Consider the following 71,215-nt stretch of genomic DNA (forward strand, 5'->3'; position numbering starts at 1 on the left):
ATATTTATTGGGAGAGTCTTCATCATCACTTTCATCAATATTATCAGTTTCAATAATTTCATTCTCTCTAGCCCTAGCAAGTTGTTCATCAAGAAATTCACCAAGTGGCACAGTAGTATCAAGCATAGAAGTAGTTTCATCATAAGTATCATGCATAGCAGAAGTGGCATCATCAATAACATGCGACATATCAGAATTAATAGCAGAAGCAGGTTTAGGTGTCACAAGCTTACTCAAAACAGAAGGTGAATCAAGTGCAGAGCTAGATGGTAGTTCCTTACCTCCCCTCGTAGTTGAGGGATAAATTTTTGTTTTCGCGTCTTTCAAGTTCTTCATAGTGACCAGCAGATATAAATCCCAAGTGACTCAAAGAATAGAGCTATGCTCCCCGGCAACGGCGCCAGAAAATAGTCTTGATAACCCACAAGTATAGGGGGATCGCAACAGTTTTCCAGGGTAGAGTATTCAACCCAAATTTATTGACTCGACACAAGGGGAGCCAAAGAATATTCTCAAGTATTAGCAACTGAGTTGTCAATTCAGTCACACCTAGATAACTTAATATCTGCAGCAAAGTGTTTAGTAGCAAAGTAGTATGATAGTAACGGTAACGGTAGCAAGGTAATATTTTTTGGGTTTTGTAGTGATCGTAATAGTAGCAACGGAAAAGTAAATAAGCGAAGAACAATATAGGAAAAGCTTGTAGGCATTAGATCGGTGATGGAGAATTATGCCGGATGCGGTTCATCATGTAACAGTCATAACATAGGGTGACACAGAACTAGCTCCAATTCATCAATGTAATGTAGGCATGTATTCCGAATATAGTCATACATGCTTATGGAAAAGAACTTGCATGACATCTTTTGTCCTACCCTCCCGTGGCAGCGGGGTCCTAATGGAAACTAAGGGATATTAAGGCCTCCTTTTAATAGAGTACCGGACCAAAGCATTAACACATAGTGAATACATGAACTCCTCAAACTACGGTCATCACCGGGAGTGGTCCCGATTATTGTTACTTCGGGGTTGCCGGATCATAACACATAGTAGGTGACTATACACTTGCAAGATAGGATCAAGAACTCACATATATTCATGAAAACATAATAGGTTCAGATCTGAAATCATGGCACTCGGGCCCTAGTGACAAGCATTAAGCATAGCAAAGTCATAGCAACATCAATCTCAGAACATAGTGGATACTAGGGATCAAACCCTAACAAAACTAACTCGATTACATGATAAATCTCATCCAACCCATCACCGTCCAGCAAGCCTATGATGGAATTACTCACGCACGGCGGTGAGCATCATGAAATTGGTGATGGAGGATGGTTGATGATGACGATGGCGACGGATTCCCCTCTCCGGAGCCCTGAACGGACTCCAGATCAGCCCTCCCGAGAGGTTTTAGGGCTTGGCGGCGGCTCTGTATCGTAAAACGTGATGAATCTTTTCTCTCTGATTTTTTTCTCCCCGAACACGAATATATGGAGTTGGAGTTGAGGTCGGTGGAGCTCCAGGGGCCCACGAGGCAGGGGGCAGGCGCGCCCCCCACCCTCGTGGCAAGGGTGTGGGCCCCCTGGCCTTAATTCTTTCGCCAGTATTTTTTATTATTTTCAAAAATAATCTCCGTGGAGTTTCAGGTCATTCCAAGAACTTTTTTTTCTGCACATAAATAACACCATGGCAATTCTGCTGAAAACAGCGTCAGTCCGGGTTAGTTCCATTCAAATTATGCAAGTTAGAGTCCAAAACAAGGGCAAAAGTGTTTGGAAAAGTAGATACGACGGAGACGTATCAGATGCTTGTCCAAGAAAGGGCAGTACCCAAGCACCTGTCCACCCACATATCAAATTATCAAAGTAACGAACGCGAATCATATGAGCATGATGAAAACTAGCTTGACGATAATTCCCATGTGTCCTCGGGAGCGTTTTCCTTTATATAAGAGTTTGTCCAGGCTTGTCCTTTGCTACAAAAAGTATTGGGCCATCTTTCTGCACTTTATTTACTCTCATTACTTGTTACTCATTACAAATTACCTTATCACAAAACTATCTGTTACCCATAATTTCAGTGCTTGCAGAGAATATCTTATCGAAAACCGCTTGTCATTTCCTTCTGCTCCTCGTTGGGTTCGACAATCGTACTTATCAAAAGGACTACGATAGATCCCCTACACTTGTGGGTCATCAAGACTCTTTTCTGGCGCCATTGCCGGGGAGTGAAGCGCCTTTGGTAGGTGGGATTTGGCAAGGAAAAATTTATATAGTGTGCTGAAATTTACTGTCACTTGTTACTATGGAACATAATCCTTTGAGGGGCTTGTTCGGGGTATCTTCACCCTGACCAGTAGAGCAAAGAGTTGCTCCTCAACCTACTGAACCTACTGAAAATGTTTACTTTTAAATTCCTTCGGGTATGATAGAGAAACTGCTAGCTAATCCTTTTATAGGAGATGGAACATTACATCCCGATTTGCACCTAATCTATGTGGATGAAGTTTGTGGATTATTTAAGCTTGCAGGTATGCCCGAGGATGTTATTAAGAAGAAGGTTTTCCCTTTATCTTTGAAGGTAAAGGCATTGACATGGTTTAGGCTATGTGATGATATGGGATCATGGAACTACAACCGATTGAAATTGGAATTTCATGAGAAGTTTTATCCTATGCATCTTGTTCGTCGTGATCGCAATTATATATATAATTTTTGGCCTTGCGAAGGAGAAAGCATCGCTCAAGCTTGGGGGAGGCTTAAGTCAATGTTATATTCATGCCCCAATCATGAGCTCTCAAGAGAAATTATTATTCAAATTTTTTATGCTCGGCTTTCTCTCAACAATCGCTCCATGCTCGATACTTCTTGTACCGGCTCTTTTATGATGAAGACTATTGAATTCAAATGGGATTTATTGGAAAGAATTAAATGCAACTCTGAAGATTGGGATCTCGACGAAGGTAAGGAGTCAGGTATAACACCTAAGTTTGATTGTGTTAAATCTTTTATGGACACCGATGTTTTCCGTGAATTTAGCACTAAGTATGGACTTGACTCTGAGATAGTAGCTTCTTTCTGTGAATCCTTTGCTAATCTTGTTGATCTCCCTAAGGAGAAGTGGTTTAAATATAATCCTCCCATTGAAGTAAAAGTAGTTGCACCTATTAAAGTTGAAGAAAAGACTATCACTTATAATGTTGATCTTATTGTTCCTACTGCTTATATTGAGAAACCACCTTTTCCTATTAGAATAAACGAACATGCTAAAGCTTCAACTATGGTTCCTAAGAGTAATACTAGAACACCTACACCCCCTGAGGAAATTAAAGTTGAACCTAGTATTGCTATGGTTAAAGATCTCTTGGCTGATAATATTGATGGGCATGTTATTTACTTCTGTGATGAAGCCGCTAGAATTGCTAGACCTGATACTAAAAATAAGCATAGACCTGTTGTAGGCATGCCCGTTATTTCTGTTAAAATAGGAGATCATTGTTATCATGGCTTATGTGATATGGGTTCTAGTGAAAGTGCAATACCTCATTCCTTATACAAAGAAATTATGCATGATATTGCACCTGCTGAGATAGAGGAAATTGATGTTATAATTAAGCTTGCCAATAGAGACACTGTTTCACCGGTTGGGATTGTTAGAGATGTTGAAGTCTTGTGTGGGAAAGTTAAATATCCTGCTGATTTTCTTGTTCTTGGTTCCCCACAAGATAACTTTTGTCCCATCATATTTGGTAGACCCTTCTTGAATACTGTTAATGCTAGGATAGATTGAAAAAGGGATGTTGTTACTATTGGTTTGGGGGATATTTCTCATGAGTTTAATTTTGCTAAATTTCGTAGACAACCCCATGATAAAGAATTGCCTAGTAAAGATGAAATTATTGGTCTTGCTTCTATTGTTGTGCCTCCTAATGATCCTTTAGAACAATATTTACTCGACCATGAAAATGATATGTTTATGAATGAAAGAAGGGAAATAGATGAAGTATTCTTTAAACAGGGGCCTATTTTGAAACACAACTTGCCTGTTGAAATCCTAGGGGATCCTCCTCCACCCAAAGGTGATCCCGTGTTTGAGCTTAAACCATTACCTGATACTCTTAAATATGCTTATCTTGATGAGAAAAAGATATATCATGTTATTATTAGTGCTAACCTTTCAGAGCATGAAGAAAATAAATTATTGAAAACTCTGAAGAAGCACCGTGCTGCTATTGGATATACTCTTGATGATCTTAAGGGCATTAGTCCCACTTTATGCCAGCACAAAATAAAATTGGAGAAAGACGCTAAACCGGTTGTTGATCACCAACGACGGTTAAATCCTAAGATGAAAGAAGTGGTAAGAAAAGAAATACTAAAGCTTCTGGAGGCAGGTATAATTTATCCCGTTGCTGATAGTCAGTGGGTAAGTCATGTCCATTGTGTCCCTAAGAAGGGAGGTATTACTGTTGTTCCTAATGATAAAGATGAATTGATCCCACAAAGAATTGTTATAGGTTATAGAATGGTAATTTATTTCCGCAAACTAAATAAAGCTACTAAAAAGATCATTACCCTTTACCTTTCATTGATCAAATGCTAGAAAGATTATCCAAACATACACATCTTTGCTTTCTAGATGGTTATTCTGGTTTCTCTCAAATACATGTGTCAAAAGAGGATCAAGAAAAGACCACTTTTACTTGCCCTTTCGGTACCTTTGCTTATAGACGTATGCCTTTTGGTTTATGTAATGCACCTGCTACCTTTCAAAGATGCATGATGGCTATATTCTCTGATTTTTGTGAAAAGATTGTTGAGGTTTTCATGGATGATTTCTCCGTATATGGAACTTCTTTTGATGATTGCTTAAGCAACCTTGATCGAGTTTTGCAGAGATGTGAAGAAACTAATCTTGTCTTGAATTGGGAGAAGTGCCACTTTATGGTCAATGAAGGTATTGTCTTGGGGCATAAAATTTCTGAAAGAGGTATTGAAGTTGATAAAGCTAAAGTTGATGCTATTGAAAAGATGTCGTGCCCTAAGGACATCACAGGTATAAGAAGTTTCCTTGGTCATGCCGGCTTTTATAGGAGGTTCATTAAGGACTTCTCAAAAATTTCTAGGCCTTTGACTAACCTCTTACAAAAAGATGTTCCTTTTGTCTTTGATGATGATTGTGTAGAAGCATTTGAAATACTTAAGAAAGCCTTGATTTTTGCACCTATTGTTCAGCCACCTGATTGGAATTTACCCTTTGAAATTATGTGTGATGCTAGTGATTATGCTGTAGGTGCTGTTCTAGGGCAAAGAGTTGATAAGAAATTAAATGTTATCCAATATGCTAGTAAAACTCTAGACAGTGCCCAGAGAAATTATGCTACTACTGAAAAAGAATTTTTAGCAGTTGTATTTGCCTGTGATAAGTTCAGACCTTATATTGTTGATTCTAAAGTAACTGTTCACACCGATCACGCTGCTATTAAATATCTTATGGAAAAGAAAGATGCTAAACCTAGACTTATTAGATGGGTTCTCTTGCTGCAAGAATTTGATTTGCATATTATTGATAGAAAGGGAGCTGAGAACCCCGTTGCAGACAACTTATCTAGGTTAGAGAATGTTCTTGATGACCCACTACCTATTGATGATAGCTTTCCTGATGAACAATTAGCTGTCATAAATGCTTCTTGTACTGCTCCATGGTATGCTAATTATGCTAATTACATTGTTGCTAAATTTATACCACCTAGTTTCGCATACCAGCAAAAGAAAAAGTTTTTCTGTGATTTAAGACATTACTTCTGGGATGACCCACACCTTTATAAAGAAGGAGTAGATGGTGTTATTAGACGTTGTGTACCTGAGCATGAACAGGAACAGATCCTACGCAAGTGTCATTTCGAGGCCTATGGAGGACACCATGCTGGAGATAGAACTGCGCATAAGGTATTGCAATCCGGTTTTTATTGGCCTACTCTCTTCAAAGATGCCCGTAAGTTTTTCTTGTCTTCTGATGAATGTCAAAGAATTGGTAATATTAGTAGATGTCAAGAAATGCCTATGAACTATTCACTTGTTATTGAACCATTTGATGTTTGGGGTTTTGATTATATGGGACCGTTTCCTTCCTCTAATGGGTATACACATATTTTAGTTGCTGTTGATTACTTTACTAAGTGGGTAGAAGCTATTCCAACTAGTAGTGTTGATCATAACACCTCTATTAAGATGCTTAAGGAAGTTATTTTTCCGAGGTTTGGAGTCCCTAGATATTTAATGACTGATGGTGGTTCACATTTTATTCATGGTGCCTTTCGTAAAATGCTTGCTAAGTATGATGTTAATCATAGAATTGCATCTCCATATCACCCGCAGTCTAGTGGTCAAGTAGAACTTAGTAATAGAGAGCTCAAATTAATTTTGCAAAAGACTGTTAATAGATCTAGAAAGAATTGGTCCAAGAAACTTGATGATGCATTATGGGCCTATAGAACTGCATATAAAAATCCTATGGGTATGTCTCCGTATAAAATGGTTTATGGGAAAGCATGTCACTTACCTCTCGAACTAGAACATAAGGCATATTGGGCCATTAAAGAGCTCAATTATGATTTCAAACTTGCCAGTGAGAAGAGGCTATTTGACATTAGCTCACTTGATGAATGGAGAACCCAGGCCGATGAGAATGCCAAACTGTTTAAAGAAAAGGTTAAAATATGGCATGACAAAAGGATACAAAAGCATGAGTTTAATGTAGGTGATTATGTGTTGCTATTCAACTCTCGTTTAAGATTTTTTGCAGGAAAACTTCTCTCTAAATGGGAAGGTCCTTACGTTATCGAGGAGGTCTATCGTTCCGGTGCCATAAAAATCAACAACTTCGAAGGCACAAATCCAAAGGTGGTGAACGGTCAAACAATCAAACATTATATCTCAGGTAATCCTATTGTTGAGTAACGTGATTGTATTAGGAAACATAGGATAAACTAGAAAGTCTTTTGGCTTGTCGTGTACTCCAAGTAGATCATTGTACTCCTATATATATGCCCACGAGGCTCAAGCAATACAACGAACAATTCCACCAATCTCTCTCTCCCTTCTAACATGGTATCAGCCTAATCACGATCCAAACCCTAGCCACCGCCGCTTCCGCACCCGCGCGCCGCCCCCGGGGCGGTCGGCCTCCATGACCACCGCCAGGGGCCGCGCCGCCCGTACCTAGGGTTCGTCCGCCCGCCGTGTTGGCCGGCTGCCCTAGAGAGTCTTTTTCCCGAGCCCTTGCTCCGAGTTTTTTTTCGCTCTCTCGCCGGTCGTTTTGATCGGCGTTTTTCTTTTTGGTTTTCCGATCTACTCTTGATCGGTTTGCGTCGCCCGCCGCCGCCGTCGACCCCCGTGCACCTCTACTCCGACCCCGGCGCGACCAGCCGGCCTCTCCTCCGATCTGGCGGCCACGCGCGCCGAGGCGGCCCCTCCAGGCCAGCCGCCGTCCGCCCGTCGCCCTGCGCCGGCCGTCACCGCCCTGCTCCGACCGGGACACCTGCATCGCCCCGACCCGGCGGCCTCGCGCCATGCGACGGCCAATCATAGCCGTCGCTCGCGCGCCGGCCCGCCCATCGATCCACGTCACCCGCCTCCGTCGTGTCTTCATGGCGGCCCGGTGATCTACCTCACCGGCCTCGTCCTCGACTGCGTCGGGCTGACTGCGTCAGACTCGTCGGCTACCTCAGCTCGGGCCTCGCTGCCCGGGTGCCGGTGCTGACAAGCTCGTCCGCACGACGTCACATGCCGTCCGTCGTCGCCGGCCTCATCCCGGACTCCGCTGCCACCACTCCTCCACCGAGTGATGTCCCCGACCTCGCGCGCGATCGGCTTGATCACCCGCTCGCCGCCGTGCGACCGACCTGGCCTGTTGGTGACGCGCGCCTCCGCAGGTCCCGTGAAGATCGTCCCGAGTACCGCGCGCCTCTTCGCCGATCGAGCATCGGGTTGCCGTTGCATCGTCCTGTCGGGCCGCATTGCCGCCACCCCGTGGTTCTCCTCGCGGCTGCATCGACTCGTGCATCGCCGCTGCGTCGCCCCTACGGGCCGTAGTGTCGCGATACGCGGTCCCAGCCGCCGCCCCGAGGCCGACCCCGCGGTTGCACCGACCCGCGCTCCGCCGCTGCACCACCCCTTCAGGCCGTAGCGTCGCAGCCCGCGGTCCCCACCGCCGCCCCGAGGTCTTCCTGCCGTCGCCCCGACCTGCCCGCTGCCGCTGCGTCGCCTCTTCGGGTCGTAGCGCCGCGGCCCGCGGTCCACTCTGCCGTCACCGCGCGTCGACTCCCGTGATATGCGTCGCCCCGTCTCCCTTGGCGCGGGAATGCCACCATCTGCGCCGGTCTTCGTCACGCTGTCAGGGTTCTTTGCCTACTTCGAGCACCGCCGCCGCACTACTAACCTAGACGCTGCCGCCGTCGTCAGGCCACCGCCGTCGCTCTTCTTTGGCCGCTGCCGCCGCTGCCGCCCGTCCACCCCCTTCGTCTTCGTCCAGCACCAGCCCGTCGCCGGTGTCGCTGTCATCTACCCCGACCGCTTCATCTACTCCGACAACCGCGGACGACATTGGCCCCGCGCCGATTGGCGCCGCAACCGTCATCGAGTCCTTCTCTGCTGGCCTCTCCGACTTCTTCGACATGGCGTACAGCTCGTGTAGGTCCCTCGTCTACGCATGCGCGGTGCTGGCAACACCGATGCATGCCTTCATCTACGACGTGTCCCCGGGCCTGGCAAGCCTGGTCGGCGCTTCGTCAACTTCATCTTTGTCCATCTACGCATGCCCGGTGCTGGCAACATCGGTGCGTGCCTTCGTCCACGATGTGTCCCCGGGCTTGGCAAACCCTCCGCGACGCGTCGTCAACAACATCTTCTTACCGGCGCACCACTACTTCGACACCACTGCGCCCATGCTAACTCGGCGCCCCCTTGCGCCCGCGGCTCCACGGCGACTCCCTCGACAACGGCTACCCTGACTCGACATCGACCACGGCATTCTTCGCACGGCTACCTCGACCACGGCTCCACCACCTACGCTCTCGTCTACCACGACAAACGGCACAAAGGGCTACCGCCTTGCTTGAGCAACCTCGTTGGTTTCCAGTCCAGCCACGACTTCGCGATGCGTCGACCGTTACGACTGTGGAGGGGTGTCCGTCGACTTGCCTTCGGATTCTTCTCCAGTCCCACCGTCTGCGTCGCTACCGTTGACTGCGGGGGGATGTTGAGTAACGTGATTGTATTAGGAAACATAGGATAAACTAGAAAGTATTCTGGCTTGTCTTGTACTCCAAGTAGATCATTGTACTCCTATATATATGCCCACGAGGCTCAAGCAATACAACAAACAATTCCACCAATCTCTCTCTCCCTTCTAACACCTACAAATGTTGAAACCAATGTTATTGAAACCGTAACCCCGGAGGAACACATAAGGGACACTTTCCAGAACGTTTCACACTCCGAAAAGGAATAGGTATGTGGTACGGTAAGTAAACCGACTCCAAAACAGTTCTAATAGCAATTTTTCTCCGTTTTGGAATATTTAAAAAATTAGGAAAATAAGAAGTAGTCTGGGAAGGACACGAGGCGTCCACGAGGGTGGAGGGCGCGCCCTACCCCCTGGGCGCGCCCCCCTGCCTCGTGGGCACCTCGTGTGCCCTCCGGACTCCGTTTTCTTGCACGATACTTCTTTTGGTCGGTAAAAATTCATTATATAATCTCCCGAAGGTTTTGATCACCGTACCACGCAAATATCCTCTATTTTTGTTTCGAGCTATTTCTGTCGTAGATTAGAGCAAGATGTCTTCTCAAGAGTCAGTCGGGGAGAGCCGGGTGTCTAATCCGACACCGGGGCCAAGAGCAAACAGTGATGCTGACCACTTTGGGCCATCAACGGAGGAAAAGATGGAGGCCGACTTGAAAAGGATAGATGCCATGGAGGAGGATCAAGAAGTTACTTCCTGTTTCCGAGCCGGATTCACGATGGGCGAACTACAGAGCTCAGCTATTCCAAACTCGGCCATCCCCTCCAATGTTAAATTTCTCTCTTATGAAAATATGAAAAAGAGTGTTACTTGTTCTCCCGAAGCTATGCAACATCCATGGGTGAAAGGAGCCTTAGCCGTCACGGGTAAGCTCCGTAAGGAAATAATGGACCTCAAGCAACAAGTCAATAAGCTCAAGGAAGAGAATCGTATCCTGAGGGGCATCATCGCCAAGAATATCACATCACCACCTCCGAAGAAAGAGATATAAACACATGGGTATGGGCACTCCCCTTGGCAACTGCCAAGCTTGGGGGAGGTGCCCTGGTATCGTATCACCATCACACTCCTATCTTTACCATTTTCTTAGTTCGATCCTTTTAGTAATATCTTGATCTAGTAGAATAAAGTTTTAGTATGATCTAGTTTTGAGTTTTCCTTTATGATCCCTCTATGTAATCGAGTCCGTGAGCTATATATAATAAAGATTAGTGTTGAGTCGAGGGCTTGATTATCTTGCTATGATCTTGAGGGAATTAAAGAAAAAGAAAGAACAAAAAGAAATAAAGAGATCATATTGATCTTATGGAGAGTGATGACTTCACATATAAAGAGTATGATGAACAAAAGTTGTTGAGAGTTGACAGACATATTTTTGGTCATCGTTGCAATTAATAGGAAGTAATAAAGAAAGAGAGGTTTTCACATATAAATATACTATCTTGGACATCTTTTATGATTGTGAGCACTCATTAAATATGACATGCTAAAGAGTTGATGTTGGACAAGGAAGACAACGTAATGGGTTATGTTTTCTTATATCTGAAATAAAGTATATTGTCATGGATCATCCAACATGTTGAGCTTGCCTTTCCCCCTCATGCTAGCCAAATTCTTTGCACCAAGTAGAGATACTACTTGTGCTTCCGAATATCCTTAAAACCAGTCTTGCCATGAGAGTCCACCATATCTACCTATGGATTGAGTAGGATCCTTCAAGTAAGTTGTCATTGTTGCATGCAATAAAAATTGCTCTCTAAATATGTATGATTTATTAGTGCGGAGAAAATAAGCTTTATACGATCTTGTGATGTGGAAGAAATAAAAGCGACGGACTGCATAATAAAGGTCCATATCACAAGTGGCAATATAAAGTGACGTTCTTTCGCATTAAGATTTCGTGCATCCAACCATAAAAGCACATGACAACCTCTGCTTCCCTCTGCGAAGGGACTATCTTTTATTCTTGTCTTATACCTTATATAAGAGTCTTGGTGATCTTCACCTTTCCTTTTTACATTTTATCCTTTGGCAAGCACATTGTGTTGGAAAGATCCTGATATATATACCCAATTGGATGTAAGTTATCATGAACTATTATTGTTGACATTACCCTTGAGGTAAAAGGTTGGGAGGCAACACTATAAGCCCCTATCTTTCTCTGTGTCCGATTAAAACTCCATACCCATAAGTATTGCGTGAGTGTTAGCAATTGTGAAAGACTAAATGATAGTTGAGTATGTGGACTTGCTGAAAAGATCTTATATTGACTCTTTCCGATGTTATGATAAATTGCAATTGCTTCAATGACCGAGATCATAGTTTGTTAGCTTTCAATGAAGTTTCTGATTCATACTTGACATTGTGAATTGATTGCTACTTTAGCATAAGAAATCATATGACAATATATATATATATATATATATATATATATATATATATATATATCGTTGTTATAAGAATGATCATGATGCCCTCATGTTCGTATTTTATTTTATCGACACCTCTATCTCTAAACATGTGGACATATTTTTCATTATCGGCTTCCGCTTGAGGACAAACGAGGTCTAAGCTTGGGGGAGTTGATACGTCCATTTTGCATCATGCTTTTATATCAATATTTATTGCATTATGGGTTGTTATTATACGTTATGTCACAATACTTATGCCTATTCTGTCTTATTTTACAAGGTTTACATGAAGAGGGAGAATGCCGGCAGCTGGAATTCTGGGCTGGAAAAGGAGCAAATATTAGAGACCTATTCTGCACAACTCCAAAAGTCCTTGAACTTCACGGAGGCAGTTTCTGGAATTAATAAAAAATACTGGCGAAAGAATCAACCAGAGGGGGGCCACCCACCATCCACGAGGGTGGGGGGCGCGCCCCCCTGCCTCGTGGGCCCCCTGGCAGGCCTCCAGTGCCCATCTTCTGCTATATGAAGTCTTTTACCCTAGAAAAAATCAGAAGCAAGCTTTCGGGACGAAACACCACCGCCACGAGGCGGTACCTTGGCGGAACCAATCTAGGGCTCCGGCGGAGCTGTTCTGCCAGGGAAACATCCCTCCGGGAGGGGGAAATCATCGCCATCGTCATCACCATCGATCCTCTCAGCGGGAGGGGGTCAATCTCCATCAACATCTTCACCAGCACCATCTCCTCTAAAACCCTCTTGTATCCAATCTTTGTCCCAAAACCTAAGATTGGTACATGTGGGTTGCTAGTAGTGTTGATTACTCCTTGTAGTTGATGCTAGTTGGTTTATTTGGTGGAAGATCATATGATCAGATCCTTTATGCATATTAATATCCCTCTGATTATGAACATGAATATGATTTGTGAGTAGTTACGTTTGTTCCTGAGGACATGGGAGAAGTCTTGCTATAAGTAGTCATGTGAATTTGGTATTCGTTCGATATTTTGATGAGATGTACGTTTTCTTTCCTCTAGTGGTGTTATGTGAACGTCGACTACATGACACTTCACCATTGTTTGGGCCTAGAGGAAGACATTGGGAAGTAATAAGTAGATGATGGGTTGCTTCGTAAGGGGCTGATTTGGATCCACATGTTTCATGCTATGGTTAGGTTTACCTTAATACTTCTTTTGTAGTTGCAGATGCTTGCAATAGGGGTTAATCATAAGTGGGATGCTTGTGCAAGGAAGGGCAGTACCCAAGCACCGGTCCACCCACATATCAAATTATCAAAGTAACGAACGTGAATCATATGAGCGTGATAAAAACTAGCTTGACGATAATTCCCATGTGTCCTCGGGAGCGTTTTCCTTTATATAAGAGTTTGTCCAGGCTTGTCCTTTGCTACAAAAAGGATTGGGCCATCTTGCTGCACTTTATTTACTCCCATTACTTATTACTCATTACAAATTACCTTATCACAAAACTATCTGTTACCGATAATTTCGGTGCTTGCAGAGAATATCTTATCGAAAATCGCTTGTCATTTTCTTCTGCTCCTCGTTGGGTTCGACACTGTTACTTATCGAAAGGACTACGATAGATCCCCTACACTTGTGGGTCATCAGCCGTGCGTACGGTACTTGGATCGGTTGAATCGCGAAGACGTTCGACTACATCAACCGCGTTACTAAACGCTTCCGCTTTCGGTCTACGAGGGTACGTGGACACACTCTCCCCGCTCGTTGATATGCATCACCTAGATAGATCTTGCGTGATCGTAGGAATTTTTTTGAAATTACTGCGTTCCCTAACACTCCATATCCCACGCTGATGGACGCCCAGTGATACCGAGGGCAGGCGAGCCCGGGCACGCCAATGAGTTTTCGCCCACGCCAGTGATAAACATTTTAGATTCAAGAAAAGTGTGTGAACTGTTGCACATCGGCCCCAACGAGCCGACGCATTTCGTTCGAGCCTCCTGGCGTGACGCCACGGACAGGGATTGATGTAACCCGCGAACACTCCAATGGTAACCTATCCTGGTAACTTTGATCCAAAGAATAAAAAAAGCTGTCGAAACATACCACGGTAACTTTTACGTAAATAACACGGTAAATTATGCACCGCAATCATGATAATTTCCTTACAAACACCTTGATAATTTTTGAACTAGGGATTTTTTTTTGTTAAAAACATATCCTGGTAATTTCTTGTAAATACTCCATGAACCTGATAATTTATGTATAAACATCATGCTAACTTTGACCCAAAGGAAATTTGTTGAAAACATATCAATAACTTCTTTGTAAATAGCAGATAGCTTACACAACGCAGACCTGCTAACTTGTGTACAAACATTATGGTAACTTTTGACCAGGGAAAAATTGTTGAAAATATACCTCCAATAATTTTTTGTAAATAGCGTGATGATTTACGCAGCACATACAAGATAAATTACATATAAACGTGGTGCTAACTTAACCCGACGAAAAAGGTTGTTACAACATGCCTCCGGCAACTTCTGCATAAAAAGCGTGCTAACTTACGTATCACACGTCTGGTAACTTAGATACCCTCAGCCTAATAACTTTTAACCAAAAAAGCCATCGAAACGTACCAACATGAGATCTAGTTTCGAAGATCTCGTCGTGACGGATTTGTGGTGAAACTGGATTTTAAATCTGGCCGACGGTTTGGACTACAAAACATTTTTGAATTTTCAAAATGAGGATAATATAGGATGGCATTAGTTTTTTTTTACTCTAGACTTTGGACTGCAAAAAAAAGAATTGTCAAAAATATCAACAATGATCTAATTTCAAAGATCTCATCGTGATAGATTTAACGGTGAAAACAAACTTTTAATCGAATTTTCTGTTTGAGGCATAAAACATTTTGAGTATTGCGAACCAACATGTGATTAGATGGTTAGGGCATCTCCAAGGTGGACCCGTAAACCTCCCGCAACTGTCCGGACCGCGGAAGTCATCCAACACGGCCCTGTATCGGTCCGCGAGGCGGTCCGGATGCGATTTCTCCCGCAAAATGGAGACAAAAGTGGGGGAGGTTTGCGAGAGTCCTGACACGCGAAACATATGAATCCGACACCCCATGCCCACCCAAAACCCTTCCCGGACCCCGCGACTCCATCCTCCTCATTTTCTCTTCTTCCTTCTTTCTCTCTTGCCGTCGCCGCTGCTCCACCACTCTGGCCACCACGCCACACCCCTGCCGGAAAATATGCGTCTCCGACACCTCCGGTGATCTAGCAGGGCTCCCCGCCGCTTCTCCTCCATCTCCATTCAACCCCCTGTCCTCCGACCGCCCCTCCAGGTACCATCCTCTACCATGCCCGGCAACTGCTCGATGAATCACCAGAGCTGAAACAGTTGTCCCTTCTTGTTTGTAGCAATGGATTCTGATTTGGAGTACATATACGAGTAGTATGTTGAGTCCTCTGACGGCTCGTGGACGAGGAGTACTCCGATCAGACAGCGATGATGCAGGTAGTCCTTGAAGACGCGGAGCATGCGGAGGAGCATGTTCTCAATGTCAAGGGCTCGATCAAGGGTCATCGCGTGCTCAACCGCAACAGGGCGCGCGGGCATTTGACACTGATGGCCGACTACTTTGCCCCCGATGCACTCTTCGCTGACCATTTTCGCCGGTGTTTTCGGATGCGCAAGGGTCGTCTTCGGTCATTTGTACCATGGCGTCCGGTCCTACGATGACTACTTCATCCTGAAGAAGGACGCCGTGGGAACGATTGGCTTCTCTGGTTACCAGAAGTGCACGGCGGCACTCCGGATGCTTGCATATGGCACAGCCACTGATTCATGGGACGATTACCTACGGATGTCTGAGAGCACATGCGGAGATGCCATGGTCAGGTTTGCAACTGCCGTGGTCGAGGTGTTCGGACCTCAGTACCTGAGAGAACCAACTGTGGCAGACACCGAGAGGCTTCTGGCAACTCAAAAGCAAGAGGGTGGCCATGTTTGCTTGGATCTCTTGACTGCATGCATTGGAAATGGAAGAACTGCCCGAAGGCTTTACAAGGGCAATATCAGGGTCATCTTAAGAAGCCCATCATCATTCTTTAAGCAGTTGCATCACAGAATCTTTGGATTTGGCACGTTTTATTTGGCATGCCCAGGTCTCATAATGGTATCAATGTGCTGCAACGATCGTTGTTGTTTGTGAGGCTGACTAAAGAAAAAGCTCCTCCTTGCCACTATACTGTCAATGGACATGAGTACAACTTGGGCTACTATCTGATTGACGGTATCTATCATGCATGGGCTAGATTTGTCAGCACAATCTCAAACCCAATTGTCTAGAAAAAGACTCACTTTGCCCAAAGACAAGAAGCAGCTAGAAAGGATGTTGAGAGGGCATTTGGAGTTCTTCAGGTCCGTTTTGCAGTTGTTCGTGGACCTGCAAAACAATGGGATCCGAACCCTTGTGGGAGGTGATGACATGTTGTGTGATCATGCACAACATGATCATCGAGGATGAGGGTGACGATGTTGCCGCAGCTCTGGAATTTGAGAACATGGGTGATCCTATCCAACTTTCGGACCAGAATCCGATCACATTTGAGGAGTTTATTCAAATGCATCAACAAATTGGCATCGACCAACTCACGAGCAGCTCAAGGAGTATCTGATTGAGCATCAGTGGACGGTGAAAGGGGACAACAATGTTCAGTGTAAAATATTTGAATTTTTTAAATTTAAACTAGTGTTGAATGCGGCTATTTAAATTGATGTGCCATTTGCGTGCGGCTATTTGATCGTGCGGACTGGGGGAAAAACCGGAAGGTCGGATGTATGCGGCTAGCGTTGGATGGCTGCCTCCCGCATCCGTGTCCGCGCACTGGTCCCCCCTATCCGTGGACGGATGCAGGAGGATTTTTGCTGGTTGCTGCTGGAGATTCCCTTAGGAGGATAGTGGGACTTGACATTGGTGCTCACATTATTCCTTGATTTATTTCAGTCTTCCGGCGATGTTCATTCAGTGGGAGGAGACGTTTTTGTCGACTACGAGGCGCATGTGGTAACTCCGAAAAATCTTAAGATGCTATGCTGGCTCAGTCTCTTTGAGGTGTTCATAGGGGTTAGGTGTGCATGCGTGCGTTTATAGGGGTGAGTGTATGTGAGTGACTTCTATCGTGTTGTGTTAAAATAAAAAGATTTTGAATATTTAGACTAGAAAGAATCTTTTTGCTGACGTTGGTAATCCAGATTCAGTGTGCTCGCTCGATGGGAAGGGACGCGGGTTACATGTGTGAAAATTTAAAGTCAATCAAAAAGTAAAAAGAACAAAAATCGCTCGAACCGACTCGCCTTCTTCCTGTCTTGGCGCGAACGAAACGATCGAGGACGCGGAACCGCCATCGGCCAGGGCATCTATAAATACGGCCCGGGGCTGACGGCTCATTCGTCTTCCCCATCGCCTTTCTTCTCCCTGCTCCGTTCCGATCCGCCGTCCACTCTCGTCTCCGGGCAGACTCGAGGGATCGCCGGCAGGAGACGGTCGGGTTCGAGCTCGAGGCCGCGGCAGCTCGTTCGTGCCTACGTACGTGCCGGATGCTGTAACTGGTTTCTGTTCCGTACTACGTTACTGCTCTGTTTCTTGCTTCCTTGCATGATCGTAATGCACAGGAGCGGAATCATGGCTGGTCACCGCCGCAACTGATCGGACGGACGGAGAGAAGGACCGCCGGAGAAGAAGAAGAAGAAGAAGAAGAAGAAGAAGACTGGACCTGGGAGAAGGGATCAGGGCACGGCAGCAGATTCGCGGATTTGCAATCGGTCAAAACGAAATTCCACCGCTAATTAATAACCTAACCAAAAAAAGAATCTGTTTAACTCCCGGTGCATGAATGTATTATCCAGGGTTTGCTTTGCTCCAGGATGATTTACATCTTTCGATTAAATCAATTCCTGCTGCTAGTGCCAGATTGTGAGTTGTGGCTAGATTGTAGTCCATGCCACTGCTAACATACTGGTTCACAGCTTGGATGGAACGGGGTCATAATAATGACCAGGCTTGAAAACTTGCCTGCTTTGGTCTATGCAAATGCAGCTCCGTTTAATTACAACGCGTCTGTTTTTGCCTGCATCCATCAAAACAACAATCTTCACCAACATTCGCAGTGCACATGCAGGCCTCAACATCACACTCCCAAAATCAATCAATCAGAGTTCCATCCAATCCAACAGACTGGCAATACGATTTCAAGATGAGGAGCGGAGGCCATCTTCTTCTTCTTGCCGTGGCGTTAGTGATCCTATCGCTGTCGCTGTGCCCCGCAGCCACTGCATGGGGCATCTTCTCCTCCTCTAAACCCACCAGCCAGACCGTCGCCGCGCCGACGCTGCCAGACGACGGCGACGGCGGCGGCAGGACGGTGGCCGACTTCTCGATGGAAGGCGGCGGCGGCGGCCCGAGGGGCGTGGAGCTGCTGGATGGCGCGCGGCGCAGGATCGCCGGCCCGGCCTCCTGCTGGGGCGAGGCGTACCGCGGCCTCTTCGCCAGCTGCGCCCACATCATGTCCGACAAGGAGCGCCAGTCCAGGCTCGCGTGGCGCCTCAGCGCCTGCTACCAGCAGGACTCCGGCCGCCCGCCGCTGCCGCCCTGCGACGACCGCTCGCGCATGGTGCACTGCCGCAAGCGCCTCTCCGAGCACGAGGAGAAGGTCTTCCTCGAGTTCTTCCTCGAGACCAACACCCTCTGCCACCAGCTCCAGTACGCGATCAAACCCCATCCGCCATGATCGTCTTCGTCTTCCTCCTCCGATGAAGGATGAATTTTCTTGATTGATCTGCAGGGCGGAGGCGTTCAAGCAGAGCACGGAGCGGCTGGTGAACGACCTGACCCGGGCGGCGGCGGCGGCGAGCGAGAAGCTGACGGCGATCGAGGAGAGGTCGGACCAGATCATGCAGGAGTCGAGCAAGCTCCACGGCTCCATGTCGTCGATCGTGTCGCAGACGGAGCAACTGGCCGCCGCGTCCGACAATCTCAAATCCCGGATCGGCGACGTGCTGGCGCAGTCGGCGGCCATCGCGGAGCAGTCGAGGCAGATCGCGGCGGCGCAGGCGGGGCTGAGGGAAGGGCAGGAGGAGATGCGTGCCCGGGTCGACGCCGGCATGGCGCGGGTGGAGGAGGAGTACGCGCGGCTGGGCGAGGAGATGGCGAGGCTGAAGGAGGAGGCGGCGGGGATCGAGCGGGAGGTCAGGGCCGTGGGCGACGCCATGGCGGCGCGGATGGAGGGCCTGCAGCGCACCGCGGAGGAGATCGGGACCGCCGCCGGCAAGTCGCTCGAGAACCAGAGGGCGCTGCTGGAAGGTCAGGCGAACGCGACGCGGGCGCTCGGGGAGCTCCACGGGTTCCTGGCCCGGGCGCTCGAGGAGAGCAGGGAGGCGATGCAGAGGCTGGCGCGGTTCGGGCGGCAGCAGCAGGAGGAGCTGCTGTCCCGGCAGGAGCAGCTCCGGCGCGCCCACGACCACCTCATGCACAACTCGGAGTCGATCCTCCGGGCGCAGGAGGAGTTCAGCGCGAAGCAGGCCAGCATCTTCGCGGCGCTGGACAAGCTCTACGTGCTGCACAACGCCATCCTGGTGGAGTCCCGCTTCGTCAAGGCCTTCTTCTTCTACTGCTGCGTCGTCTTCCTCCTCTACCTCCTCACCAGCGCCAAGCAGACCTTCGCCATCAGAGGCCAGCTCTACTTCGGTAACGCATCTTCACACTCATCCGATCACCGTTTCCTTCACTCCATTGCTTTACTTGGCTTTGATCATCAAACCAGGTCTGTGCGTCACGCTCGTCGTGGAGGTCGCGCTCATCAGGCTGGGGGCCGCCGACGACGACCTCACCAAGCCGTTCTGGGTCGTGTCCAACGTGCTGCTGCTCCGGTCGGCCTTCCTCGCCGCCGCCGCCGCCCAGATCCTGCACGCCATCTTCGCCTTCAAGTACGGCATCCCGTCGAATCACGATCCTGAATCGCCAAAACGTCACAGTACGTTGGTCTCATCTGGTTTCCCATTTTTATGCTGCAGGGATTACGACGTGCTGAACCACGAGCTGCTCCAGACGCTGGTGGAGAAAGTCCGGGCAATCGAAGACAACGCCGCCGGTGAGCTTTCATCCGCCGTCCCTTGCCCGCCAACTGGTGTTTGAATTTTGAACCGTAATGCTGGTACCGAATCTGAACTACTAGTACTTATCATCCTCCTCTGGTCCAGGAGACAAGATGTGTCCATGGGGCACAGGCAGTGATGATGAAAGTAGCCTCAGCGACTACTCGTGGGTCTTCGACGAGCTGCAGGACGACGTCGACAGCGAAATCGACCCAGACTTCGTTCTCCGGGAAGATGACATCTGCAGGAAGGACCAAGGTTTCCGGGAAGAAATCGGCGAAAACTCGCTCTCGGCATCGCTCGCCATGAGGAGATACAACCTTCGGGCACGCATTATGCCACGGTGACGGGCACGGAAGTGGAACATATATATGCAGAAATATTGCCAGAAGTTGGAATTGTTTAAATGTCAGCATTTTGCTGAAGAACTGAAGGGCAATGCAACAAAAAAAATTATAAACTAATGTCCAAATTGTCTGAATCTACAATTTGTGAAGTCATAAAGGGAAAACATAAAGCTGGACCAAACATCAGATTTAAGAAACATCCAATCTAACATGAAACATAACTTAAGAAATATCCAATCTAACATGAAATATAACTGCAGTAAGAGTTAACAGTAGGTCGCAGTTGCATGCCAAGTAGACCTAAAAAGTTCCATTACTCACTCAAACGAATCTAACATGACATATAGCTGCTTATAAGAAATGAAAAAGGACAACCTAATGTACAGAATTCGACTAACTGAGCTCCCTCTCCCATCTATACACTGCGGTTTGAAAAGAATCCGTACATGGAATGAATTCATGGGTCTTGAAAAAATTCATCGCTGCTTCGTATAATCAGATCTCCCCAGCTTCCAGGAACTGTTGCCGAGTAATTTGTCCGTATTGAAGAATTTCTTATGCACCAAATATCACATAATGTATCACCGAGCACGGGCAGTTGATGGTTGTTTCGAAGAGCGTCCCGACTTGTGTTTCCGTTTCTGGTTGCCCCCAGGAGGGTCGACCAGGGGTCCAGACCACGTAGGCACGGCGGTCTTGTCGTAAGGAAATACGGTACTGAACGAAGACGGGTCGGGGGGCTCAAATGTAGGTTCCATGTGATTCGAACAACCCAACGGATAGCCGAGTGCGCCATCTTGATGTGGTGGAGGGAACTTTTCGCTCTTGCTCTTCGCATTTGCATGCGTTATTAGCCTTCTTTTCTGTAAAGGGTAAAGTTGAGTCCAGATTAGCGTTTGCAACAGCTGACATGGCAAGCGGGAAAAAAGGCTCATGCAGAAATGAGAAACTGTAACTGGTAGGGAACCAAGATAACTTGACATACGTCGATATTTGCTTGAAGTTCGGCATTTGCCTCTGGTGCTGGAACAGCCCTTGGTCGATCCCGCGTCCTTGTCTTCCTAGCTCCATCACCATTAGGTCTACTACCAGCAGCTCTTAAACTGTTTTTCATCCAATGAATAGGCCAATAAGCAATTTATACAGTGCAAAAGCTCAAGCTTATATAAACAAGGTTAAGAGGTGGAGAAATAGAAGATATTTACAAGTATTTTCGGAAAGAAGCATTAAATATACACCAGAAAGGTGAGACAAATTGTTGCATGACAGCATGACTCATGATGATGTCTAAGCAATTATTCCCAACAAGCTCCCAGGAATACAGGAATCTTGGCAGTTGGCACGATAGTCGAGACTTACTTTTTAGTACTACAAATAAGTATACGGCTAGCACCCACTGACGTTACCTTTTGAATCAAAGAAATGTTATTTTTCTTCCTTATATCCTGCTGTGCTGTACAGTGTTGTCAAGTTATGCTTTCCTGTTATCAAGTTCATCGAAGCATGCATTCTGCAGAAGTAGGCTCCTACGGCAAACTAGATTTTAGTATACTCCTGTAACTGTATTCCTAACTCTACTCTATAACTTCCAGCAATTTCTTCAGCACTTTTCTCTCTACTATCTCATATAAATTGGAGTTTCTCTACTATCTTATAATTGGAGTTGGTGGTGGTGGTGGCGACGAGTTCACCTCCCAACTCCATCCCAATCCCCCTCATCCATCCAGGGCCTACCAGATCCCTTCTGTCCAACAAGCCACCCTGTCACTCATGTTTTGCATAGTAAAGTATTTTATAAGTACATGACATTACATTATTCTTTTCCGCAGCATGAACCAGCCAGTCAATCCACCAGAGGATTTTCTCCCTGCAGCGACTCCTCCCCAATCCCCATGCTTCGACTGCTGTTCCTCCATGCCACTGCAAATCTTGTCATGGTGCTCCCATGGTCACTGTGGTTACGCAAGTGCAGTGTTGCCTGCTTGATCGAATTATTTTTTCTCCACATTGTTGCGAGTGCAATTATTTTTGTGGTTCCATAGCAACACACGGGCGTTATGCTAGTTTGTTTCAACGGCCCATCTATGCCATATGACTTTGACTGTGCATGCTTTCTAAAACCACTGCATGTTTACATTTCTAGGTTGTGAAGAGCTTAAATGACATTTTAGAGCATCCACAAAGATAAGGCAAACGCAAATGCAGAAAATCAACACAACTTTCTAAGGGAAGGAAGGAGTGTTAGGATGACAAACCGTCTAGCTTCTTCATCTCTTCGTTTTGCATCCATCTCTTTGCTTGGTGGGTATTGGGGCAGACTTGATGGATCGCAAGCAAGAGGTTCCGTTTTAAAGAACTGTGTTGGTAGTACAAAAAGGTGTCAGTTGTAAGTACGGTGCAATAACAAGGAGCAGCAATGTAGATACTTCATAAAAAAATTAATTAAATAACTAGCCCTCTACCAAAGTGTTTGCAAAAAACTGACATTATATCAAAATTAGAATTCGGGTTCAGTCTTACAAATACCATGTTAAATATCAAATCACATGATAAACTCTAGACAAATTTCGAGCATAATTTCATGGACCTATATGAACCTAAAAGTTGAAACTCTGTACAGAGGAAGAACAAGATACTGTGATCTCAATGTGATTCCAATGAATTGGATTTAACTCTAACATCAAGAGGGCATATAACTAATCAAATATCAATATTACAAGTTTAAACGAGCAAAGAAGACGCAATAATCTAATTTATTGACGTAACACATATAAGTTCCATCTATTGCATAACTAATTTATTTGTCATCCTTATGCCAATTTATCCAACGATTTGAGAATCACATTCTTGTTATCAATTTACATCAAATAGGAAAAGAATGGTAAATACTCAGAAAACTTACATCACTATTTAATGCAGCAGTAGCTGTTAAACGATCAGCAGGATCAATTGATAGGAGTGTTTCAATCAGCCGAAGTGCTGATTGCGGGAAATCTTTGAATGTCTCTGCTATTCGCCTTTTGTACGGCTGTTGGGGCTTAAATATGGTTGCATGAGGCAGCTTTGATTTTTTCCAATATTCTTCAGCAGGGGATCCGCATAGCTTAAATATTTTATGCAACTGTTCTACCTGAAAAAGAAGACATGATTAAAAAAACATTGTAAATATACAATTAAAATAATGTGAGACTAAAGTATTACTATATCACTTCAAAATGTACTCCCTCCGTCCCAAAATAAGTGTCTCAATTTTAGTACAATTTTGTACTTTAGTACTGAAGTTGAGACACTTATTTTGGGACAGAGGGAGTAACACAAATAGAATTGAAGTATTCATGACAGGTATGAACTGCAAACATGCAATAAAGTATTAGGCACTGATTCGGTTTGCTTCGGCATTTCCGTTAAACTTTCTGAGACAAATTCACATGTATGATTTTCAAGTATCCAGTCTAAATATTCGCAAAGATACTGGTAGCCAAAATTTCGACTCCATTCTTGTCCAAAATGACAGCTTTTATAGGACCAAAGGGCATAGTATATGATATAAAAGAGTAAAGGTTATAACAAAATACTAAGAGCTAGAATGATCTTTATCATCTACTCCACTGGTTTTTATAGCAGTGATAACATAAAGATTGTCCTTCCACCATGTTTTATGTTGCCAAAATGGTACATTTCGAGGAAAACTGTTATGCCCGATGACCAATAAAGAACAGGGGCGTACCCAGGTTCAGCTACCCGGGTGCCCAGGACAACAGGTGCAAGATTGTTTTCTTGGTACTTTTTGAGTATAGTATAGTGTGTGACACCACATTTCTGGATGGGAAATATGTGTAGTTTTGCACTGAGACACCGGGTCAATTTCTCTCTGGGTCCGCCTCTGATAAAGAACAACAAAATATGTGTGGTTTTACACTGAGACACCGGGTCAATTTCTCTCTGGGTCGGCCCCTGATAAAGAACAACATTTGGAAGTAATGCTTATTCTATCTGAACATGCTCTAAATTGTATATCATTTTCATCAGCAAGGCCGTCTTGCACGAGACCTGCTTTAAAATGTTAACGTGATTTGCATGGAATGGTTCACAAGCTATGAACAGTACTTCAGCAAAATCACACTTGAACAGAATCAACTTTAGTAACATTTGCGGAAAAAGAGCAAGTGTTCCATAGCTAACCTCGGTCCGTCCCGGCATAATAGGCTTCCCAGCCAGCAACTCGGCAAGGATACATCCGGCACTCCACAAGTCGACACCTACTCCATAATCCGTAGCACCCAACAGTAACTCTGGTGGCCGGTACCAGAGTGTCACGACGCGACTGGTCATCGGTTGCTTATGGTTCGGGTCGAAGAACGACGCCAGACCGAAGTCTCCAATCTTCAGCACACCGTCGTCATCCAAGAGCAGATTCGACCCCTTGATGTCACGGTGCAGCACTCCCTGGTTGTGGCAGTGCTCCAACCCTGACAGCAGCTGATGCACATAGCACTTGACCTGCAGGGCATAAACACCTCGATCAGACTCGACCAGCTACACCACAACACACTCGAAGTAATATAATTTGTCACTATGTGGCTGTGGCAGCTAAATGGGATCTTGACCTGTGGCAGAGTGAACTTGATGTCGGGGCTGGCGGCGAGGCCGGCGAGGTCGTGGACCATGTAGTCGAAGACGAGGTAGAGGCTGCAGGACATGCGGGAGGTGACGAGGCCGTAGAGCTTCATGACGTTGGGGTGGTCGAGGCGGCGGAGGATGAGGATCTCCCGGGCCATGAACCGCACGCTCTCGGGCTCCAGGTTGTCGAAGCGCACCTTCTTGAGCGCCACGATCTTGCCGCTCAGCGAGTCCCGCGCCTTGTACACGTTGCTGTACGTGCCTTGCCCGATCTGAAACACCAAATAACTCGCTCGTCAGACCCAAAACGAAAAAAAAAACACGAAATTCCTCCGGCGGGCGCTGCTGCCGCGGCACGGATCATGGGGGAGTGGGGTGGGGACGGGAAAAGCACCTTGTCGATCTTCTCGAAGGTGTCGGCGCGGCGCGGGGTCCAGCCGTTGATGGCCTCGCCGGCGACGGCGGAGAGCCAGGCGGGCCAGCCGGCGGCGACCTGCTCCCCGCGCGCCTTGTTGGCGAAGCTGCCGCCGAGGCGCAGCTCCGGCCCGTGCCGCGACGACCGCGACCGCCGCTCCCGCTTCACCGGCGCCGCGACGGCGACGGCGGCTTTCTCGCCGGCCTGCCGCCCCTCCCCCGCCGCCTCCGCCGCAGCAGCGGCGGCATCAGGGGCGGCCCCCTCCTGCTTCGGCTGGGGGTTCCGGCGGCGGGCGGCGTCGGGGCTGGGGGTGGAGGCGGGGGAGGGGCGGCCGTGCACGCAGCCCATGGGGACGGACTGACGGACGGACGGGTCCTCACCGGCGACGGCGCATGCGGGCGGGCGGGCGGTGTCGCCGGGAGGCCGCGCGCGATCCGGGGGGAGGGGGCGCCGGGGTCGAGGGGGGTGGGGGGTGGTGGTGGGGGTGGGGAGTAGTAAAGTCGGGGGCGCCTGGCTGCCTGCGTGCCTGCGAGTGAGGGGAACGGGGACGGAACGGAACGGAGCTGGTGGCGGTGGGGATGGAGGAGTGGAACCCAACCGGCTCTGGTTTTGGTTCTGGTTTTGACTCGGACGGGTGTGCTCCTGCTCCTGCACCTGTGTCTCTCTGGATGGATGTTTCCTTGCGCCCGTGTCACGTTCCTGTCCTACAACAGAACCGCCACAGCGGAGTGGAGTATGAGGAAGAGGAAAATGCATCATGATAAAAATAAGTTGATAAACAAAATGTAGCGGTATTTGATTATTGGTTTGCGTTTTTTTCTCTCTTCTCTTCGATTTTGTTTTTTACCGCCTTGGATCCACATGGCGTTTTCGTGATGTTGACGTATCCTCCAAAAGGGTATGTCGACCCGTAATCGATGTGCGGACGGTTATATTTGTTTAAAGAGCGGGTATATGTTATGCAAGTATGCTCATGATATGTCTTGTTGTTTCTTTCGTTTATAGTTTGTTGAACTTAGAATCTTTTGCCTAATACGAATTTCAAAAGGGCTTGCGTGATGGATCGCGCGCGGTGATATTTTTAAGGCGACGGTAAAATGATATTCATAGTACGCGAGGTGTATGTACATCTGCGGTCTACTGTACGCGAGGTGTATGTACATCTGCGGTCATAGACGTCAACGTACAAGATAAATGCACACGTCCCCTTTGACTGTGAGAGGGTTCTTATCGAAAGCGATGGCAAGTGCAGACGTGGTCGTTATAGGGTTGTGTGCATGGAACCGCAATATTTTTTATGAGTAAACTGTATGACGGTGGTACGATAGAGATGATGGCACGTTGTAAATTTATGTTTTGGGAGAAGACATCTTCTCTTTGAAAGGTCAGGAATTTTTTTCTCATGTAAAATTCCCTCCAGACCCACTTAATGAAATCATAGCCATGTTAAATATATTCATGGGATGATTACTTGCTCCTTTTTTGGATTTTTGCTTCTCCTTTTAAGGTGCATGTGGCAGCACAATTAGGGCGGTATCGCCGGAACAGAGGGAGGGCGATTCCAAGGCGGCGGGGGTGAGGGGAGGGGGATGTGATAGGGGTAGATGTATGTTGTGTCTGGCAACCTACGAGTCAGGGGAAGGGGGACGGAGCAAATATGGTGGGGTGGAGGAGTGGAACCCAACTAATTTTGACTTCGACGCAACGAGTCTGCTCCTGCATCGTGGATGTTATTTGTGCACGTGTCACATTCCTGTCTTACAGAACCACCACAGCTCATGTAGGATGGTTAAGGAAGATGACAATTGTAATAAGAATGAAATTAAATATGGTAATATTGATTATTATTTTGTGTTTTCTCCTGTACAGTTATTTCATGTCGTACTACATCGGATCCAAAGTATAAGTTTTCGGTGACAATGATATACTCTTCGGAAAGGTATGTTGGCAAGTAATTCGCTGAGTAGGCGTATTGTTTCGCATGAATTTAATAGTTTGGATGCGATTAATTCGATTACGGATGGTCAAACTTGGGAACGTCTGCACAATATATAACTGCGAAGGACTTTTTTGAGTGAAAGCCGGTAAAGAAGGCTCTGACTGTGAGAAATTGCGAAGGTCTTAGTTTCCGGATCAAATGGTATATATAAGATAAAAAAACATAGAAAAAATGGTTCGATGTGTATGTGCATGCTAGGCGTCAACATACACAATAAATGCACCCGTACTCTTGACTGTGAGAGGGTTCTCATCGAAAGCGATTGCACGTTGAGACTTGGTCGTTATAGGGTTGTGTGCATGGACCAGAGATGACAGCACAAATATTTTACGGATGACTCCGTGACGGGTAGAGAGAACGACACATTTGTAAATTTATGTTTGCGGTGGAGACAATTTTCCATGGAAAGGTCAAGAAATTTTCTTGTGTAAATTTTTTCATCAAATCCGCTTAATTAAATCAGATCCCTGCGCGAATTCTTGAATGGAAACCAACCGTCCTTGTTAGACCATATACAGTTTTCTATTGTGCATTCCCCTCAAAAAAAAGTTTTCTATTGTGCATGATTGCTTGCCCCTTTTTGGATTTTTGCTTCCCCTTTTGAGGATCTTGTGAAATTCTTTTCCTCTTTTCTAGGGAGACTTGTCCAGCCAATAATAAGCCAAAGACTGAATAATAATGAAATAAAAAGAGAGAGCATAAAGGCCTATTGCTTGCAATTTATATTAGGTTGCGGAGATCCCGCTAGGGCAGGAGGCAATAAGGCATTAGGATTAGGGTGATGCATTCGGGGCTTTTAGGTGTAGCCGAAAGCCAAAAATGCTTTAAGCCTTTAACAGCCTTATACTACATAATAAACAAGTAAAAACATCCACTTCTGCTTAGCAGGAGCTTGACTGCACACGTCGTTCTCGCCCGGCATTTCATACGCTTTTCTGCACATTGTCAACATGAACAACGGGAAATGGACAAGAACCACGTATGTACTATCCTAATCCAACTTGGCACGTAACGGAGTACCATATACTGTTTTCTTTCCAATAGAAAACTGGAAAGTAGCAGTAGATGCCGAATTGACCTGACAGCAAAATCCGTGGCAGTGGCTTGGATTGTGCTTTCTCTATTCCACAATGTAGTGTAGTGCGCCCAGACTTTTCAAGATTCAACTTTAATAATAAGACTAATAATACATAAATCATTTTACTTAAATATTATACCTTTGAAAACTTCTTTTAAATATGAATTCAAAGGTATCGGCCATGCTCCCGCCGCAGTCGCCCATGATGTTTAAACTTTTGGTCAAAGTTAAATCTTGAAATGTGTGAGCGCATTACATTATCTTTTTTTTTTGAATTTTAATCGGGGGGAGTTTTCCCCACCTGAATTTATATAGATATGTGGACCCAGAGTCCAGATGATACAACATTCACAAGTACAAGTCGAGGGGGGGAGAGGGGTTGGGGGAGCGAAGCCCAGAGACAAGGGCTCGGCCGGGGCCGGCAAAGCAAGCAAGCCAAACATCCACTGCGTGCTTCACGGAGCGAGGTAGCCGCACACGCCAGAGCACCGCGTCCTCTCTGCAAAGTCTGAGGAGCCTGGGGAGCGACGAAGGCATCCCCTGGAAGACCACCGCATTGTGGTGCTTCCAGAGTTGCCAGCAGCAGAGCAACAGAAAGGTGGGCCCCGGCCCCGCGGGCACCCAGGGCGGAGGGGTGAGTAGGTGAAGCACGCGAACGGAGGTGGTCTCAAGGGAGCTCTTCCCTACCACACTCCAGAATCGGCGGGCGAACGCGCACCCGAAGATGAGATGATCGGCCGTCTCCAGGGGCGAGGAACAGAGGGGACATCCAGCGCCAGCAGTTTCGACGATGTGCTTGCGGAGGAGGACATCCCGCGTATGGACCCGAGCCTGAACCAGAAGCCAGGCGAAGAAACAGGCCCGGCTCGGGGCAAAGTTTCACCAGACAAAAGCCTCGAACGGCACTCGCAGCCCAGCAAAGTGGCGTAGCTGGTACACGCCGGTCGACGAGAGGAGCATGCTCTTCGCGCAGCCAGGACGAAGGGACCGCTCGTCGGGCGACTCCGAGAGGACCACGCCCTCAAGGATCCGAAGAAGCACGGCACGATCGCGAACCCCGGCATGGTTCAAGTGGGGGACAAGCACCTCGTCGATGCCGCGACGGAAGACCTAGGCCACAGAGGCCTCCGGCATGGTGGTGTGGGAGAAGAGCGAAGGCAGCCGCCAAACGATGGCGCCTCCTGGGAGCCAAGCGTCCAACCAAAAGGCGGTGGTGCGCCCGTCCCCCACCCGGACGGCAGAGATCGCCCTGTATACCGGCATGTGCTCAGCTAGGGAGGCCCAGTGTGGCCCAGGGAGGGTTGACGCAGCCATCGGGGTGAGGAGGGAGCGCCCGAGCTCCGACCAGACCCAAGCGGCCCAGGGGGAGTTCTGCTACGAGTGGAGGCGATGCACCAGTTTCAGCAAAAGAGAGCGGTTCTGGACCGGGGGAACTCGCACCCCAAGACCTCCCTCACATTTCGGTCGGACCACCTTTTCCCAAGCGACAAGGCACTGGGCACCCGAGGCAGTTTCCGCCGCCGCCCAAAGGAAGGAGCGTCGTAGCGCGTCCAGGGCGTGCAACACCAACAGCGGCAGCTCCATAGCCGCCATGGTGTAAGTGGGCAGCGCGTCCAAAGCGTGCGCACTACATTATGGAATGGAGAAAGTAGTACTATTAGCCATTTGTAGGACGGGCTCGGAGTGAACAACGACGGCGACACGCAACAGAATGCTCTCTCTCTCTCTCAAATTACATTACTACTACCTCCGTCCTGGCTTATTGGTTCTCTTTGTATTTTGTGAAAATTTGACCATAGATTTAACCGACAATCATGCATGTCATAAAAAATTATATCCTTGGATTTTCATTTGAACATAGTTTACAATGATATTATTTATTGTGACATGCATTGAAATTTTATTAATTAAATTCATAGTCAAAATTTGGCACAAAATACCAAGGAGACCAAGTAGTACTATTGTTCATCTCTGAAACTTTCCGTGTGTGGATCCCAAAGAAGTGAAGTCTTCCAGAAATGAAGGAAGGAAGAGTTGCCTTGGAAGGGAGGAAGATGTATGCACTGGACACCAATGGTAGTACTACTAGCTTCCTTGAGTTGAGTTGGGGCTTGGAGTTGGAGTACGGAGCCAACCCTTAGAGCATCTCCAGCAGACTCTTTAAAATCGTGAAAACCATAAAATCCCGATGATTATATGGATTTGGCCCCCTTTTTGGGCCAGAACATAGCCCGTATAGTCACCCGACTCATAAAAGATTTTACGGTAGCCCGCAAACCGCCCCCTCCCCCTCACGCGGTATATCTACGAGTTTGCAGCGACTATACGAGGCGAAACTCTATCCCCCCGCCACCTCGATTCCCTAATCCCCTCTCCCATTTCTCACCGCCGATGAGCAAAATCCGCCGCCGCTCCCCACCATGTGGCGCGGGATGTGGAGCTAGGGCCGCCGCTCCGGCGGTAGCGGTGTGTCAGAGCGAATGGCGCGAGAGAGCGAGCCACGAAGAAGTACAAGAACCTCGGCCTAGAGCCGCCGCCGTCGCTCCTCCGCCGCGAGACGAAGGAGTATGACCGCAGGCAGGTGTGTCTGTCCTCCGGCGCGGGCAGCTCCGCCGGGGGGTCGAGCTCCCGTATGCCGATGAAAAGGGAGTCAGAGGAGCTCCCGCCGCTCCGCGCGGTGAAGAGGAAGCCGAAGGAGCCGGTGCGGCCGGGCAGTGGTGTCATCGGACCGGAGGATTTCCACCCCCGGGCCGAGGCAGACATCTTCGAGCGGGCCATTGTCGCGCACAGTGCGCGGGAGGAGGAGGAGATGGAGCAGCGCCGTTGAACTGTAGGCGAGCTCGACGACGTCCTCCTCGAGCAGGGGCTCACCAAGGCACAGAACTTCGACGCCAACCTCGAGGGATGGCGCCGCAAAGCCAAGGTGGAGGACGACATCTACGTCGACCTCGTCTCCTCCGACGACGACGAATGAACTCCTCCACCGCTGCAGCGTCGCCGCCGCACCCGAATGGCTCCGGTGAGCCAAATTTTGACAGTAGGGTCTACGGTGGCAGCCGCTCCTCCGATCTACTTTGTATAAAAATGCTATGTATGATATATGTATGATGACCAAGTACTATGAACACTGGTAGTTCTACTGAAGTAGTTCGATTTCTCCCACGAAGTTCAGATTTTAAAATTTACAGGTTCATTTGACGTTTATGTTCTGCCAACTCTGTTTTCGACCCGTATCCAACGCATTCTGTGAACATGTCCGCCTTTTAAGAGATTTGTTAAAGATGCTCTTAACGACGGGGATAGCGACGCCCCTTTGGCCGGAAATCGGCTTGGATCCTCTCCTCTTCTGCTCAGCCGTGCACTGTTTGTGTTGTACTACTGCCAGCAAGAATCAGCAATGCCTGAATCCAAGGAGAGTCTTTCTATTACTAGTAGTGCTCATTTTCAGAACAAAAGGAAAAAAAATAGAAGCCTCCGTCTGAAAAGTGAAAAATACTTGCCCCTGAGCCGTGTCAAGAAAAGAAGCATGCTCCATAATCCATGGATTGCCATGCAATTTTTTTTTTAAATGGATGATGATTCAGTACTATCATGAGCCATGTTGTTTTTTCTTTTCTTTTTTGGCTGACACGTATGAATGAGTGAATGAAATGAATGATGGACCTCTCTCCCTCTCACTCTCTCGGTTTCCACGCGGGGCTAATGGAGGTGTATGAATACGGTGAGGAGGTGTGTTCAGCCGGGCATGCAGCAGACGGGGCAGTGAGAGGCCGCGTTCGCCCTGAGCCGTCTTCAATGCGGAGCGGGTGGGGTTTTTTGATGGGCCAGGGCGGTCAGAAGCGGGCTTGGGAGTGATCCGGACTTCCGCAAACCTCCTCACTTTTGTTCTGATTCACGAGAGAAATCACGTCCGCTCCATGGACTGATACATGTTGGCATTGGATGGCTTTCATGGTCCGGACACCACAGTCCAAATGGTTGTGGGAGATTTACGGTCTGCCTTAGAGATGCCCTAAAAAGTAGTAGTAGTCTCTAGTAGTACTACACTAGCAGCAGCAGATGCCGAATTGACCTGACAGCAAAATCCTTGCCGGTGGCTTGGATTGTAGCACCCGTTTCCATTTGTAGGACGGGCTCGGAGTGAACGAGACGGCGACAGGCAGCAGCATGCTCTCTCCTCTCAAAATATTGTTCATCTCTTTCTCTGAAACTATGTGTGCGTGTGGATCCCAAAGAAGCCCATCCAGAAATGAAGGAAGGAAGGAAGAGTTGCCTTGGAAGAGAGGAAGCTGTCTGCACTGCCACTGGTTGGAGTACGGAGCCACCCTTGACGACGGGGGGACAGCGACGCCCCTTCCGCCGGAAATCGGCTTGGATCCTCTTCTCTTGGCAAATTTGACAATTTTGATCTGTGGATAAAATCATTTCATAAAATAGACTGTTTATAAAAAAATTTCACTCAGTTGACATTTTTGAGTGGCGCCCGACGCGAAGGCGCCAGCGCCTGACTGACAGGCGTTGCACGCCTAGCCAGCGTCGCACCCGGATGATCTGAAAATTACTAAGTCAGTGTGCAGCGCCTGAGAGCCACACTATACAGTGTAGCGCCTAGCCTCTAGGCGTTGCACTAGTGGTTAGTGCAACGCCTAGAGGCTAGGCGCTACACTGTATAGTGTGGCGCCTAACTCTTAGGCGCTGCACATTGACTTAGTAATTTTTAGGCAGTCCGAGGTGCGATGCTGGGCAAGCGTGTAGCGTCTGTCAGTCAGATGTTGCACAGTGTAGTGTGACGCCTTCGTGTCGGGCGCCACTCAAAAAGGTCAACTGAGTGAAAAAAAATTCAGGGACACTTCATTTTATGAAATGATTTCATCCACGAGTCAAAATTATCAAATTTGCCTCTTCTCTTCTGCTCAGCCCTACAATGTTCGTTTGTACTACTAGTAATAGTAACCGGCACTGTACTACCAGCAAGAAGGAATTCCTGAATCCAAGGAGTAGGAGTACTTATTCTTCAAAAGAAAAAGGAGAAAATAGAAGGCGGAGAATACTATACTTGCCCTTCTGCCGAGTTAAGAAAAAAGTACTCTATCCGTTCCATACGATGTAGTGCTTATATATTTTTTGAGAAGTCAAATTTTATATGCTTTGACTAAGTTTATAGAGAAAACATGTACTCAGTGATCTAAAACGTCTTATATTGGTTCATAGAGAAATATCTTGTTATATACTAGTACAAAGTTGAGACACTTATGTTAAGACGGATGGAGTACTACTACATCATACAATGTGTTTTCATATTATATATAGTATTTCGTATCATATATAAATAGTTTTACCTATAAAATTAGTCAAAATTTGTGAAGTTTGACTTTACAGATAATCTACATGCACTACATCATGTAACGAAGGGGTTGTCATGCAAAAGGAAAATTAAAAAAAAAATACTGACGCGTATGAATGATGATTCAGTAGTCCTATCATGAGCCGTGCTAGTTTTTTTTTTTTTTTTGCTGACAAGTACTATGAATGAGTGAATGAATGAACATGGTCCTCTCTCCCTCTCACTCTCTCCACTGGGGTATATCCTGTGGCACCTTGAATGATGATGGCCACCTCACACTGGCAAGTGGCAAGGAGGAGGGGGATCCAAGGAGTGAGTGTGAGAGGAACCGCACAGTGACTGACGCAGTGGGCCCACACAGACTCATCGCTCCCTCTCTTTAAGTTTGATTTGATCTTCTCTGCCTATAGTTGACTGACTGACTATTCATCAGGGTCGAACAGAAAAGGATCCAGTCCCCGTCCCCAACTGCTGCAGCGCAGTGAGTGAACGATTCTCCAGGGCACTCGTTCCTCTTGGCATCTGGTGCGTCGACAGATTCAGTTTCAGTTTCAGTTACACGCTCCACTGACGCAGCAGCAGCATGTAGAACTAGGACTAGGTGCTAGCTATGGTTAGTTGTACGCTTGCATCATGGATTGGTTACTGCAGCTGGTTAGATTTGACAGGTTTGAGAGGGAGCTCAGGTAGATTATCTGCCTGAACTGAACCACGCAGTGATGCTGCTTTTGACTTTCGGGGATCGGTGCTTTTTCTTAATTATCACTGGTTTAGGTCAATCTCTGGCTGGCTGATTAGAGACGTTGATCTCATCTTAAAATATAGGGGCGGTTACAGATACATTTGACTGACTGTTAGCAAGCCCCAAAAGTGTTTTTCTCATCACCGGTTTAGGTCAATCCCTGGCTGATTGGGAGCGTTGATCTTTTAAAACATAGGGGCTGCAGGTTACTGTTACATCCGAGTGACTATTAATTAGCAAGCCCTGCAAGTATTTTAATCGCATATGGTCTGTGAACCAAATAATGCGACATTTTAGAGGTGATGCATGCATGCAACAACAAAGAATTATGCCCAGTTGAGTGTAGTTTTCATCCCTGCACAGCAAGTGCTGACTGAATCTGCTGATTGGATAATGAGTAAAAATGGCAAGGAGGAACAGATGGATATATTTAGGGCCTGTTTGGATTTATCACTGGTCTCTGGCTGATTGGAGATGTTGATCTTATCTTTAAAAATACAAGGGCAGCAGGTTACACTTACATCTGACTTGGAAGCCATGAAGTATTATATTATATAATCACCTATGGGCTGTTAACCAAAGAATGAGACATTGGACGTGATGCATGCGACACAGAAAGAGAAATGTCAAGTTGAATGAACCTGCTGATTGGATAATGGGAACGAAAATGAGAATGACGAAACAGGCGCAAGAAAACTTTCATTATTCATCTTCAATCATGCCAATACAATAAACACCAGAAATAATAGAAATTACATCCAGATCTGTATACAATCTATCAACAATTAAAAGCATTGAAGCGAGCCGAGACGCGTCGCCGTCATCGCCTCTCCCTGGCTGGAGCCGGACAAAACTTGTAGTATACAGTCGGGAAGTCGTCGCGCTAAGGCCCCCGTAGGACGAGCGCAGCAGAACAACATCAGCCACCGATGAAGAGTAGCGTAGATCGGAAGATCCAACCAGAAGACACACGAACGTAGACGAACTACGGCCACATCCAAGCAAGTCCATCAAGGACAGATCCGTCGGAGACATACCTCCACACGCCCACCGACAATGCTAGACACACCATCGGGACGGGGGCTTGGCGGGGAGAACCTTATTCCATCTTGAGGGATCCGCCACCGTCCCGTCTTACTGAGCAGAACACAAACCCTAACAAAACTCAAAGGAACGTCTAAAAATAGAGTCCTCCTGCCGGCAATGACCAAGATCCTGTGCTGCCATGGGCCTAAGGCCATCGGAGACGAGGCGGTTGCCGCAACTGGTTAGATTTGAGAGATTTGAGAGGGACCTCAGGTAGATTATCTGCCTGAACCACGCAGTGATGCTGCTTTTGACTTTCCGGGGATCCGGTGTTTTTTCTTAATTATCACTGGTCTAGGTCAATCTCTGGCTGGCTGATTTGAGACGTTGATCTTAAAATATAGGGCGGCAGGTTACAGATACATTTGACTGACTGTTAACAAGCCCCAAAAGTGTTTTTCTTATCACCGGTTTTGGTCAATCTCTCGCTGATTGGGTGTGTTGATCTTATCTTAAAATATAAAATTAGAGGTGGCGCATGCAACAAAATAGAATTGGCTGGCGGCAGCAGGTCACCGTTACATCTGACTGACTATTTCGTACTCCTTTTGTAAACCAATATAAGAACGTTTAGATCATTATTTTAATAATCTAAACGTTTTTATATTAGTTTATGGAGGAGTAGTTATCAAGCCCTGAAAGTATTTTAATCACCTATGGTTTGTGATCCAAACAATGCGACATTACGGGTGATGCATGCATGAAACAAAAAAGATTGTCCAGTTAAGTCTAGTCTCCAACCCTGCACAGCAAGTGCTGATCGAATCTGCTCTAGATAGTGGATATAATGAACAAAAATGGCAATTAACCACAGATAGATATACCAGTATTAGTTACTGTACTCGACAGAACGAACATAGCAGATTGTTATAGCAGAATGCACCGCTGGAGGCTCCTCACCGTAATTGGATTTCTTCTTCTTCTTTGACTTTCTCTTTCTCCTGCTCGCCATCCTCTTGAGCTGCCTCCTTGGTAGGTTCATCCTCTTGGTGCTTCCTCTTCTTTGAAGCCGCTTCCGACTTCTTTGGGTTTCTTCGGTGGATTGTCAAACTTGTTGAAAGCCTTCAGCTCAGCCACCAGTTATAAAATCAAGCAAGTTATGATCAATGATAAATTCTACAGGTAGCATCCTTAGTATGAACAAACGAAGAGAACCCCTACAGCCAGTGCGCAAGATCTCAGCAAACAGCGAGCCACATGCCAAATTATGGAATATAAGGACCAGCCTCTCACATTAAGCTGCCCAGTTAGTAATCACCTGATGGTGGATCCATCCAGCCAATGAAATGTAGTACTCCGTACAGTACTAAATTAAATTTGTGCAACAACCGATGTGGCAAAACGTGAACTTGCAATCTGAATTCCCTCGGTGAACTTGCACTGCTAACATTTTTTAAAGCAAAAGAAATAGCCCAGCAAGTATTTTAATCACCTATGGTTCGTGATCCAAATAATGCGACATTAGAGGTGATGGAGCATGCAACAAAAAATAATTTCCAGTTGAGTCGAGTCTCCAACAAAAAATAATGCGACACTAGAGGTGATGCACAGCAAGTGTTGATCGAATCTGCTGACTGGATAATGAACAAGAATGGCCATTAACAACAGATAGATATATTACTACTCGGGAGAATGAACATTTCAGATTGTTATAGACGAGACCAACATAAGATTCAGCGAGTGCTGAGCACTTGCAGGTTTCGAAATGCAGAGTTCGTCGATGCTAAAACTTTCAGAAGATAGCACAGCATTACACCGCCAAATTTCTGCTGTATTTCCGTGCAGCGCGCTCTTCAGCATGCTTTTTCTTCCTCTTTTCTTCTGGAGAGCGTCGGCATCAACCGCTGGAGGCTCCTCGCTATCCTTGGATTTCTTCTACTCGCCATCCTCTTCAGTTCCCTCCTTGGTAGGTTCTTCCTCTTGGTGTTTCCTCTTCTTTGAAGTCACTTCCGACATCTTTGGCGTTTCTTCGGCGGATCGTCAAACTTGTTGAAAGCCTTCAGCGCAACCACCAGTTATACAATCAAGCAAGTTCTGGATCAATGATACAGTCCACAGATAGCATCCTTAGTATGAACAAACAAAGATACAGTCCTCGCAAAAAAAAATACAGAGAACCCTACAGCCAATGCGCAACATCTCAGCAAACAGCGAGCCACATGCCAAATTATGGAATAAGGACCTACTCCCTCCGTTCGTAAATGTAAGTCTTCGTAGACAGCGGCGAAGCCAGCCTCATAAATCTGTGGGGTCATAGTTAATTTTCCGAATTTTTTCCTTCACAATGAATAGTAATTGTACAGTGTTTTTAGGCTATTTTGTTGAAAAGCTGTGGGGTCAGCCAACCCCACAGCTAAAGCCGACCCCGCAGCTAACACATAGCTCCGCCACTGTTTGTAGAGATTCCACTATAAACCACATACGGATGTATATATATGCATTTTAGAGTGTAGGTTCACTCATTTTGCTCCGTATCTAGTTAGTAATCATCCGATAGTGGATCCATCCAGCCAATCAAATTATAGTACTAAATTAAATTTGTGCAACAATCGATGTGGCAAAACGTGAACTTACACTGCTAACATTTGAAGGCAAAAGAATAGCGGTGTCCTCTGGACCAAGACACACGGTAGTAATTAACTTGGCGTATGCAGTCCCTGGTTTAATTATAGAAACCAAAACTGTACAATAACTAATGAGATCCACGAGAAAATCAAGACACAGGCTCGAATCGCTCAAAACCTTTCTGCTTTTTCTGACGAGCCAAAACCCTTCCACAAGTCGCACAAGCCAAAACCACAGGTAGATAGATAGACATATCAGAGCCACTCACCTCGACTTCGCTGATCTTCCGCTCGTCCAGCACCTTGAAGAGGACGAACCTCGCGGGTGTCCCGAACAGCACCAACATCAACCAGGCTGCCGAGACACCACGTGATGGCGATACGCGTCAGTCTCTCGATTACAAGGAGTTGAGCTCGGTGGATAAAATCAACCGTACTTGATTCAGTTTAACCAATAAACACAGGAAATATAGGACAAGGGATTATTTTCTACTTAAGACAACAATACAGAGTTCAGCTTCAGAGAATAAAACAGAGCATTCACCACTTGAGTCCTTTACTGTAACAAGTAATGCAGCCCAAGAGAGAGCCCATGTCTGACTTAGCCATCCTTACTGCTCCATTGAACCTTTTATTTTACCGCGCGGTAGATCATCAGCGCTACGTGTCATCTGCATTTTCAGTCTCATATGTCTGCAAACTAGCCACTTAATGGAGTGCATGGAACTTAACCCAGAGAAAAGACCAGATGCACGGCGTATAATTGACATGCTTGATAAAACGGAAAGTACTGACAAAATTGACACCAGTAGTTCATTAGTTGGGCTGCAGATAAGTTCATTTAGCGAACAGTCGAAACTGCAGGAGGATGTCAACGAGCACCCTGAAACTGATGATGTTGCAGAATGTCTTGGAAATGAAGGTGAAGAAAACGCAGATCATTGGTCATTGCGGGAAGAGCAAGTTGATCGCAAAGGAACAAGCATTTCCAGTTCTAACTCTAGTTTGCTGGACAAGTTGAACATTCTGAACATCTTCCGAAGTGACGCACAAAGGAATTTCGTGATAAATGGAGGCCAGATACTAAAGAATGTAACGGGCCTGAAGATTTTCACAAAGAAGGAAATAAAAAAGATCACAAGAAATTATGCAGAGTTTCTTGGTAGAGGCGGTTACTCAAGAGTCTACAGAGGAACTCTTCCTGACAATATAACAGTGGCAGTTAAGATATTGCTTATGGGTGTAGATGAAGATCAAATGGAGGAATTTGTTAAGGGAGTGGAGGTCCGGACACAATTGTTCCACAATAACATTGTGAAGCTCATCGGTTACTGCCTGGAAGCTGATGTTCCGATATCGGTTAATGAGTATGCTGCTAATGGGAGCCTCATGGGCATTCTCCATGGCAACAAAAATCGAACGCTCCCCTTAGACTTGCGTTTGGACATTGCGATTGGGTCTGCAGAAGGGTTAAGGCACATGTACTCTGTAGACATACAGCACGGTAATGTTAAACCATACAACATACTTCTCGATGAAAAGTTAACCCCAAAAGTCTCGTGCTTTCAGCTATCGCAGTCGATGAATATTCCAAAAGTGGATGAATATTCCACCAAGGATCTCATTTGACGGGTGGTTTACATAGACCCAGTGTTCATGAAAACTGGCATGTTAACGCCAAAGAGTGATGTCTACAGCTTCGGGGTGGTTCTCCTGGAACTCATTACCAGGAAGACTGCCTATAAGTGTAGCCTCATCGTTGAGTATCGCAAATGTTATGAGACAGAAAAGAGTGGGAGAGCAATGTTCGACAAGAAGATTGCAGCAGAAGAAGACATCTACATCCTTGAAGAGATAGGCAAGCTGACAATTGAGTGCCTGAATGTAGATATAGAAGAGCGACCTGATATGACTGAGGTGACGGAACGGCTTGTGATGCCTAGGAGAGATAGACGACCTGTGAAGGCACGCAAAAGCTAACCAGTCCTAGTTATTTTGTACTCCCTCCGTCCCAAAATAAGTGAGTCCTCCGTCTCAAATGATTTTGGGACGGAGGGAGTAGATATCTAAGTGATTTATATTTCTTTAATTTAGAAAGTGTGATCTACTCTTCGCATGATACTGTACATGTGAGTAAAATGGGCATGAATTACGTTTGTGTAATTTAGGAGTAGTTTTGTGAAGTTCTTATTGGTGGGATGCTTGAGTTATGATATATACTGTATATGGCATCAGTAGTACCTTGCTGTAGATAATGATTCTATGTGATCATGACATTCTGACCGTGAACCTGAAACAAAACAACAGGGCGTTGCAAAGGATGCTGAAACCTACACGATCTATACATGTACATCGGTAACATATTATGGATACATTTGTATTGAGCAACCTCGGTCGATGAAGAATGAGAGGGATGGAGTTTGTCAGCAGGGGTAATGTACCTGATAACCTGAGCCTGGGAAGAGAAGCTCTGTACACCAGGTGACAACGTTTTTGGACATCACCAGCGCGCATGGCATTTCATCGAACAGCTCAGGTGCAAAGGCCAGGACGGACGTGCACGCTGCCTTCTCGACGGCAAGGCGGAGAAGGGAAGTCATGGCCGAAGCTGTAGTAGGGTACCCGCCAGCTCGCAGGAGGTTGGTGTCCACCGTCGGCGACGGCTGCGGCGGCGCCGGTGGAGGTTGCGGGCGGCGGTGCCGACTCCGAAGTGCAAATTTGTGAAGACTAGTACTTGGCTTGGCCGGCTTGTGTGTACTGTAATCAGAAGAGCATGTGTTGTCAAAGTGCTTCATAAGCCTAGGAGAATGACAGACAAGAACGCCCAGAGCTGTCAAATTGTGCAACGTAGTGAAATGATTCGCCAGGGCGCTCGCTCTTCTTGGCTGGTGGTGCGTGGGCAGATTCAGTTTCAGTTACATGCACCCCACCGACGCAGCATTTGCTATTAGTAGCAGGTTAGTTGCATGTTTGCATCATGGATTTGAGACAGAGGGAGAGGTTACCTACCTGAAACATATACTGTTTTTTCCTTTTTAATGGTTTAGGTCAACCTCTGGCTAATTAGTAATGTTGATCTTAAAATATAGGGAAACAAAATATAGGGTCGGCAAGGCCGGTGAAACAAAGAAACAAAACTAGAGCCGCTCCTATGGTCTGAGAATCCTCACTGGCATAATTAAAGATAGAGAAATGAACAATATAAACAAATATAGAAGACATTAAGCTATTGATCATAAACCTCAGAAAGCCGCAAAAATATCGCTATATGACGGTAATTCCAACATAAAGCTAATCATCATTGGCTTCAATTGCGGTACATATACCTTTATAATGTAAATGACTACTATTTCAAAACAATCGCATTACTAAACAATGTCAGAAGAAAACAAGGCATATCATCAGAATAAAAATGCCTTCTCATCCACAGGATGTTTCAAGGTTTCATCATATGATATGTTTTCTAATGGATTCAGTTGCAAAGATGACATCATACTGACAGCTCAAGCCACCCCTCGGATCAAGTATTGGATTATGCATCAATACCCCCTCACAATCCAAACAGGTCTTCTACATTGGAAGGCAAGAAGAAGCAAACGAAGAACAGCCGAGAAAGATTTGGAGAATGTTTTAATTTGGTTCGATCCTGCCAGGAATGTCATGCATGCAACAACAAGAATCAAAGTCAAAAATGTTTCAGGGAAAGAGATCGAACACACCGATTCCATTCATCAGGGGGGTTACATATACAGGGGAGCAGCGGGCACTTGAGCCACGATGGAGATCGTGGAGTGGCCATGCTCGAGAGGTGGAGGGACGTGTGTGCGTAAGGGAAAACTGCACACACGTACGCTATACTAGCCTGAAGTAGAGACTACGTACAATACTCACACACACATATACATGTAGCTTAACACCCCCCCCCCCCCCCCCCGCAGTCGCGGCGGCGCGAGGAGCGACGCAGAGACTGGAACGGAAGTCGTGGAAGACGTCGACGGCCAATCCTTTGGTCATCACGTCGGCGAGTTGCTGCCGCTCGTGGGAATGTGAAGGACGCGAAACTCGCCCAGGGCCACGCGCTCGCGGACGAAGTGAATGTCGAGCTCGACATGCTTGGTGCGCCGGTGATGGACTGGATTGCTGGACAGGTACACCGAAGAGATGTTGTCGCAGTACACGAGTGTCGCCGTCTTGACAGAGCAGCGGAGTTCGCCCAAAAGCTGGCAGAGCCAGACGCACTCAGCCACCGCATTGGCAACACCGCGATATTCAGCTTCAGCACTCGATCTGGAGACGGTCGGCTGGCGTTTTGATGACCAGGAGACAAGAGCATCGCCAAGATAGACGCAGTACCCCGAGGTGGAGCGCCGCGTATCCGGGCAGCCAGCCCAGTCGGCGTCGGTGTAGGCGCGGAGATCAAGTGTCGAGGACGCGCACAGGTGTAACCCGAGGGAGGCAGTGCCGCGAATGTACCGGAGAGCGCGCTTGATCAGCGCACGATGGCACTCGCGCGGATCATGCATGTGCAAACATATTTGCTGGACGGCGTAGGCGAGCTCCGGGCGCGTGACGGTGAGGTACTGCAGGGCACCGGCGAGGCTGCGGTACTCAGTGGAGTCAGCCACGCGGGGGCCTGTCGCCGCGGGCAGCTTGGCCTTAGTGTCCACCGGAGTAGGCGCGGGCTTGTAGTTGTCCATGGCAGCACGCTCCAGCACGTCCTCGGCGTACTGCTCTTGCGAGAGGAAGAAGCCAGCATCGGAGCGCGTTACGCGGATGCCCAAGAAGTAGTGCAGGGCGCCGAGATCTTTCATGGCGAACTCGGTGGTGAGCGCGGCGATGATGCGACGAAGAAAGGCGTCGGAGGAGGCCGTGAGGACGATATCGTCCACGTAGAGCAGCAGGTACGCGGCGTCAGCTCCGCGCGCGAGCGTGAACAGCGAACTATCGGAGCGGGTCGCCGTGAACCCAAGGGTGGTGAGGAAGCCGGTGAAGCGGAGAAACCACGCGCGCGGCGCCTGCTTCAAGCCATACAGAGACTTGGAAAGGCGGCACACGTGGTCTGGCTTGGCGGTGTCGACGAAGCCCGCAGGTTGAAGACAGTAAACCTCTTCCTGGAGTGTGCGATGCAAGAAGGCATTCTTTACATCGAGTTGATGAACTGGCCACCGGCGCGACGCGGCGAGAGTGAGGACGGTGCGGATGGTCGCTGGTTTAACCACAGGAGAGAAGGTCTCCCCGTAGTCGACACCAGCGCGTTGGTTGAAGCCACACACAACCCACCTCGCTTTGTATCGTTCAAGAGTGCCGTCCGCGCACAGTTTGTGACGGAAAACCCATTTTCCTGTGATGATATTGGCGCGGGGAGGTTTAGGCACAAGCTCCCAGGTACGGTTGTCAGTGAGAGCGGCAAACTCCTCTCGCATGGCGGCGACCCAGTTGGGATCACGAAGAGCAACGCGCACAGAGCGCGAGAGTGGAGAGATCGTCGGTGGAGCAGCGACAGAGGCAACACAAACGTAGTCCGCGGCGTACTTCTGGTTTGGCCGGAACACGCCGGCGCGGGCACGAGTGACTACCCCTGGCGCGGGAGGAGACGGAGCAACGGGGCGGCCTGAGCCATCGGATGAAGATCCGACGGATGCATGGGAGCCGGACGTGCATGGGCTGGAGGAGGGAGTGGACGCGGCCCGAGATGCGGGGGAAGTGGGTGAGGAAGGGTTTGAAAGTGGGCCGCAGGATGGGGATCCAACGACGCTGTTCAAAGGAGGTGTGTGCGCGCGCTCGGGAGAGCGGCAAGGCATGGGCTGGCTGAGGTGCGTGGTCAGGGAAGGACGAGTGGGCACCGGCACGAGGCGTGGGTGAGAGATCGTGGGAGCGGGTGGTAGCTGCGGCGTGGCAAAGGGAAAGGTGAGTTCGTCAAAACGAACATGGCGAGAAGTGAGCACGCGACGAGTGGTTGGGTCGTAGCAGCGATAACCGCGATGATCTGGGGGATAGCCCAAGAAAACACATGCCACAGAGCGAGCATCAAGCTTATGACGCGCGGTCGAGGTGGTGTTGGGATAACATAGGCAGCCGAAAACTCGCAAAGCGGAGTAGTCGGGAGCTACGCCAAGGAGGAGTTCATGCGGGGTACACGGCGAGCTAGACGCACAGGGCTTGTAATTGTGAAGGAGCGTGGCGGTGGCTAGCGCTTCAGCCCAGAAGCGAGGCGGGAGGGAGGCGTGGAAGAGAAGCGCGCGCACGGCCTCGTTCAGAGTGCGGAGAGCATGCTCGGCAACCCCGTTTTGTTGGCTCGTGTAGGGGCATGACAGGCGAAGGACTGTGCCGTGGCGAGAGAGAAGGGAGCGAACGGCGAGGTTGTCAAACTCGCGGCCATTATCGGTTTGCAAAGCCAGGATAGGGCGCTCAAATTGAGTGTGAACATAGGCGTAGAAAGCAGTGAGCACACAAATCACATCAGACTTGTTTCGAAGAGGAAATGTCCATACATAGTGCGTACAGCTATCAATGATAACTAGGTAGTATTCGAAACCAGAAATGCTAACAACTGGAGAAGTCCAAACATCTAAGTGTAATAGCTGAAACGGGAAATAGCTAGTAGACGTGGAGACAGCGAACGGCAGGCGTGTGTTCTTGCCGAGGCGACACGCCGAGCAGGAGTGCGGAGTGGAAGGCGCGCAGGTGAACTCGAACTGGCCCAGAGCACGACGGAGCACCTCCTTGCCGGGATGCCCGAGACGGCTATGCCACAACTCAGGAGACGCGACGCCGGCGAAGTAGCTAGCGCGCGGGACGGCAGGGTTGTAGCACACCGGGTACAGGTCGCCGGTCGAGTCACACCCAAGGATCACCAGGCGGGTGCGGATATCCTTGACAGAAAAGCCAAAGGCGTCAAATTCCACGGACACAGGATTATCGCGAGTAAGACGTCGTACAGAAAGAAGATTGGTAATGATGGAGGGAGAGAGGAGCACATTGTGGAGCTCGAGAGAGGAGTTGTTAGCGATGAGCGAGCCGCGGCCAGTGTGCGTAATGGGCATGCGGCCGCCATTGCCAACGATAATATCACGAGGAGGAAAAGAAGGACGAAGGGAGTGGAGAGTACCAGGGTTGGAGGTCATGTGCGAGGAGGCGCCCGAATTCATGTACCAGTCCGAGGTGCTGGTCGGTGGCGGCGGCGAGGACGAGTGCGCGGCTTGAAGCGCAGTCTGGAGGCCACCCATGTCCCATGGCTGCTGCGGTGGTGGAGGCGCGCTGCTGGAGCTGGCCCCTGGCGACCCGTAGGTGAACCCGGGGAGGAGCGCAGGATACCCGCCGTAGCCATACGGGAGTGGCGCGGCAGGCGCACCACCGGCAAAGAGAGCCTGCTGGGTCGGGACGCCCGGGCGGGACCCGAGAACGCCGGCCCCTGGTGCACGCCAGGGCATGGGCCACGCCTGGACCATGCCTGTCCAGGAGTGGGCGCTCGGGGAGGAGCCTGGTAACGCAGCCGGGCGTGGAGTCAAGGGTGGTGGAGCCGAAGACGAGCCCCCCCCCCCCCCCCGTTGCCCCGACCGCGGCGGCGGTTGCGCCCACGCCCGCGACCAGCCCCACCGTCGGAGGGAGGCGTCGGGGGCGCTGGGCTGACCGGCGGGCGCGCCGCGACGAGAGCATGGGCGGATTGCTGACGGGCCGCCTGCTCAGCGCGATGTTCTTCGAGGAGGAGGAAGGAGCGGGCCTCAAGAAATGTGGGCAGGAGGACACGCGAGGTGAGGTGGGGGATCGCAGTGTGGTACTGGCGCCCGAGCCCGCGCAGCATGTTGAACAGCTGTTGCGGCTCGGAGACAGGCTGGCCGAAGTCGCGAAGTTGATCGGCGAAGGACTTGAGGCGAGTGCAGCACTGCATCACCGTGAGGTCGCCCTGCACCACAGCGTGGTACTCAACATCGAGATACACCGCCCGGGAGAGGTTGTTGTCGCGGAAGATGCCCTCGATCGCAGCCCAGAGCACGTCGGCAGTGTCGTCGGACTGCATCACGGCGTCGAGCAGCTCGAGAGAGACGGTGGAGTAGAGCCAATGAACGACACAGTGGTCGACCATGACCCATTCGGGATCACGACGGCGAGGGGCGGCAGGAGCGACAAGGTGGTCGCGCACGCCGAACATGCCGACAATGGTGAGGAAGAAGCGGCGCCATTGGGCGTAGTTGCCGGCATGAAGGTCGAGGGTGACCGGAACGTGGTGCCGGATGTCGATGGTCTGCAGGACCGTGGACGGAAAAGCGCCAGGCGCGAGCAGCAGCGCCGGGGGCGCGGTGGACAGAGGCGCGCTCGCGGGCGGGGCGTGCGCTAGAGCAGAGGGCGGAGGCCGGAGGAGAGGACAGATCGGGCGCAAATGGGTTGGTTGCGGCAGCGTCTGATACCGAGATCGAACACACCTATTCCATTCATCAGGGGGTTACATATACAGGGAAGCAGCGGGCACTTGAGCCACGATGAAGATCGTGGAGTGGCCATGCTCGAGAGGTGGAGGGACGTGTGTGCGTAAGGGAAAACTGCACACACGTACGCTATACTAGCCTGAAGTAGAGACTACGTACAATACTCACACACACACATATACATGTAGCTTAACAAAAAATCTAGTTGAGTGTTGTTCCCATCCCTGCGCAGTAAGTGTAATCTGCTGACTAGATAAGGGATAAAATTGGCAATTAACAACAGATAAATATATTACTACTCGACAGAATGAACATACTAGCAGATGTTATAGATGAGAGCACAGCATTGGGCCTCTTAAAGTGACTGCTCACCACTTGCAAGTTTCGAATTGTAGGGTTCGTCGCTGCTAATCCTAATATGGCATTCCATTCTACATGAACGGCAAGTCCCAAAACTTTCAGACAACGATGATAGTACAGCATTACACCACAAATTTCCGGCGTATCTCCGTGCCGCTCACTCGTCAGCGTGCTTCTTCTTTTTCTTCTTCTCCTTCTTGGCAGACACGTCGACCTCCATGGGGGCGTCCTCGGCGTCTGATTTCTTCTTCTTTTTCTTCTTCTCGCCGTCGGTGTTGGCTGCAGGGGTGTCCTCGGCCTCCTTGCTCTTCTTTTTCTTCTTCTCGCTAGCGTCGGTGACGGCTGCTGGAGTCTCCTCGATGTCCTTGGATTTCTTCTTCTTCTTCTTGGACTTCTCTTTCTCCTGCTCGCCGTCCTCTTCAGCTGCCTCCGCAGTAGGTTCTTCCTCTTGGTGCTTCCTCTTCTTTGAAGCAACTTCTGACTTCTTTGGCGTTTCTTCAGTGGTTTGTCCAAGCACTAGATCTGCTGCTGAGTTGTAAGTCTGACAATGACAAACAAAATAAGGTCAGGCAAATTTCAAACTCTATTTGTTCAACAACAGTATGTATAGATGATAATTACTGGGAAATCCAAAAGCTGTTGGGTAAACACATGCTCTGTGACAGAATATGCAGCGTGCTCACTTGGACACTCTTAATTAACAGCAAGTTTGGTTTTTGCAATTGTTAGATCTGCCCAGATCTTGACCAATAAGAACAAAGTCATAACATCCTGATAATTATCTTTCAATTAAAAATCATCCTCCAGTTAAATGAGAATTCTACTGTTTTTGACAAATGACAAGGTTTAACAACTGGCCTACACTTTGAAAATCATCCTCCAGTTAAATGAGAATTCTCCTGTTTTTGACAAATGACAAGGTTTAACAACTGGCCTACACTTTGAAACATAGAGCAAGCGAAAAACAACTTACTTTAGCGGGAGTGATCAGAGCACCACCACCCTTCCGGTCCTTTTCATACGCTTCTATCTTGGGCTTTCCTTTCGTGGAACCAGCAGACCTCCCAAGTTCCTTACCCTCAAGAACTCGAAGCCGTGTTTCAAGCTGTTCAAAGATTCAAATATGAGAACAATATCTTATCTATGGTGTCAAAAAATTGCCTCTACACCACGGTAACAGGTACCTTGATCCTGCTTTCAAGACCCATGGAGTTATCGTCACCGTCAGCAAGGGCATCATATCTTATGGCAAGTGCACTCTTAGCAGCAAGCGAGCGAGAGATCTTCCCCTTGTGCTTCGGAGCCGCCTGTCCAATTAATGATGCATGATAGATGAGACCATACTTTGGTGTGGCATGCTTTGTCTTCAGAGCTCTGAATAAGGCCTGCAGAAAAAATAACCAGTTTAAGTCCCTGGGGCTGGAGCTCAAATTCAGTTGCAGCAAAAGAAAGTGGTAACTTCAACCACAGAAGCATGACAGTGGTCAACTACCAGAACATCAAGTTCAACTAGTCAAAGAGAGAGGAATTTAAAAATTCACAGAAATACACTGTATGTAATTCAACAAACCTTCTCTGCCCCCAGAATCTGAATCGTGCTGCCAGGCTGCTTCGCCAGATTCATCAAACTACCACCATGGGAAATAAGGCGAGCACCAACAAGTTCACCAACAAGTGCAGTCAAGTTGGGAGCAATGGTATTCATCCTACTTTTTAGATAGTCATAGAGCTGGGCTCTGTACTCAGAAAGAGCCAGGACTTGATCACACAGTTCCCTGATGTTTGAGAGGTCAAGATCATTGACTTCTGTTCCCATGGAAATTACAGCTGCCTCCTTCAGCTCTGCTTCCACCTCTTCTGGCAGTATCTAAAAGAAGCAGAAGCAATCACTTAATGCCAGGTTTCAGGCACATGCACAACACAAGTTTGGACATGTGGACACAGTTTACCTCAGAGAAGTCAAGGTTAACTGCATTAACACGATTGCCCATCATCTTCACAGCTTTCGCGTAATGGATGTTATCTGCAACAATTTTCGTGAGCTCCGGAAAGTGCCAACCGTACCATTCACGGACCCTCATAGCGTAAGTGTTAAGCTCCTTGTCAAGATCGTCCAACAAGCCAATGGCCTGAATGATCATAGTGTCAACCTACGTAAATGGGCACAATCATGAATTAGTGTAGCTTTACTTGTGCATAGGTAAAAACTGAAGAACACACAGCCAAAAGAAGAGCATAACCAGAAGGCATGCTAGAAAATATAGAGCATAGTTTGTAACAGCGAGCACGAAGCATGAAAATAATTTCAGAGTAAACATCACAATCCTGGGTGCTTTGCAGCAGTAGAAAGCTCACCTTTTCAGGGCTGAACTTGAGTTTATACCTAGACAAGCTGTGGGACAATCCTAGGCTCATTGGACCTAGATCATGCTCAGCTAGTCCAGACATAAGTTCAGTGAGCTGGTTCCTCAGCCCTCTCATCAGTTCCATAACAGCAGAGTTGTGAAGGCAATCAATTTGCTGCAAAATCACAATATTATACAATAATACTGATCAACGCATGTGAATGGAACAGCTGAGTCTCCAAACCAACCAGCTTTTCTTTGATGGCATTCCCAAGTTTAGAATCAGCAACAGCCAATGTTTCACCATCACAGTGCTTCTGCAGGAACTTGCGCAGACCCTTGCTGGGCTTGCTATCAATTAGCAGAGTTGCGGCTGAAAGAGCATCAGAAGTGTTTTCAAACTTGTTGAAAGCCTTCAGCTCAACCACCTGATATAAAATCCATTACGGCAAGTCAGTAATACTAATCCAGGTAAGCACCCTTAACATGAACCAACAAAGAGAGCCCTATAAGACAATGCTGAAGAATCTTAACAAAACAACAAGCACCATTGATCGTTCAACAGGAAACATGCAAAAAATACATCACAAAGGTGTGACCCACAGATTAAGCCTCTCACATCAAGCCTGCACAGACTATCTAGTACAACAGCATACTAAACTAATCTTATGTAATAACTGGCTTGGAAAAACTGTAATTTTCACTGGTAACATCTGGGGACCCAGTAAAGATTGAAACTTTATCAAAGCAGCCACCACAATAATACTACATACACATGTTTCTGCATTAACAGATGCTATGCCTGATTCCAAAACAACCACAGTACAATACTCAATAACAAGGCAGTGGAACCGTGATAAGTCAGAGCAAACCACAACACCCATGAGTAGCTCAAAAGACAGAGCCATGAATCATCCCACCTTTCTTGCTTTGTCCGACGAGGCAAAGTCCTTCCACAGATCCTGCGAACCAAAAGCACGGCAAGGATGAGTCGACTAAACAAAACAAACGCCTTTGACCATACGCGCGCACGGCCGTACACGGGTAGGGAGACGGAGGGAACGGAGCCAATACCTCGACGCTGCTGAGCTTCCCCTCGTCCAGCACCTTGAAGAGGGCGAACCCCGCGGGCGTCTCGAAGAGCACCAACATCTCCTCCTCCGCACCTGCCGGCAAAACCCCCAACCATAGCACGAACGCGTCAGCACACCAACCACGCCGACGGGACACCGCGAGAGCGGGGAGAAGGGAGGCCGCGGAGCCGCCGAGGCGGCGGCGCTAGGGATTCTTGTACCTTACCTGTGTATAGGAGGACGAGCTGTGGTGGAGGAGGCGCTGGCGGCGGCGGCGAGGGGAGAGGGGAGGAGAGGAAAAGAGGCGCCGCGCGGGGTGGGGAGAAGGAGGAAGGCAGCCAGGGTTTTAGGGCTCGGCTTATATCGGCGGAGCGGCGTGGAGAGGTTTAGCAGGGCCCACCTCGCGCGTTCCGTGGGCCGTAGCGGGCTGCTCTGCTGTGGGCCGTCCTTGCTGGGCCTGGAATAAGAGTCTCACAATGACGTGGCCCATCACCTCGAGACCTGGAATTGGTCAACCCTAAAAAAACGTACAGCGTCGAGCACGTGAACGGGCATAGTTTTTTTTTCGAGTGAATGAACGGGCATAGGTAAGGATCTTAGACCAATCAGCCTTTTTTTAGGGCGAATCAGTCTTTGTAATGTACTCCGTAGTGTGCAAGTTGGTTTCAAAGATACTTGCAATTCGCTTAAAACAAATTCTTCATAAATTATGCACATGATCAAAGTGCCTTTGTATCGGACCAGTAGATTACGGAATTTTTTAGAACCATGCAGGAGAGCCGCATGTGTTTCATTTGATAGAAAGAAGAGTGCAACGTCAAAAAGACACCGTACAACGTCAAAGATGACACGACCCAAACAACAAAAACCACAACCTAGACAACATTGAGAAACTAAGGATCGGGCACAAGCGTCGGCAACAAACGACTTAGACATAACACTAGAGGTCAAACAAGTACAAGTAAGGACCACAAAGAAGCATGAAAGCAATGACCAGACGCCGGAGGAGCTAGCATCATCGGAGAGTAACAACCATGACAACAAAAGCACACCTCCTTCGAAATGGCCATTACCACCAGCTCGAAAAGATCCAACTTGCACAAGCATATGAGTGCCGCCGCCAGGACGACCAAAGACAACTCCACTTCCACAATGAAGGACGCCATCACTGCGCGCAACGAGGCCAAAGCCCAACGAAACTAGAACGGCCGTCACCCAGGCCATAGTAGGAATGCCAATGGGGCGTGGATGCGGATAGAGGGGAGTATGTAACGCGCACGAGCAACGAGGATGACTTCAGTCACAACCAATGGTCAAGCATGGCAAATGAGCGAGGAAGAGATGTGCAACGCTCTCTAAGGCAACCCGACTAAAGAAGGCGAGGGCGAACTGCCATGAAAACAAAGTCACTCACACAAAACCCAGCCACCAAGGACCAACGACCATAAAGCGACCAACATCAAACCATATCTTGACCACAACTCAACGCTCATCACCTGACTCATAGGAATCGACGAGAGGTAGGAGGTCAGACGGTGGGAGGGTTGCCTGAGTCAAGAATGACCGAGAGGAGAAGCAGGGTAGCAAAATCGGCAGCGAGTCGCCTGACTCTAGATGGACATGGCTGAAGAAAGGTAGGAGCCCACCAATAACAACTAGATCTAACTCGAGAACCATGGGAGGAATCATACGACAAGAGTTTATTTTAATTGAGTCTCTGTTCCTTCTTCCCTTGCCGTTATGGATCAAGTAGTGTTTGAGTCCAAGCCTCCATTTTATTCACATTACCATCTCCTCGCATTGCCTTGTTTCACACAAGAAGACCACAATGAGTATTCACCAAGCACACCAACTCTTGAACTGTCTGAGGTTGTCCAAACCCCGGCAGTTCCAGCTTATACATATTAAATACATGACTATATACATTGATCCTCAGTTAATTCGGCTTAAATGGTACATATTAGAAATAATGTGTGGTCCCGTGTTAGGCAAAGTGAATACATGCCAGTAATGTCAAGACCAAGTGAATACATATCGGAATTAATATCTCGTAAACATATATCATTGCTAGACTGCATGAATGCAAGCAAGAACTAATATCTACCAGCATGTGTACTAGGAAAAACCCGTTCTGACTGTAATGATTAAGTGCACCTTTTGTGACATTAGGCTCCTAGAATTAAATCATGAAATTGTGGGTTTTCTTGGAAGGGTATGTTTCGTGAGGTTAGTATCATGAAATTCCAAGAGCAATTACCATGAACTTCTCTCTTTTTTCACTTAAAATGATAAAGGCACAAAATATCTAGGGAATTCACTCAAATTATTTTTACATAATTTTCCAGGAATCAGAACCATTAATTTATAGTTTTGTATAGAAGACACATAACTTGTTTGAATTAGTGTCATAGGTTTATAGCTATCTTTTCTCTTATGGAAAACCTATCTTGTAAACAAAACACGATAGCACCAAAATAAATATCCACTTTTGAGAGAAAGGGTAAAAGTATAAGGCCTTATACAATGCAAGGTGCTTAGAGAAATAAACCAGGCTTTCCTTAAGCACAAGTGCTTATTTGTATGGGGTAGACGCTTAATTAGGCGTCTCTGCTTTTAGAAATAGGCACCGGTGCTTTAGAAAAAACGGTTTATTTTTCTAAGCACCTCCCTAAGCACCTAGCATTGTACAAGGCCTAACTCTCATCCACGTTCAAACCAAAAGGTATACTCCAAATGGCAATCAACACATATTGAAGACCAGACGAATGGGAGACACGATTCCTGAATCCATATCTAGGCTAATTTCATAGAAATCTCAATGCATGAGATTTGGTCTATGGTGTACAAGGGGGTGTTCAATAGACATAATATAAAATTTGATGCAAGTTTTCGAATTGGGTAGTTTTAAGCACAAGAGGCTAGTTGAAAAATCAAGTAATCACAGTGAGTAGAGAAGTGAAAATAGAGTAACTTGCATGGAAGTAAGGGAGTAGAGTAGAGAATGCAAACATTTGTTGACACAGGGATGTTTGTGGTTCAGATCGTTGGCACTATCTTACATCCACGTTGATGGAGGCTTCGAGCCAAATGATTCTAAGATTCAATAATTCCATTTGTGATGCCCAAGTGTCCTACGAAGCACGACTGACCTATTCCGTCATGCTTGCAGTTAGAAGCCCCGCTAGGATAAAATCTTTCACCAAATGAGTGACCGGGTGATCTCTTGGCCCGTACAAACTCTTGTGTCCTTCACACGTAGAACTTGATAGGATCACAAGAGACTCCTAACCATCTAGGATGCTCTCACCATCCGAGAGTAATAAGCAAAACAATGTTACTTAATATAAGAACTCCTTGAAAGATCTGCAATCAAAGCTTCTCTTAAGAATCCATAGAAAAACTATCTCGCAAGGATAGGATTTGTGGTCAAAGAGATGAACTGGAGGTTTAGGGATTCAATAGAGGGGGGGGGGGTCTTGGCTATTAAAGAATCAATAAGTGAACATAGAGTCACCCAACACTTTTCTTCTTTTCTTGCCATGGAGCTATCTATCTCTAGAGAGAATTCCTTATTTGGCCCTTTCTTAAAATTTGCTTCCCTATTTGACCCAAAATAAAAAAAGTTCCCTATCTGACACCTAAAGTAAATTTTGTTCCTTATTTGACACTTTCGTCCATTTTAGACACTAAGGGGTTTAAGTGTGAAGTGAAAAGACCATTTTGCCCCTAGTCCATTGTGTAACTATCATGGATATAGTAAAAAAGCAACCAGCTCACCCATATTTTAGGGATGTTTAATGCATGCTGCGCATATATGTGTATGCTCTAATATTTTGTTCATTAGGTAAGTCTGTGCGTGTAAAAGCATATAAAATATCTGTAGAAGTTTTACTAGCATATATATCAGTACAATAATTTTTTTACGAATAAGTCCAGTAACATATACACTCGCAGAAAAGTACAGTGCAATATACCATATTTTGGTTAGTCTCGCCGGCCGATTAGCCCACGGCGCTGAGGCGGTCTCGGCCTTGGGCGTCCACGCACATGGCGCCATAACGTGCGGGTTGAGGGGAGCCTCGGCGTGCGTGGATAAGAGCTGCGGCGTGGAGGCTGGCGGCGCGTGTGCGTGCATCTCCTCCGAGCCGAGCTTGGCGGTCTGCCTGCGTGTCTTCCCTCACGGCTGCACGGGACGGGAGGCTTTATCGACCGCTGATAGGTAACGTGGGCCTTGGCTTGTTGAGTCACCGATTGGGTGCAAATACGGAGTATACATTGGTGCATGCATGCAGGCCAATTATAAACTTGTATGGTTTTGCATGCATGTATGTATCTCTTTTAGCAATTATTTCTCTTAGATCAAAGTGTAAAACTTCAATCTTTTTGGAGCACTCTATTTTACATGATGAACTCTACAAATAAAGTCCAATATTGAATATATTCTCTCACTCATAAATTTTCTAACAACACGTGGTACCTACACATCATACAGTAGTACTTTGCTAGATGAAAGTTACATTTTTCTCACATATATACACTCGTATTTATTTGTTTGCTGGTCCATCACGGCTTACATAAATAATTGGGTTTAGTGCGTAAAAAATTCATCAAACACTAATCAAAATATGGTACTGTATTGATCATAGATATGCTTGTACAAATACATGGATGAACTGATTGCTTTTTTATTACATCCAAAATAGTTACAAAATGCACTAGGGGCAAAATGGTCTTTTCACCTCATACTTAACACCTTTAGTGCCTAAAATGGGCAGAAGTGTCATATAAGGAACAAAATTTACTTTAGGTGTCAAATAGGGTAGAAATTTTTATTTTGGGTCAAATAGGGAAGCAAATTTTAAGAAAGGGCCAAATAAGGAATTCTCTCCTATCTCTATGTGGTAGGTGGATTTGAGTGGGGTGGAATGTGATGTGGGTGGCTAGCAATGAAAGTGTGGTGGAGTGGTTGTGAGGGAATGGATGATTGGAACCACAAAAAGGGTATGGTAGAGAATATATATAGAGGGATATCAAAATCTAGCCATTACTAAAAAATTGTAACTAAGACTCGGAAGCACCGGTTGCTTGTAAACTAGCAAAACTATGGAACTAGTTCAAATAAATTTGAATGGCCAGGACAGTGTTCAGAAATAAGGAGAAATACAGTACTCAGAAGTACCGATGAAAGAATGAGTGGGGGTTTTAGCACAAAAGGTGGCACCTTTTTGGCGAGGATAAAACGAGTCAAAAGTACCCATAAAACTAATTTCTGTATAGCACTGTACAAATCAAAGCAGTTGCTAGATTGAGAATCTGTAGAGTAGAGGTAAGTCATAAACTGAAAGTTCTAAAAAAGAGGCAAAGCTTATATTGTAACCAGCAGGAAAGCAAACTGAGACGACTCAGAAGTGCCGATGAAATGTTATGCTTGAAAGTACTGATGCAAACAAAAAACATGTCAAAGTGGAAATATGTGGATCAACAGTTCCAGAACAAAGGAATCCATGGTTCTGAACACCTCGAGTTTGTAGAGCAAATACCTCAACTTTGTTGAGTTCCCCCTCATCCAACAACTTGAATGGGACGAGTCCCACGAGCGCCTCGAACAACAACAACATATATTCCTCACTTCGCGAGAAATTAAAAAAATAGCACACACGTGTCAGCCCAGCAACCACACCACTAAGACACCAAGAGAATCACGAGAAGGGAAGACATGGAGTCGCCAAGGCAGCGACGTCAACAACTGCTCCTCGCCTGCTAGAACCCGTAAAAAAAACCAACCCCATCACACACATGTCAGCCCACCTACCACGCCGCTGAGGCAAGGGAGGGCGCGAAGGGAGTCTTACCTATTTCGGGGGGTAAGAGCATCTCCAATAGATGATGTAGATGCAAAATAACTAACTTTTGCATCTGTGAGGCCAAAAAAACCCATCCCTAACAGATGATGTAGATACAATTTTTTTACATTACCTCCTCCAAAAGATGTAACATACAACACCTCCACCTTCAGGTGATGTAAAACTGGCGGCCGCGCGCCAACCGCCAAACGCTCTTCTTTTCATCCCCGCACCCACTTCTTCTTCCTCCCACCTCCAGCCGCACTGTTGCCGCCCCCCGCCCGCCCACACTACAAAAAAATACACTTCCGTGATGATACGTGTTTGTCACAGTAGGTCATGTTTTCTGTCATGCATGTATATCCATGATGATTTTATAACAGAATCAAGATAGTCATACCTGTGCTGTCGTAGAAGTGTTCCATGACATTACCAAAATTATCATCACGGAAGTGTCCACTTCCATGACGATAAATGGCGCGTCATGGAAGTGTTTTCGTCAAGGGTAACCGACACATGGCATCCACCGTAACGGGTCACTGTTAAGCTATCGGGTCCGGTTTTGGATCGGATAACCCGTTAACAGCCCGGATCAATGAGGATTATCCACGTGTAAAATTCTCATTGGCCGGAGGAAACACGTGTTGGCTCACCGTTGGGACAGATGTCATCCATTCATTGGACATGAGGCACCTATGATACGTCGACACGTGGCACGACCCAACAGAGGCCCATTCCAGTGAAAAGGCCGACCCGTTTGACTTGGTCAAAAGGTAACAGACCGACCCACGGAAAAAACAACCTGTTCGTATATAGCCCATTTACGGCCCGCTAACTCACGACCCGTTACGGCCTATCGGAATTAAGCCCAGTAGCTTCATATGGGCCGTCCAATATGATTCCAGCCCGTTGTAACTTCCGGCCCATGTATGGCCCATGATGTCTTTCGGCCCATACAAGGCCATTTGTAACTCTTGGCCCATTAATGACCCGTGGTGAATCTGGCCTGCAATGAATAGTGTACCACTTTATACCCATTAACGGCCCATTATTCCATTGGACCGTTTCCACCCCGTGTTATCTTTCGGCCTTCTCAGGGCCCATTTATTCTTGGCCTCATTTCCAGCATTCGGTTACTTACGGCCCGTTACTGGCCTTTTCTACTTGTGGGCCAAATTTAGCTCGTGGTTACAATCAGCCTGTTAAACCGTTGGGCTGTTTTCATAGCGTCATCAAATATGGCCGATTAACGACGGCACATTATGGTCGGCCCATGAACGGACGATTCCAAATCTAGCCCGTTTACGGCCCATAATGCGGTCTATTATTGGCCCATGTTTGGCCGATTGATCATACGGCCCGTAGAAGGCCCATTGATGCTACGGCTCATAGAAGGCCCATTGTTTCTACGACCCTTAGAATGCCCATTGTTTCTACGGCCCGTAGGAGGCCCATGGTAACTACAGTAAATATGTAGCCCATGGTTATTGTGGCCTAGTTTTAAAAATTAGGTTATTGCAGCCACTAGCAAACCGCGGAAAAAGAACTGCACTGACTACAAGCAAACAAATAAACAAGACAACAAGGAAATAAATAAGCAAGCAACTTACGCTAGGCTATCACGGCTATTACACATATTACATCCACTGGGCATCAAAGTTCGCCACCAGTGCAAATATAGGGAACAAAGCATCATATCATATACACTGGTTGTCAAAGTTGGCAACCAGTGCAAATAAACGCCGCAGCAAAACAAGTCCAGAACTGAAACCACTTTGGAAGAGCTCAAGAAACAATATCCTGGGTACCCATAATGCTGGCAAGATTCTTAGCAAGCTTATTAACTTTCTCCTGTTTGGCGCTTAAATCCTCCAGCAGTTGCTGTTGCACCAGAAAGTATGCATCTGAATTCTGCAGGGACTTCCTCAGTCCTTCGGCTTCCTGTCGCATAACATCTGATCGTTGTCTTTCAACTTGAAGTTGAGACTCAAGAAGCCGAATTGATTCAAGCAGTGAGTTCGAAGAGCTGGTGCCAACAGTAGTATCCAGTAACTCGAAGACTACATCAAGACAGGACTTTGGGGTTGTCTCAGTGTCTTCAATATAATTTTTATCATCTTTCTTGGAGACCAACAGGGATGTCTCACTATCTCGAACCTTATCTGCATTACTTCCTTTACCATTGCATAACGGGGTACTCTTCTCCAATATTTTATCCGCGTTCTAAAAGAGAAACGAACAAACAAACACATCATAGGTTTACCATGTTGTATATGAAACTCATTTTGGTAAACCAGTTCAGTAGTAAGGTGGATAGGATAACAACATGAAACAAACATATATCTATGTAGTATGGTCACTGTATGGTCTATATCATTCTAGTTTATGTTGCCAAATCAAGATAAAGACAGTTCAAATCATATCTATTTAAGACAAAGCAACATAGAAAGAACATAAGTGTGGGAAACTACACAACAATAACAACACTTGTAATGTGGATGGCATGAGAACATAACTGTTTATTCAATTGAAACTGGAATCAACATAGAGCAAGTTACAATAGCTAACACGTTAAAGAAACAGGTTTAAAACATACCTGTTGCGCCATTGGAGTTTCAGTTGCATCCTTCAAGTTTGAAATTAGTTGATATGAGTAAATACAGTGATGCAATAGCAAAGTAGTATGAACCATAGCTACGGAACCTGACCTGAGAACAATTCTTCTTCTGCTTTAAGCGTTGACTTGGGGTTCGGAGTGGTGGTCCTCGTGCTTTGGGCACTGCAGTTGCCTTACTAACTGCTCGTGTTTGGGTGCTCTGTGGTGGAGACGGTGCTGTGTCAACTGGAACTGGGTTACTATCTGTTGGGGTTGGGGTTAGAAGGGGTGTAGCTGATTCTCTGTCCAACTGGGTAGGGGTACAATCTGCGTGAGTTCGGGTTATGTGTGGTGGGGCTGGTTCTTGGGCAAGTACAACTGTGGTTCTATCTACATCGACAGGTAGCACGATCTTTTCTGAAGACCGTGTTTTTACTCCCACAGATACTGCCATCACCCCCTCCAATTGAAATGGTTGATAAACAAGAAAAGTAATTGAATATACAGACATTGTAAGATAGACAGTTGCAATGGATAGTAGGGAAGAAAACAGGGCATGAAATAATTCACATTTATGTTGTCTAACCAAACAGAATAACATGACATAATTCCACATATATGATGGCTAATTAAACAGGATAACATGACACAATTTCACATGTATGATGGCTAACTAAACAGGATAGAATGACATACTTCAAAATATGATGATTATGTAAACAGGATGATATGATATAACTATATGACGTGTCTATTAAAGTGGTTGGCATTCCATAAATCACAAACATGCCGTCGATGGAAACATGATGGCATGATATAATTCACGGATAGAATGACATAATTCAAAATATGATGACTATGTAAATAGGATGAGATGATATAACTATATTATGTCTTTAGAAAATGGGTTAGCATGCCATAATTCAGATACATGCTGTCTATGTAAACATCATGGCATGATATAATTCAAATATATGATTTATATACTAAGCCAGTGAGCAGAGAGCAATCACATATATGATGTGTCAACTAAGGAGATGGCATCCAATATTGTGTATATCATGTAAAAACAAGCATTGCAATACAACATATGCATGATATGAGTAATATAACCCTGCCAAGTTTGAGCATACACCTTAGGAGGATAATAGGACTGGCCATCTGCCTCTAAATCCTCCTCTGAAGAGCTATCTGTAACCAGCAAGATATCTGCTTCAGCAGGTAGCATTGTCTGCTTTGAAGACCTTGCTTTCACTCTAGATTTCTCCATCACCAATTCAAATGGCTGATGCACAGGAAGAGCAGTTGAATATACAAACATTGTCGACAAATGCAATGAGAAATACAAAAAAAGGACGGCATGATATAATTCACATATATGACGCTTGGCTAAACAACATGGCATTGCATAATCCACATATATAATGCCTTGCAACAAGATAGCATTGCATAATTCACATATATAATGTCTTGCAACAAGATGGCATTGCATAATTCACATATATGGTAATTAGACACTAAACATGTGGCATTCACACAAAGCATGTCTAAACTAAGCAAATGACATAGCAATGCAAGATACCATACGCACGATATGAGTAACATAACCCTGTCAAGTTAGAGCATGCACCTCGGGGGGGGGGGGGGAAATAGGACTGGTCATCTGTCTCTGAATCCTCCTCTGAGGAGCTATCCGTAACCAGCAAGACACGCGCTTCGTCAGATAGCATTGTATGCTCTAAAGACCTTGTTTCCACTCCAGATTTTTCCATGACCGTGCCAAATGGCTGATGCACAGGAAGAGTAATTGAATGTACTAAAATTGTTGACAAATTTAATACGTAATAAAAAATGATGGCATGATATAATTCACATATAAGATGACTGGCTAACCAGGGTGGCATTGCAAAATTCACATATATGATGCCTGGCTAAACAAGATGGCATTGCATGATTCACATATACGATAAAGAAACTAAACAGATGGCATTCACACAAAGCATGTCTAAACTAAGCACATGACATATTTGATGTATAAAGTAAGCAATGCAAGGCACCATATGCATGATATTACCAACATTAGCATGCCAAGTTAGAGCGAAGACCTCAGGGGGTAAATAAGAGTGGTCTTCTCCTTCTGAATCCCCCTCAGAACAGTTATCCTCCTCTTGATTACAATCCGAAATGGGTGGAGGGGGCTGCATTTGCACCCACCATGGAGCGACGTCTGCATGAAATTTTATTGCCACGCAAGGCTCGTCTCGTTTGCTCTACATGTTCAGTTCCATTGTGTACAATAACTGACATGCATAGGAATAAAACTTAAGGAAATATGCCCTAGAGGCAATAATAAAGTTATTATTTATTTCCTTATATCATGATAAATGTTTATTATTCATGCTAGAATTGTATTAACCAGAAACATGATACATGTGTGAATACATAGACAAACAGAGTGTCACTAGTATGCCTCTACTTGACTAGCTCGTTGATCAAAGATGGTTATGTTTCCTAGCCATAGACATGAGTTGTCATTTGATTAACGGGATCACATCATTAGGAGAATGATGTGATTGACTTGACCCATTCCGTTAGCTTAGCACTTGATCGTTTAGTATGTTGCTATTGCTTTCTTCATGACTTATACATGTTCCTATGACTATGAGATTATGCAACTCCCGTTTACCGGAGGAACACTTTGTGTGCTACCAAATGTCACAACGTAACTGGGTGATTATAAAGGTGCTCTACAGGTGTCTCCGAAGGTACTTGTTGAGTTGGCGTATTTCGAGATTAGGATTTGTCACTCCGATTGTCGGAGAGGTATCTCTGGGCCCACTCGGTAATACACATCACTATAAGCCTTGCAAGCATTGTAAGTAACGAGTTAGTTGCAGGATGATGTATTACGAAACGAGTAAAGAGACTTGCCGGTAACGAGATTGAACTAGGTATTGAGATACCAACGATCGAATCTCGGGCAAGTAACATACCGATGACAAAGGGAACAACGTATGTTGTTATGTGGTTTGACCGATAAAGATCTTCATAGAATATGTAGGAGCCAATATGAGCATCCAGGTTCCGCTATTGGTTATTGACCGGAGACGTGTCTCGGTCATGTCTACATTGTTCTCGAACCCGTAGGGTCCGCACGCTTAAAGTTCGGTGATGATCGGTATTGTGAGTTTTAGTGTTTTGATGTACCGAAGGTAGTTCGGAGTCCTGGATGTGATCACGAACATGACGAGGAGTCTCAAAATGGTCGAGACGTAAAGATTGATATATTCGACGGCTATATTCGGACACCGGAAGTGTTCCGGATGGTTTCGGAGAAAACCGGCGTGCCGAAGGGGTTACCGAAACGCCCCGGGGAAGTATTGGGCCTTAGTGGGCCTGAGGGGAGAGAGAGGGAAACAGCCCAGGAGGTGGCGCCCCCCTCCCATGAGGAGTCCGAATTGGACTAGGGGAGGGGGGCGCGGCCCCTCTTTCCCTCTCCCTCTCCCTCTCTTTCCTTCCCCCCTTCCCTCTTCCTAGTTGGACTAGGAAAGGATGAATCCTCTTCCTAGTAGGAAGAGGATTCCTCCTGTCCTTGGGGCGCACCAAGGCTGGCCGGCCTCCCCCCTTGCTCCTTTATATACGGGGGCGGGGGGCACCCAAAGACACACAAGTTGATTGTTCCAAGCCATGTGCGGTGCCCCCCTCCACCATAATCCACCTCGATCATATCGTAGCGGTGCTTAAGCGAAGCCCTGCGTCGGTAGCATCATCATCACCGTCATCACGCCGTCGTGCTGACAAAACTCTCCGGCGAAGCTCTGCTGGCTCGGAGCTCGCAGGACGTCATCGAGTTGAACGTGTGCTGAACTCGGAGGTGCCGTGCGTACGGTACTTGGATCGGTCGGATCGTGAAGATGTACGACTACATCAACCGCGTTGTGCTAACGCTTCCGCTTTCGGTCTACAAGGGTACGTGGACACACTCTCCCCTCTCTTTGCTATGCATCACCATGATCCTGTGTGTGCGTAGGATTTTTTTTTGAAATTACCACGTTCCCCAACAAAAACATAGTGAGATTATGTAAGGAGTGCATGCAGAAATCCAGAGTGATGGTAGCAAACTGTGAATAGACCCAAAACCAATGATAGCAGGCAGATAATAGCTTTAGTTAAAAAATACAGATAATGGCTCCTTTAATGTTTGTTTGCACCCAACATGAAACTCATAGTAGACACCCAAGATTAACCAGATAGTAGACATATAGTACTGATTGCTGCCCCAATATGTACCCCACAACCATTTTAAAACTCAAGTTTCCACATTAGTTTGGACCTGACTCGGAGTCTAATAGGTGAACACGACGATAAAGTAGCATGTCATCATATTAAGCGATGCATAACATAAGCAGACACAGAAGAGTGCGACCTCTCTTGCGGACCCGTGTAGTCCTCAAGGTCATCTGCTTAGTTGATGATGGTAATGCAGTTGTCGTGGCTGCTGGCGGTGGGGAAGAAGATCTGAGGCGGCGAAAGACGGTCTGGAGAGCTGGGGTGGAACACGGCGCAGCAAGAGCGGGACAAACCACACAAGGTTTTCTTTGACACATATCTGTAAAAAAAGTAATTGTGTAAGGGCTTGTTTGAATTTGAGGATTCTAACAATGCAGGGATAGGAAATACACAGGAATAGGATAGAAATGCACAGGCAAAACAGAGAATTTAAAAGCACATGATTTCTGCCAATCTGGGTGTTTGGTTCACAAGAATTGGAAGATCACAGGATGCAAAGAAGCATGGTGATATTAAGTCAAACCACAAGAAAATGTATGGTCATAATGCTATTATGCTACTATATATTAGTCTTGTGCTTCATGAATAGGAATTTGAAAAGGAGGACAAGTGGATATTAAAATTCCTATGATTTTTCTTTCAAGGAGACACTAAAGGAACAAATCCTACAGTTTTCCTTTGCTCCATTCCTTTGAACCAAATGCATGAATAGTAGTACCATAGGAAACTTTCCAATTCCTATGTTTTTCCTTCACTTTTCCTTTCAAGCACTGGCGATTCTAGTAGGCAGGCTTGAGCAAGGAAAAGCCTACACTCAAAAAATGTTTTTGTGCTACTTCTACTACTTTGGACCCAGGCCACTGCCCTACTAGCTCAACTCCCAGGCCCATCGACAAATGCACAGCTCAAACACGCAGAGATAAATAATGATGGCATTCAAGAGAGTCCATCACGGATAGCTAAGTTGCCTGGTACCTCACTGCTTGTCATATAGTTGGAGAAACTAATCATATTTCACGTTACGTGTGCTCAATGGACAACATATATAACATGTAGAGTAAAACAGAGATGCAACAAGTGTACAACCTCTTTGGCGAAGCCATGTCGATCTCAGCATGATTGGGTTGGTCGGTGAGGATGCTCCGGCTGACTTGGTTGTTGGAGGAGGGGAAGAAGATCTTAGGCGTCTGGAGATGGAGCCTGGGGTACTACTCCGCTGTGATGGAGGGTTTCGTCGTTGGAGCAGCTCCGGTGAGTTGTATGACGCCGAGGCTGAAGCAGGACAAGAGAGACAACGTTAACCTGAGTGGAATTCTAATGGCATCTCCAATAGATGATATAAAATACATAACCACAAAGTGCTAGATGTAAAATACATCAGCCGCTCATCTCTGAATTTAACTGTCGAAACTGAATTTAACTGTCTAAACTGAACTTAACTGTCGAAACTGAATTTTGCCGTCGCAATTGAATTTTATTGTCGAAACTAAACGCACTAGTAGCAGAAAAGTAGTAGCAGCAGCGCGTGCGAGAGCCGGGGCAGCTGGTCGTGTAGTAGCATCAGGGTGAGGCTACACATCAGTCGACTGGCTTTTTCGTCTCTGGTCAGTCGATTTTCCAGCCGTTGGATACGGAATCAAGGGCCTATAGTTCATCTTCAATCTCCACCCCCCTGAGGCGCCAGCCACCACCGGCCAAACCGCCGCTCCCCGCCGCCCGCGGCCGGTGGTGCGCCGCCCTCCGCCCCGAAACCACTCCTCACCGCCGGTCCGCCGCCGCCCCGACCATCCCTCTAGGCCCTCCCGTGCTGAGCTTTTTCTCTAGCGATCCCCACGCCACCGCCCCACCACCGCCAGTGACCACTGCCCCCACCCTGAACCCTAAGATAGATAGTGAGGTACCTCTCCGGCGAGCCCCCCTCCCCGCTGCGGCTGGTTCTTCCTTAACTCTGGCGAGCCCCCACCCCCTGAAAATCGACTGACCCAAAAGTCGATTCAGTCGACTGAAGTGTAGCTAAATCGGAGCAGCATCGCAAGCAAGAGCAAGAGCGAGAGCAGCAGCACGAGCAGGAGCAAGAGCAAGAGCAAGAGCAGACCAGGCAGGGGACCGAGAGCAAGAGCAGAGCAGCAGCGCGAGCGAGAGCTAAAGCAGCAACAGCTCCTACTGATGTAGACGTCGCCGCCAAGGGAGCGACACCGTGGAGGAAGTGACCGGCGACGGCGCCGTGGATGGAGCCGTGCCATGTCGGCTCGGTACTGAGCGTCGGCAACACCGTGAGATCGAGTCAAGAAGAAAATGCGGTGATTAGTGTACAACCTCTTTGGTGGCGCCGATTAGGCCTCAGCTTCATCCGAGGAAATGGTGATGATGTTGCTCTTCCAGTGGTGCAGGTGAAGACGACAGTGTGGGAATGGAGGTGGCACGAAAGACGAGGGGAACGTCAGGGCAGCTCCTTGGAGGTGGAGGACTGGGTGGCTGAACCAGCGGGACGACGAGATCGACGACGGCTCCTCATCCTGTACGGTGGATGAGGGACGTCGAGGTGTTGCTGTGGATGATGTCATCGGGGAAGAGGCTCCGGCTGGGTGGCGGACGGAGGAGGGTGTGGGGCTTCGCGGGTTTTCACGGCCTCGGTGTACGAATGGGTGGGCGGATGGGATGGGAGTGGGGAACCATGACTTAGGGACGCGCTTGTCCGAAATGTGGGTAAGTTACGAAAGTATCCCCACCGATTTAAGCTAGGCGGTTCTTTCAGTTCAGGGGTATCACGGGCATTTCACGTGTCGGGATTTCGCAGGAGGTGGAAGTTTTCGCGCGCGTTGTAATTTTGGGATAGCAAGGCACGGGTTGAGATGGAGGGAGTTTTCGGAGAACAACGAGACAAAGATATATCTTAAATATTTCGGGGTAACAAGGCACGGGTTGAAGAGGCGGGAGTTTCGCAGCACGATAGACAGAGATGCTAGCTTGAAATTTCGGCATAACAAGGTGCGGCTTGAAATTTCGGGAGAACAAGCTTAACGTGACCCAAAAAAGACAATTAGCACCTCGTCACTAGAGAGAGCCATGTCCCGTTTTACTATATTACTAGAAATGCATTCAAATACAACAACAAAAAACTAAAAAAATCGGGACAACAAACATAACGTGTACAGTAACAAAACAATTTGCACTTCCCTCAACAATAAAAAAACAATGTGTGTTGTCTAGCATATGGACTAAATTTGAGTACATTTTCCCTGTTTGAATGGGATTATACTCGGGTTAGTTATACAACCATCTAAATATTATCTTCACAACACATGACATGAATATAGGAGAAGTAAATTTCTATATAAATACGAACTACATGTACATACGATCTCAAATTCAAATATATGTATCCATTTTATGTTGAATTCAAATCATAGTACATGTATGCTCTAGTTAGATGTTCGAAATCTAAACCTTGTATGATACTACGTACAATGTGTTTAACACGCACAACACACACACAAACACCATTTAGACTAGTAAGGTACACGTGCATTGCACGCATGAGATTTGGCAACCAAATTAGAAATAAATACCACATTATAGCATGTAAGCTTTGAGTCATATATGCATGATGTAGATGTTCGTTTAATTCTTATTGTTCATTTCATTTAAAATAATCTAGTTTTTATAAGAAAGCTAATCTATTTTAAGATTCATGGAATTGTGCGTTGTAAAGCACAAATTAAAAAAATAAATAATGGCAAATCATGTAGAAAAACATTTGAGCAATTCTGATACGGAAGATTCTAGAACAAAGAAGAAGTGCTTGTGTTTTGAGATTTGTGCATTATGCTTAAGTTCAACCATGGAGTCTTCTAGATTTTACATGTGGCAAAATCTGGTGGAATCTAGATGATATCCAACGGCCAGTAGTGCTCGAATTTGCCATCTCTGCACCATCGGATTGGCTTCATCCAATGACCATCTTTCAAAGTTAAAGTTATCCGCACACTATATAAAAAATATAAAATATAATATATAGGGGTATAGATATAGATATGTGATGCGAAAGCCACCCATCATCTCCAATCAGAATAGTGTGTCCATGCACGAATGCAATGTGGCCAAATGATGTCTGCCATCGGTATCTCAAATTCAAATAAGTCTGACCTTGTTCAATGTGTATACAGTACAACATGCTCGTTTCCAAACCACACCGCGCATATCTCAGTTATATTCATGTATGCATGGGTTTCAAACATCATGATCTCTTATTCAAATATTTGAATTCAACTTTACATTGATTATGACCTCACCTAGTCTTTTACACCCACATAGTCGTCTTCTCTTTACAATTGTACCACTAACTTTCTCTCGCGCATGCATGCCACACACACTACCACTCGGCATTAACCATCGCACACATGCAATCTTTTTCTTCAGGTCGGTCTCCCATGCATGCACACACACACACACACCCTCTTCATCATATCGGGCATTCTTTATCTCTCACGTGCATGCGCAACGATCGATATTCCTCTATGTGTGTGTGTATATAGCTAGGTCTTTCCCAGTTTTTCACACAAACCGATCAATCTATATATCTAGTGAGGTCTCACCCTCTTTCCCACGCACACATGGATCAATCTATACCTCTCTATATAGGATTACATAGCTAATAAACGCACATTAATTATATATCCAACGTCCCCCTCTCATCATCCATGCCTTCCGCTTCATCTCTCAGACGCGCGCACAGTGGCGAAGACAGGGGGCAGCAAGGGCCCTGCCCCCCTAACATCACTATATATTGAGGCTAATATGAATGTGACCATTAGTTCAATTGTTGGTAAAATGGTTTAAGTTGATGAACTGGCCCTCCTCGTAAAGGATTAGCAATGTTTGGCCCCCTAGCTCATTTATTTTTCATGGCTCCGCCACTGCGCGCAACAACGCACGTTCTCGCTCCCTCTCTTTAAATATTGATCTCGCACTTGTGCACTCCTTCATAGTCTCCCTCCACTTGGCCCCTCGCACCATCTTCTAGCCCCCACCGGATTTTGCCACATGTACAACCTAGCAGTCTCCATGGTTGAACTTAAGCATAATGCACAAACCTCAAAACACAAGTGCTTCTCCTTTGTTCTAGAATCTTCCGTATCATAACTGCCCAAACTTTTTTCTAGTTGAATTGCCATTGTTTGTTTTTCTTTATGCTTTACAACACAAAATTCCATGAATCATAAAATAGATTAAGGGCTTCTTTGATTCAAAGGATTCTCAAAGGAATTTTGGAGGATTCTAATCCTTAGGAATTTTTCCTATCTTGGTTGTTTGATTCGTAGGATTGTAAACCATAGGAATTTTCTCATAGGATTCATTTGCACTAGATTTCATAGGAAACATTCCATCCACTAAAACCTCTTTGAAAGAATCCTACTTTTTTTCTATGCACAATCAAACACTCGTACAATCCTATAGGGATTCAAGACGACATTCCACTGTAATCCCATGTTTTTCCTATTCCCGCGTTTTGGAAATCCTACGAATCAAAGAGGCCCTAGCTTTTTTATAAAAACTAATTGATTTTGAATTACATGAACTATAAGAATTAAACGAAGGTCTACATCATGCATATATGACTCAAAGCTTACATGCTATAGTGTGGTATTTATTCATAATTTGGTTGCCGAATCTGATGCGTGCAATGCACATGTACCTTACTAGTACTTCGAGTATGTGCAAAACACGTAAATTAGAATTCCAATGACACGCTACACAGTGTCTCTCTTTCAGTTCATGAAGCCACGTGGCACATGTGGAGGCGTTGGCGCGACCTCCTTGTGTGGGTTGATCACAATGACGTGCTGCTTGTTCCAGAAGAATGTACTCGTCCTCTCTGAGGCACACTGGCAGTACATGCATGAAGTGAATGAAGGAAATATGCCCATAGAGGCAATAATAAAGTTGTTATTTATATTTCCTTATATCATGATAAATGTTTATTATTCATGCTAGAATTGTATTAACTGGAAACTTAGTACATGTGTGAATACATAGACAAAACAGAGTGTCCCTAGTATGCCTCTACTTGACTAGCTCGTTAATCAAAGATGGTTAAGTTTCCTGACCATAGACATGTGTTGTCATTTGATGAACGAGATCACATCATTAGGAGAATGATGTGATGGACAAGACCCATCCGTTAGCTTAGCATAATGATCGTTTAGTTTTATTGCTATTGCTTTCTTCATAACTTATACATATTCCTCTGACTATGAGATTATGCAACTCCCGAATACCGGAGGAACACTTTGTGTGCTATCAAACATCACAACGTAACTAGGTGATTATAAAGATGCTCTACAGGTGTCTCTGATGGTGTTTGTTGAGTTGGCATAGATCAAGATTAGGATTTGTCACTCCGTGTATCGGAGAGGTATCTCTGGGCCCTCTCGATAATGCACATCACTATAAGCCTTGCAAGAAATGTGACTAATGAGTTAGTTTCGGGATGATGCATTACGGAATGAGTAAAGACACTTGCCGGTAACGAGATTGAACTAGGTATGATGATACCGACGATCGAATCTCGGGCAAGTAACATGCCGATGACAAAGGGAATAACGTATGTTGTTATGCGGTTTGACCGATAAAGATCTTTGTAGAATATGTGGGAGCCAATATGAGCATCCAGGTTCCGCTATTGTTTATTGACCGGAGAGGTGTCTCGGTCATGTCTACATAGTTCTCAAACCCGTAGGGTCTGCACGCTTAACGTTTGATGATGATTTTATATTGTATGAGTTGTGTGATTTGATGACCGAAGTTTGTTCGGAGTCCCGGATGAGATCACGGACATGACGAGGAGTCTCGAAATGGTCGAGGCATAAAGATTGATATATTGGACGATGTTATTCGGACACCGGATGAGTTTCGAGAGGTACCGGATAATTATCGGAGTGCCGAAGGGTTATCGGAACCCCCGAGGGAACTAATGGGCCATGATGGGCCTTAGTGGGGAGAGAGAAGGGTTGCAAGGGGGCTGGCCATGCCCCCCCTTGGGTCCGAATTGGACTAGGGGAAGGGGGCGGCGCCCCTTTCCTTTCCTTCTCCCTCTCCCTCCCTTCTTCCCCCTCTTCCTAAGGTGGTATCCTACTAGGACTTGGAGTCCTAGTAGGACTCCCCTCTCCTGGCGCACCCTACAGGGCCGGCCGGCCCCCTCCCCTCCTTTATATACGGGGGCAGGGGGGCACCCTAGTACACACAAGTTTCTCTTAACCGTGTGCGGTGCCCCGCCTCCACAGTTACACACCTCGGTCATATCGTCGTAGTGCTTAGGCGAAGCCCTGTGCCGGTAACTTCATCATCACCGTCGCCACGCCGTCGTGCTGACGGAACTCTCCCTCGTCCTCAACTGGATCAAGAGATCGAGGGACGTCATCGAGCTGAACGCGGAGGTGCTGTACATTCGGTGCTTGGATCGCGAAGACGTTCGACTACATCAACCGCGTTACTAAATGCTTCTGCTTTCGGTCTACGAGGGTACGTGGACACACTCTCCCCGCTCGTTGCTATGCATGCCCTAGATAGATCTTGCATGATGGTAGGTAATTTTTTTGAAATACTGCGTTGCCCAACAGTGGCATCCGAGCCAGCTCTATGCGTAGATGTTATATGCACGAGTAGAACACAAAGAGTTGTGGGCGATAATAGTCATACTGCTTACCAGCAACATCTTACTTTGATTCGGCGGTATTGTTGGATGAAGCGGCCCGGACCGACATTACATGACCGCGTTCATGAGACTGGTTCTACCGACGTGCTTCGCACACAGGTGGCTAGCGGGTGTCTGTTTCTCCAACTTTAGTTGAATCGAGTTTGACTACGCCCGGTCCTTGTTGAAGGTTAAAATAGCACACTTGACGAAAAATCGTTGTGGTTTTGATGCGTAGGTAAGAACGGTTCTTGCTAGAAGCCCGTAGCAGCCACGTAAAAATTGCAACAACAAAGTAGAGGACGTCTAACTTCCTTTTGTAGGGCATGTTGTGACGTGATATGGTCAAGACGTGATGATATATATAAATTGTTGTATGAGATGATCATGTTTTGTAACAGTTATCGGCAACTGGCGGGAGCCATATGGTTGTCGCTTTATTGTATGAAATGCAATCACCATGTAATTGCTTTACTTTATCACTAAGCGGTAGCGATAGTCGTAGAAGCAATAGTTGGCGAGACGACAACGA

At 46.7% G+C, this 71,215-nt stretch overlaps 4 protein-coding genes, 1 long non-coding RNA gene, 1 other non-coding gene and 1 pseudogene across 7 annotated transcripts; 2 read left to right on the top strand and 5 right to left on the bottom strand.

Moving 5' to 3' along the window:
• Positions 1-15,360: 15,360 nt before the first annotated feature.
• On the top strand, positions 15,361-15,924 carry LOC141040756 (uncharacterized). Its single transcript, XM_073506872.1, has one exon. The coding sequence runs from the start codon at positions 15,361-15,363 to the stop codon at positions 15,922-15,924; it is 564 nt and encodes a 187-aa protein (XP_073362973.1).
• A 1,849-nt stretch (positions 15,925-17,773) lies between these two features.
• Positions 17,774-20,329, top strand: LOC109778225 (protein GAMETE EXPRESSED 1-like). Its single transcript, XM_040401646.2, has 5 exons — positions 17,774-18,474; positions 18,557-19,458; positions 19,535-19,697; positions 19,785-19,861; positions 19,971-20,329. The coding sequence occupies exons 1-5, from the start codon at positions 17,888-17,890 to the stop codon at positions 20,210-20,212; spliced, it is 1,971 nt and encodes a 656-aa protein (XP_040257580.1). The 5' UTR covers positions 17,774-17,887; the 3' UTR covers positions 20,213-20,329.
• Positions 20,330-20,400: 71 nt separating this feature from the next.
• On the bottom strand, positions 20,401-25,874 carry LOC109778255 (probable serine/threonine-protein kinase At1g54610). The gene is made up of 7 exons (XM_020336799.4): positions 25,227-25,874; positions 24,820-25,104; positions 24,395-24,712; positions 23,115-23,342; positions 22,468-22,568; positions 21,198-21,315; positions 20,401-21,075 (listed from the first exon to the last, which is right to left on the bottom strand). The coding sequence occupies exons 1-7, from the start codon at positions 25,593-25,595 to the stop codon at positions 20,794-20,796; spliced, it is 1,701 nt and encodes a 566-aa protein (XP_020192388.3). The 5' UTR covers positions 25,596-25,874; the 3' UTR covers positions 20,401-20,793.
• Positions 25,875-37,094: 11,220 nt separating this feature from the next.
• On the bottom strand, positions 37,095-41,646 carry LOC120974952 (uncharacterized). Its single transcript, XR_005770587.1, has 3 exons — positions 40,502-41,646; positions 38,330-38,415; positions 37,095-37,530 (listed from the first exon to the last, which is right to left on the bottom strand). It is a non-coding gene; the product is annotated as an uncharacterized lncRNA (long non-coding RNA).
• LOC120975156 (small nucleolar RNA snoR77Y) lies at positions 41,295-41,368 on the bottom strand (annotated as a pseudogene).
• LOC120975174 (small nucleolar RNA snoR31) lies at positions 41,527-41,620 on the bottom strand. Its single transcript, XR_005771001.1, has one exon. It is a non-coding gene; the product is annotated as a small nucleolar RNA snoR31 (small nucleolar RNA).
• A 5,110-nt stretch (positions 41,647-46,756) lies between the features above and the next one.
• On the bottom strand, positions 46,757-50,603 carry LOC109778254 (probable nucleolar protein 5-2). Of its 2 annotated transcripts, none has more exons than XM_020336798.4 (10): positions 50,488-50,603; positions 50,263-50,354; positions 50,109-50,150; positions 49,437-49,616; positions 49,199-49,363; positions 48,793-48,993; positions 48,414-48,710; positions 48,028-48,228; positions 47,817-47,948; positions 46,757-47,384 (listed from the first exon to the last, which is right to left on the bottom strand). In XM_020336798.4, the coding sequence occupies exons 2-10, from the start codon at positions 50,338-50,340 to the stop codon at positions 47,001-47,003; spliced, it is 1,680 nt and encodes a 559-aa protein (XP_020192387.1). In that variant the 5' UTR covers positions 50,341-50,354; positions 50,488-50,603; the 3' UTR covers positions 46,757-47,000. The 2 variants fall into 2 exon arrangements, with proteins under 2 accessions (XP_020192387.1, XP_040257583.1); XM_040401649.3 differs by having other exon boundaries at positions 50,483-50,595.
• Between the last annotated feature and the right edge of the window lie 20,612 nt (positions 50,604-71,215).

Source organism: Aegilops tauschii, chromosome 2 (assembly GCF_002575655.3).
Source record: "Aegilops tauschii subsp. strangulata cultivar AL8/78 chromosome 2, Aet v6.0, whole genome shotgun sequence".
NCBI lineage: Eukaryota > Viridiplantae > Streptophyta > Magnoliopsida > Poales > Poaceae > Aegilops > Aegilops tauschii.

Bases quoted from the DNA above. Each gene is read 5' to 3' on its own strand.
- LOC141040756 (XM_073506872.1), top strand. From the start codon at position 15,361: ATGCACTCTTCGCTGACCATTTTCGCCGGTGTTTTCGGATGCGCAAGG.
- LOC109778225 (XM_040401646.2), top strand. From the start codon at position 17,888: ATGCAGGCCTCAACATCACACTCCCAAAATCAATCAATCAGAGTTCCA. The intron at 19,459-19,534 runs GTAACGCATCTT...TCATCAAACCAG, and splicing joins CAGAGGCCAGCTCTACTTCG to GTCTGTGCGTCACGCTCGTC. The intron at 19,862-19,970 runs GTGAGCTTTCAT...CCTCTGGTCCAG, and splicing joins AATCGAAGACAACGCCGCCG to GAGACAAGATGTGTCCATGG.
- LOC109778255 (XM_020336799.4), bottom strand. From the start codon at position 25,595: ATGGGCTGCGTGCACGGCCGCCCCTCCCCCGCCTCCACCCCCAGCCCC. The intron at 25,105-25,226 runs GTGCTTTTCCCG...TTGGTGTTTCAG, and splicing joins CCTTCGAGAAGATCGACAAG to ATCGGGCAAGGCACGTACAG. The intron at 23,343-24,394 runs GTTAGCTATGGA...CTTCTTTTTCAG, and splicing joins TTATGCCGGGACGGACCGAG to GTAGAACAGTTGCATAAAAT.
- LOC109778254 (XM_020336798.4), bottom strand. From the start codon at position 50,340: ATGTTGGTGCTCTTCGAGACGCCCGCGGGGTTCGCCCTCTTCAAGGTG. The intron at 49,364-49,436 runs GTTGGTTTGGAG...GTGATTTTGCAG, and splicing joins ATGCCATCAAAGAAAAGCTG to CAAATTGATTGCCTTCACAA. The intron at 47,385-47,816 runs GTAAGTTGTTTT...TGTCATTGTCAG, and splicing joins CTCTGATCACTCCCGCTAAA to ACTTACAACTCAGCAGCAGA.